We start from the raw sequence: 72089 nt of genomic DNA, 5'->3' as shown, positions 1-72089 counted from the left end.
TGAAATTTTCATGGACTTACAATATTCATGTTCCTATGTTACGTAATATTCATACTCATATTCATTAAGTATCGTCAAATATATTTACTATATTTTTGCCTTTTCATGTATATGTTACAAATGAGGACTGTAATGTTATCTAATTGGATAATTGTAATTATCAATAATAATCGAAACGTTTTCGTATTCCATTTATAACCCATCAATAAGGATCGCGAAATAATCGTTATTGATGCTTCTGTGTACAATTCGATTATCTGTTAAAAACCGAATCTGGCGTTATTCATACAAGCTGGTGTACTTGAATTCATGAATGTTGTGTATTATAATCGAAATACTTTCGTATTCAATGTGTATAGTTATCATTAATGTTCACGATGTTATCGTATTTGATGCACTTGTGTAAATTTCGAGAAATCTGTTAGAAGCAGAGTCGGGCGTTATTCATACCAGTTGGTGTATTTGGTTTCATGATTGTTATCAATAACAATCGCAACATTTTCGTATTCAATGTTCATTGTTATCATTAATGATCTCGATATTATCCTATTTGATGCACCTGTTTGCATTTCGTGTAATCTGTTCAAAATACTGTCGAGTGACAACACCATCTAATACGAGGTGAAGTGCTCACAGGTGGAAGGTGGGAATCTAAAATATAAAATAAATTTAATTGCCGAAATCAGGCAGACACTTAAAGGTATTGAAATTTTCATGGACTTACAATATTCATGTTCCTATGTTACGTAATATTCATACTCATATTCATTAAGTATCGTCAAATATATTTACTATATTTTTGCCTTTTCATGTATATGTTACAAATGAGGACTGTAATGTTATCTAATTGGATAATTGTAATTATCAATAATAATCGAAACGTTTTCGTATTCCATTTGTAACCCATCAATAAGGATCGCGAAATAATCGTTATTGATGCATCTGTGTACAATTCGATTATCTGTGAAAAACAGAATCTGGCGTTATTCATACGAGCTGGCGTACTTGAATTCATGAATGTTGTGAATTATAATCGAAATACTTTCGTATTCAATGTGTATAGTTATCATTAATGTTCACGATATTATCGTATTTGATGCACTTGTGTAAATTTCGAGTAATCTGTTAAAAGCAGAGTCGGGCATTATTCATACGAGTTGGTGTATTTGGTTTCATGATTGTTATCAATTACAATCGCAACATTTTCGTATTCAATGTTCATTGTTATCATTAATGATCTCGATATTATCCTATTTGATGCACCTGTTTGCATTTCGTGTTATCTGTTCAAAATACTGTCGAGTGACCACACCATCTAATACGAGGTGAAGTGCTCACGGGTGGAAGGAGGGAATCTAAAATTTAAAATCAATTTAATTGCCGAAATCAGGCAGACACTTAAAGGTATTGAAATTTTCATGGACTTACAATATTCATGTTCCTATGTTACGTAATATTCATACTCATATTCATTAAGTATCGTCAAATATATTTACTATATTTTTGCCTTTTCATGTATATGTTACAAATGAGGACTGTAATGTTATCTAATTGGATAATTGTAATTATTAATAATAATCGAAACGTTTTCGTATTCCATTTGTAACCCATCAATAAGGATCGCGAAATAATCGTTATTGATGCATCTGTGTACAATTCGATTATCTGTTAAAAACAGAATCTGGCGTTATTCATACGAGCTGGTGTACTTGAATTCATGAATGTTGTGTATTATAATCGAAATACTTTCGTATTCAATGTGTATAGTTATCATTAATGTTCACGATGTTATCGTATTTGATGCACTTGTGTAAATTTCGAGTAATCTGTTAAAAGCAGAGTCGGGCGTTATTCATTCGAGTTGGTGTATTTGGTTTCATGATTGTTATCAATAACAATCGCAACATTTTCGTATTCAATGTTCATTTTTATCATTAATGATCACAATATTATCCTATTTGATGCACCTGTTTGCATTTCGTGTAATCTGTTCAAAACACTGGCGAGTGACCACACCATCTAATACGAGGTGAAGTGCTCACGGGTGGAAGGAGGGAATCTAAAATTTAAAATCAATTTAATTACCGAAATCAGGCAGACACTTAAAGGTATTGAAATTTTCATGGACTTACAATATCCATGCTCCTATGTTACGTAATATTCATACTCATATTCATTAAGTATCGTCAAATATATTTACTATATTTTTGCCTTTTCATGTATATGTTACAAATGAGGACTGTAATGTTATCTAATTGGATAATTGTAATTATCAATAATAATCGAAACGTTTTCGTATTCCATTTGTAACCCATCAATAAGGATCGCGAAATAATCGTTATTGATGCATCTGTGTACAATTCGATTATCTGTTAAAAACAGAATCTGGCGTTATTCATACGAGCTGGTGTACTTGAATTCATGAATGTTGTCTATTATAATCGAAACACTTTCGTATTCAATGTGTATAGTTATCATTAATGTTCACGATATTATCGTATTTGATGCACTTGTGTAAATTTCGAGTAATCTGTTAAAAGCAGAGTCGGGCGTTATTCATACGAGTTGGTGTATTTGGTTTCATGATTGTTATCAATTACAATCGCAATATTTTCGTATTCAATGTTCATTGTTATCATTAATGATCTCGATATTATCCTATTTGATGCACCTGTTTGCATTTCGTGTTATCTGTTCAAAATACTGTCGAGTGACCACACCATCTAATACGAGGTGAAGTGCTCACGGGTGGAAGGAGGGAATCTAAAATTTAAAATCAATTTAATTGCCGAAATCAGGCAGACACTTAAAGGTATTGAAATTTTCATGGACTTACAATATTCATGTTCCTATGTTACGTAATATTCATACTCATATTCATTAAGTATCGTCAAATGTATTTACTATATTTTTGCCTTTTCATGTATATGTTACAAATGAGGACTGTAATGTTATCTAATTGGATAATTGTAATTATCAATAATAATCGAAACGTTTTCGTATTCCATTTGTAACCCATCAATAAGGATCGCGAAATAATCGTTATTGATGCATCTGTGTACAATTCGATTATCTGTTAAAAACAGAATCTGGCGTTATTCATACGAGCTGGTGTACTTGAATTCATGAATGTTGTGTATTATAATCGAAATACTTTCGTATTCAATGTGTATAGTTATCATTAATGTTCACGATGTTATCGTATTTGATGCACTTGTGTAAATTTCGAGTAATCTGTTAAAAGCAGAGTCGGGCGTTATTCATTCGAGTTGGTGTATTTGGTTTCATGATTGTTATCAATAACAATCGCAACATTTTCGTATTCAATGTTCATTGTTATCATTAATGATCACAATATTATCCTATTTGATGCACCTGTTTGCATTTCGTGTAATCTGTTCAAAATACTGGCGAGTGACCTACACCATCTAATACGAGGTGAAGTGCTCACGGGTGGAAGGAGGGAATCTAAAATTTAAAATCAATTTAATTGCCGAAATCTGGCAGACACTTAAAGGTATTGAAATTTTCATGGACTTACAATATTCATGCTCCTATGTTACGTAATATTCATACTCATATTCATTAAGTATCGTCAAATATATTTACTATATTTTTGCCTTTTCATGTATATGTTACAAATGAGGACTGTAATGTTATCTAATTGGATAATTGTAATTATCAATAATAATCGAAACGTTTTCGTATTCCATTTGTAACCCATCAATAAGGATCGCGAAATAATCGTTATTGATGCATCTGTGTACAATTCGATTATCTGTTAAAAACAGAATCTGGCGTTATTCATACGAGCTGGTGTACTTGAATTCATGAATGTTGTGTATTATAATCGAAATACTTTCGTATTCAATGTGTATAGTTATCATTAATGTTCACGATGTTATCGTATTTGATGCACTTGTGTAAATTTCGAGTAATCTGTTAAAAGCAGAGTCGGGCGTTATTCATTCGAGTTGGTGTATTTGGTTTCATGATTGTTATCAATAACAATCGCAACATTTTCGTATTCAATGTTCATTGTTATCATTAATGATCACAATATTATCCTATTTGATGCACCTGTTTGCATTTCGTGTAATCTGTTCAAAATACTGGCGAGTGACCTACACCATCTAATACGAGGTGAAGTGCTCACGGGTGGAAGGAGGGAATCTAAAATTTAAAATCAATTTAATTGCCGAAATCTGGCAGACACTTAAAGGTATTGAAATTTTCATGGACTTACAATATTCATGCTCCTATGTTACGTAATATTCATACTCATATTCATTAAGTATCGTCAAATATATTTACTATATTTTTGCCTTTTCATGTATATGTTACAAATGAGGACTGTAATGTTATCTAATTGGATAATTGTAATTATCAATAATAATCGAAACGTTTTCGTATTCCATTTGTAACCCATCAATAAGGATCGCGAAATAATCGTTATTGATGCATCTGTGTACAATTCGATTATCTGTTAAAAACAGAATCTGGCGTTATTCATACGAGCTGGTGTACTTGAATTCATGAATGTTGTGTATTATAATCGAAATACTTTCGTATTCAATGTGTATAGTTATCATTAATGTTCACGATGTTATCGTATTTGATGCACTTGTGTAAATTTCGAGTAATCTGTTAAAAGCAGAGTCGGGCGTTATTCATACCAGTTGGTGTATTTGGTTTCATGATTGTTATCAATTACAATCGCAACCTTTTCGTATTCAATGTTCATTGTTATCATTAATGATCTCGATATTATCCTATTTGATGCACCTGTTGGTATTTTGTGTTATCTGTTCAAAATACTGTCGAGTCACCACACCATCTAATACGAGGTGAAGTGCTCACGGGTGGAAGGAGGGAATCTAAAATTTAAAATCAATTTAATTACCGAAATCAGGCAGACACTTAAAGGTATTGAAATTTTCATGGACTTACAATATCCATGCTCCTATGTTACGTAATATTCATACTCATATTCATTAAGTATCGTCAAATATATTTACTATATTTTTGCCTTTTCATGTATATGTTACAAATGAGGACTGTAATGTTATCTAATTGGATAATTGTAATTATCAATAATAATCGAAACGTTTTCGTATTCCATTTGTAACCCATCAATAAGGATCGCGAAATAATCGTTATTGATGCATCTGTGTACAATTCGATTATCTGTTAAAAACAGAATCTGGCGTTATTCATACGAGCTGGTGTACTTGAATTCATGAATGTTGTGTATAATAATCGAAATACTTTCGTATTCAATGTGTATAGTTATCATTAATGTTCACGATGTTATCGTATTTGATGCACTTGTGTAAATTTCGAGTAATCTGTTAAAAGCAGAGTCGGGCGTTATTCATACCAGTTGGTGTATTTGGTTTCATGATTGTTATCAATTACAATCGCAACCTTTTCGTATTCAATGTTCATTGTTATCATTAATGATCTCGATATTATCCTATTTGATGCACCTGTTTGTATTTTGTGTAATCTGTTCAAAATACTGTCGAGTGACCACACCATCTAATACGAGGTGAAGTGCTCACGGGTGGAAGGAGGGAATCTAAAATTTAAAATCAATTTAATTACCGAAATCAGGCAGACACTTAAAGGTATTGAAATTTTCATGGACTTACAATATCCATGCTCCTATGTTACGTAATATTCATACTCATATTCATTAAGTATCGTCAAATATATTTACTATATTTTTGCCTTTTCATGTATATGTTACAAATGAGAACTGTAATGTTATCTAATTGAATAATTGTAATTATCAATAATAATCGAAACGTTTTCGTATTCCATTTGTAACCCATCAATAAGGATCGCGAAATAATCGTTATTGATGCATCTGTGTACAATTCGATTATCTGTTAAAAACAGAATCTGGCGTTATTCATACGAGCTGGTGTACTTGAATTCATGAATGTTGTCTATTATAATCGAAACACTTTCGTATTCAATGTGTATAGTTATCATTAATGTTCACGATGTTATCGTATTTGATGCACTTGTGTAAATTTCGAGTAATCTGTTAAAAGCAGAGTCGGGCGTTATTCATACGAGTTGGTGTATTTGGTTTCATGATTGTTATCAATAACAATCGCAACATTTTCGTATTCAATGTTCATTGTTATCATTAATGATCTCGATATTATCCTATTTGATGCGCCTGTTTGCATTTCGTGTAATCTGTTCAAAATACTGTTGAGTGACCACACCATCTAATACGAGGTGAAGTGCTCACGGGTGGAAGGAGGGAATCTAAAATTTAAAATCAATTTAATTACCGAAATCAGGCAGACACTTAAAGGTATTGAAATTTTCATGGACTTACAATATTCATGTTCCTATGTTACGTAATATTCATACTCATATTCATTAAGTATCGTCAAATATATTTACTATATTTTTGCCTTTTCATGTATATGTTACAAATGAGGACTGTAATGTTATCTAATTGGATAATTGTAATTATCAATAATAATCGAAACGTTTTCGTATTCCATTTGTAACCCATCAATAAGGATCGCGAAATAATCGTTATTGATGCATCTGTGTACAATTCGATTATCTGTTAAAAACAGAATCTGGCGTTATTCATACGAGCTGGTGTACTTGAATTCATGAATGTTGTGTATTATAATCGAAATACTTTCGTATTCAATGTGTATAGTTATCATTAATGTTCACGATGTTATCGTATTTGATGCACTTGTGTAAATTTCGAGTAATCTGTTAAAAGCAGAGTCGGGCGTTATTCATTCGAGTTGGTGTATTTGGTTTCATGATTGTTATCAATAACAATCGCAACATTTTCGTATTCAATGTTCATTGTTATCATTAATGATCTCGATATTATCCTATTTGATGCACCTGTTTGCATTTCGTGTAATCTGTTCAAAATACTGTCGAGTGACAACACCATCTAATACGAGGTGAAGTGCTCACAGGTGGAAGGTGGGAATCTAAAATTTAAAATAAATTTAATTGACGAAATCAGGCAGACACTTAAAGGTATTGAAATTTTGATGGACTTACAATATCCATGTTCCTATGTTACGTAATATTCATACTCATATTCATTAAGTATCGTCAAATATATTTACTATATTTTTGCCTTTTCATGTATATGTTACAAATGAGAACTGTAATGTTATCTAATTGGATAATTGTAATTATCAATAATAATCGAAACGTTTTCGTATTCCATTTGTAACCCATCAATAAGGATCGCGAAATAATCGTTATTGATGCATCTGTGTACAATTCGATTATCTGTTAAAAACAGAATCTGGCGTTATTCATACGAGCTGGTGTACTTGAATTCATGAATGTTGTCTATTATAATCGAAACACTTTTGTATTCAATGTGTATAGTTATCATTAATGTTCACGATATTATCGTATTTGATGCACTTGTGTAAATTTCGAGTAATCTGTTAAAAGCAGAGTCGGGCGTTATTCATACGAGTTGGTGTATTTGGTTTCATGATTGTTATCAATTACAATCGCAACATTTTTGTATTCCGTGTTCATTGTTATCATTAATGATCTCGATATTATCCTATTTGATGCACCTGTTTGCATTTCGTGTAATCTGTTCAAAATGATGTCGAGTGACCACACCATCTAATACGAGGTGAAGTGCTCACAGGTGGAAGGTGGGAATCTAAAATTTAAAATAAATTTAATTGCCGAAATCAGGCAGACACTTAAAGGTATTGAAATTTTGATGGACTTACAATATTCATGTTCCTATGTTACGTAATATTCATACTCATATTCATTAAGTATCGTCAAATATATTTACTATATTTTTGCCTTTTCATGTATATGTTACAAATGAGAACTGTAATGTTATCTAATTGGATAATTGTAATTATCAATAATAATCGAAACGTTTTCGTATTCCATTTGTAACCCATCAATAAGGATCGCGAAATAATCGTTATTGATGCATCTGTGTACAATTCGATTATCTGTTAAAAACAGAATCTGGCGTTATTCATACGAGCTGGTGTACTTGAATTCATGAATGTTGTCTATTATAATCGAAACACTTTTGTATTCAATGTGTATAGTTATCATTAATGTTCACGATATTATCGTATTTGATGCACTTGTGTAAATTTCGCGTAATCTGTTAAAAGCAGAGTCGGGCGTTATTCATACGAGTTGGTGTATTTGGTTTCATGATTGTTATCAATTACAATCGCAACATTTTCGTATTCAATGTTCATTGTTATCCTTAATGATCTCGATATTATCCTATTTGATGCACCTGTTTGCATTTCGTGTTATCTGTTCAAAATACTGTCGAGTGACCACACCATCTACAACGAGGTGAAGTGCTCACGGGTGGAAGGAGGGAATCTAAAATTTAAAATCAATTTAATTACCGAAATCAGGCAGACACTTAAAGGTATTGAAATTTTCATGGACTTACAATATCCATGCTCCTATGTTACGTAATATTCATACTCATATTCATTAAGTATCGTCAAATATATTTACTATATTTTTGCCTTTTCATGTATATGTTACAAATGAGAACTGTATTGTTATCTAATTGGATAATTGTAATTATCAATAATAATCGAAACGTTTTCGTATTCCATTTGTAACCCATCAATAAGGATCGCGAAATAATCGTTATTGATGCATCTGTGTACAATTCGATTATCTGTTAAAAACAGAATCTGGCGTTATTCATACGAGCTGGTGTACTTGAATTCATGAATGTTGTCTATTATAATCGAAACACTTTCGTATTCATTGTGTATAGTTATCATTAATGTTCACGATATTATCGTATTTGATGCACTTGTGTAAATTTCGAGTAATCTGTTAAAAGCAGAGTCGGGCGTTATTCATACGAGTTGGTGTATTTGGTTTCATGATTGTTATCAATTACAATCGCAACATTTTCGTATTCAATGTTCATTGTTATCATTAATGATCACGATATTATCCTATTTGATGCACCTGTTTGCATTTCGTGTAATCTGTTCAAAATACTGTCGAGTGACCACACCATCTAATACGAGGTGAAGTGCTGACGGGTGGAAGGAGGGAATCTAAAATTTAAAATCAATTTAATTACCGAAATCAGGCAAACACTTAAAGGTATTGAAATTTTCATGGACTTACAATATTCATGCTCCTATGTTACGTAATATTCATGCTCATATTCATTAAGTATCGTCAAATATATTTACTATATTTTCGCCTTTTCATGTATATGTTACAAATGAGGACTGTAATGTTATCTAATTGGATAATTGTAATTATCAATAATAATCGAAACGTTTTCGTACTAAATTTTTAACTCATCAATAACGATCGCGATATAATCGTTATTGGTGCATCTGTGTGCATTTTGTGTAATCAGTTTAAAACAAAATCGGGGACAATTCCTACGAGTTGGTGTATTTGGTTTCATGATTGTTATCAATTATCATCGAAGAAATTTCGTATTCAATGTGTATTGTTATCCTTAATGATTGCGGTATTATCGTATTTGATGCACCTGTATAAATATCGAGTGATTCTTTGAAACAGATTAATGTAAAAACTTTGAGTGACCTCTAGAAAATAGAATCGGATGTCATTCATACCAGTTGGTGATTTTGGATTCATATATTCAATAGCATTACAAAATCGAAAATTCCTTCGGAATTATCGGTTTGAGCATGCGAGTCTTTCACATAGTGTTGTATAAAAGGTTGAACAAAGTGAAATTGTGAACAGAGTGAAATGTACCAACTCATACAACATTCATGCTTATATGTTACATAATATTCATAGTCATATTCAATAAGTATCGTCAAATATATTCACCATATTTTTGTTTTTTTATGTATATGTTACAAATGAGGAATTTGGATAATTGCAATTATCAATAATAATCGAAACGTTTTCGTATTCAATTTGTAACCCATCAATAAGGATCACGATATAATCGTTATTGATGCATCTGTGTGCTTTTTGAGTAATCAATTTAAATCAAAATCGGGGACAATTCCTACAAGTTGGTGTACTTGAATTCATGAATGTTGTCCATTATAATTGAAACACTTTCGTATTCAATGTGTGTAGTTATCATTAATGTTCACGATATTATCGTATTTGATGCACCTGTGTAAATTTCCAGCAATCTGTTAAAAACAGAATTGGGCGTTATTCATACGAGTTGGTGTATTTGGTTTCATGATTGTTATCAATTACAATCGCAACATTTTCGTATTCAATGTTCATTGTTATCATTAATGATCACGATATTATCCTATTTGATGCACCTGTTTGCATTTCGTGAAATCTGTTCAAAATACTGTCGAGTGACCACACCATCTAATATGACATGAAGTGCTCACGGGTGGAAGGAGGGAATCTGAAATTTAAAATCAATTTAATTATTGAAATCAGACAGACACTTAAAGGTGTTAAAATTTTCATTGGCTTACAATATCCATGGTCATATGGTACGAAATATTCATACTCATATTCATTAAGTATCGTCAAATATATTTACTATATTTTTGCCTTTTCATGTATATGTTACAAATGAGAACTGTAATGTTATCTAATTGGATAATTGTAATTATCAATAATAATCGAAACGTTTTCGTATTCCATTTGTAACCCATCCATAAGGATCGCGAAATAATCGTTATTGATGCATTTGTGTACAATTCGATTATCTGTTAAAAACAGAATCTGGCGTTATTCATACGAGCTGGTGTACTTGAATTCATGAATGTTGTCTATTATAATCGAAACACTTTCGTATTCAATGTGTATAGTTATCATTAATGTTCACAATATTATCGTATTTGATGCACTGGTGTAAATTTCGAGTAATCTGTTAAAAGCAGAGTCGGGCGTTATTCATACGAGTTGGTGTATTTGGTTTCATGATTGTTATCAATTACAATCGCTGCATTTTCGTATTCAATGTTCATTGTTATCATTAATGATCACGATATTATCCTATTTGATGCACCTGTTTGCATTTCGTATAATCTGTTCAAAATACTGTCGAGTGACCACACCATCTAATATGAGATGAAGTGCTCACGGGTGGAAGGAGGGAATCTAAAATTTAAAATCAATTTAATTACCGAAATCAGGCAGACACTTAAAGGTATTGAAATTTTCGCATGCGAGTCTTTCACATAGTGTTGTATAAAACGTTGAACAAAGTGAAATTGTGAACAGAGTGAAATGTACCAACTCATACAACATTCATTCTTATATGTTACATAATATTCATACTCATATTCGATAAGTATCGTCAAGTATATTCACCATATTTTTGTTTTTTTATGTATATGTTTCTAATGAGGAAATTGGATAATTGTAATTATCAATAATAATCGAAACGTTATCGTATTCAATTTGTGACCCATCAATAATGATCGCGATATAATCGTTATTGATGTATCTGTGTGCATTTTGAGTAATCAGTTTAATCAAAATCGGGGATAATTCCTACGAGTTGGTGAATTTGGATTATGATTGTTATCAATTATAATCGAAACACATTAATGATCGCGATATTATGGTATTGGATGCAACTGTACATTTCGACTAATCTGTTAAAAGCAGAGTCGGGCGTTATTCGTACGAGTTGGTGTACTTGGTTTTATAATTGTTATCAATTACTATCGCAACATTTTCGTATTCAATGTTCATTGTTATCATTAATGATCACGATATTATCGTATTTGATGCACCTGTTTTCATTTCGTGCAATCTGTTCAAAATACTGTCGAGTGACCACACCATTTAATATGACGTGAAGTGCTCACGGGTGGAAGGAGGGAATCTAAAATTTAAAATCAATTTAATTACCGAAATCAGGCAGACACTTAAAGGTATTGAAATTTTCATGGACTTACAATATTCATGCTCCTATTTTACGTAATATTCATACTCATATTCATTAATTATCGTCAAATATATTTACTATATTTTTGCCTTTTCATGTATATGTTACAAATGAGGACTGTAATGTTATCTAATTGAATAATTGTAATTATCAATAATAATCGAAACTTGATGCACCTGTGTAAAATGTACCAACTCATACAATATTCTTGCTTATATGTTACATAATATTCATAGTCATATTCAATAAGTATCGTCAAATATATTCACCATATTTTTATTTTTTTATGTATATGTTACAAATGAGGAATTTGGATAATTGCAATTATCAATAATAATCGAAACGTTTTCGTATTCAATTTGTAACCCATCAATAAGGATCACGATATAATCGTTATTGATGCATCTGTGTGCTTTTTGAGTAATCAATTTAAATCAAAATCGGGGACAATTCCTACGAGTTGGTGAATTTGGATTATGATTGTTATCAATTATAATTGAAACACTTTCGAATTTAATGAGTGTCGTTATCATTAATGATCGCGATATTATGGTATTGGATGCACCTGTACATTTCGAGTAATCTGTTAAAAGCAGAGTCGGGCGTTATTCATACGAGTTGGTGTATTTGGTTTCATGATTGTTATCAATTACAATCGAATTATGTTATAAATAATGACCGTAATGTTATCGTATTGGATAATTGTAGTTATCCGGACACACTTCGTTCGTTCAAAACGTCTTCAATGTTATCATTAATGGTCGTGATATTATTGTATTTGATGCACATTTTGAGTTTGTTTACATAATGAGTAATCTGTTCAAAACAGAATACAAGTTTTGAAAGTTCGATACTTCGAATCGTAATTAATTGCATCATGAGCGAATTCCTTCAAATCCTTTGATACTTCAGATTAATTTAAATATTTATTACTGTTTATTTTCTATAAGTCAAATGTAATATTCAAATTGATGAAAGCTTAATGAATTTTAATGTAATAATTGAACTAATAAAAGTTTCAATTGTATTGCTTCTTTCGATTTTATGTACAAAGAATTTAATGTGTTCCTTTTTTTATTTAAATGCAATTTTTAAACAGATGAATATTCGATACTTCGAGTTGTAATTAATTGTAACATATCCCGACTACTTCTAATCCTTTGATACTTCGAATTAATTTAAATAGTTAATACTATTAGTTTACACTCTCCCTATATCTTGTTCATAGTTTCAATGTCTGCTAATATTCAACTCCGTAGCCTTTGTAATTTTTAACCCAATTCAGCAGACCAGGAAACTTCTGTATCAAGCATTGGGAGAAATTTGCCGTCGTGGAGGATTTTTTTGATAGAACTAACCCGTATTCTTGCTACATGGAGAGGAAAACCACGAAAATCTCTCACGCCTAGCCTGACTGCAAGCGGACTCTAACCTATGATCCATCAACCATTGAGGATATCTTACGTCAGCACTGTGGTCGGTGCAAACCAGGTGAGCAATCCGTATCTACCAGCTATCGCTGGGATTCAACTCCGGTTCACCTCATTGGAAGGCGAATGTTTAATCCCCAATGCGATCACGGTTCAGCTCAGTGAATTAAAAAAATTATAAAACTATCCCAGCTATTCATGACGTTTTTCTTTTTTACTTTTTTCCCCTTAAGAATATAAGGGAGCTCAGCTCATTAAACTCCGTGATTGCTTTTTTCGGCATTTTATTCACTAAAGGACAAACTTTCAACACAAAATATATATATATATATATATATATATATATATATATATATATATATATATATATATATATATATATATATATATATATATATATATATATATATATATATATAAAATACTAAAGTATTATAATTTTTATATTTAAAATGCACGATTAAAAAATAATCAACTGTTCTTTGAATAAAAATTTAAACTTGGAAATATATAATGTGACTCACAATTCGAAGAAATAAAAGTAATTAGACTCGTTTACGATGTCATTAGAGATTGTTTTTTATATACCTAAATTTTCATATTTTCGAAAATTTTTAGATTTTTTATTTAATTTGACCGATGACTATGATTATGCTAGTCAGTACACATTTTCAATCACTGTCTCTATTCGATTTTTATTAAAAAGTTTTAATAAACGGAGTTAAAATAATGGAATACAAAAATTTTTTTCACAATTACGATGAATGATGCTATTTTGTGCTATAACACACATGAAAGAAAAAAAAAACTGAAAACTAACTAGAAAACGAAATCAGCATACTCTTATACCGGTTGCTGATCCGGGGAACCAAGGGACGTTGTTTTCGGTTGTCCGAGTATAATTTTATTGGTCCTGAATTACCGGACCACCGTTAATTTCTGTGTAAATGCATTTTTGTGTCATGGTTAATTACAATGTTACACCTAAGTAATTTACAACTGATCTGATGGATTCGAAACTAAAACTGAACTGATTTGCTTCAATTGTTTCAAATCAGATGTTTTTATCGAAATATATTTAAATTATGACGAATAATTGTTTCTTAAATTTCTGTTAGTTTTGCTTCACAGTGATGCTATGCCATATACAGTTTAAAAAAATTTTAAAAACCCAATAAAGAATTCTTTATTAAGGACTTAAGATTTTCCAATTAAACAATTCGATGAAATCAGATGAAAGATAAATATAAAAATAAAACATTTCTTTTGTAGTTTCTAAAAATTTATTATAGTTAAGTCTTTATAGCAATTAACAACATATAGAATATAATAAGTGTATTAATTTAGTTGGAAGAATTTATAAAAGAGAAATATTGCTTTTTTTATCGAAAAAAATTTCAAGAAAATTTCAAATTTCAAATTTTCAAAATTTCAAATTCAAAAAACCTATTTTTCTTTCAAGTAATTTAAAAGAAAAATAGGGATAGGTAGGTAAACTTTTTTCAAATTTTTCGCAATTTCGTATTTTTTTTATCACTATTCGAACCACTTGGTTCGAATCAGTGATTTTAATCACTTGGTTCGAATCAGTGATTTTGAATCACTTAATTTGAATCTTCGTTCTGAATCACTTGATTCTAATCAGTTACTCGAATTAAATTACTCATTCGAATCATTTTATTCAGATCAACTATTCGAATCAAGTGATTCAGATCAGCGGATCAATGATTCAAATTATGCGATTCGGATCAAGGATTCAGACTATGCAATTCGGAACAGTGATTCAAATTATGTAATTCGAATCAAGGATTCAGAATATGCGATTCGGAACAATGATTCAAATTATGCAATTCGGACCAATGATTCAAATTATGCAATTCGGAAAATTTATTCAAATTAAGTGATTTGGATCAATGATTGAAATTATGCGATTAAGATCAGTGATTGGAATTATGCAATTAAGATCAGTGATCCGAAATATGCAATTAAGATCAGTGATTCAAGTTATGTGATTAATATCAGTGATTCGAATCATCATTTGGATCATTGATTTGAAATAAGTTACTCAAATCATTGATTCGAAATAAGTTACTCAAATTACTGATTCTTATAAGTGATTGTGATCACTGATTCGAATTATGTGATTTGGATCACTATTCAAATCAAGTGACTCAAATTAGTGATTTGAATCACATGATTCAACTCATGTGATTTGAATCGTTTTTCGAATAAAATGATTCAGATCAATCATTCGAATCATGTCATTTTCTTCAATGATTCGAATTAATTTATTCAAATCATTGTTTCATATCAAATGATCTGAATATCACATTCTTATGAAGTGATTCGCCTCACTGAATAGTATCACTATTCGAATCATGTGATTCGGATCAGTGATTCAAATCTAATTTCAAATCTAGTAATTTGGATCATTGATCTGAATACCATGACTTAAACGACTTAATTGCAAATCATGTGACTCGAATTAAATAAATTCGAAATTTCAAAAAATTCGAAAAAATTTTGCTTAACTACCACTATTTTTCTTTTATCAAATGTGATGGAAAAAAATTTATTATTCTTTCTCATTAATGAACTATACGAAAGCTATAATAAGTAAATAATTAAACTTATTATAGCTTTCGTATAATTACATTTCATACGTTGTTAATTGCTATAGATACTTTAAACTATTGTAAATTTTAAGAAACTCCAAAAGAAATGTTTTCTTCAATTGGAAAATCTTACGTCCTTAGAAATGAATGCGTTAGGTTTTACAAGAAATGTTTAACTTATGGCATATCATAGTGAAACAAAACAAACTGAAATTTAAAAAACAATTATCCATTATAATTTATTTCGATAGAAACAACTGTTGATTCAAATCAATTGCAAATTGGTGATATAAATCACTAATTCGAACCATTGAATCAGTACCAAATTCCAACACATGAGTCTATCATAATTCTTAAAAATATAATGCAAAGAATTTTTAAAATATTATAATTAAAGGGACTAGCTTAATATTAATTTTTTATCTCTAAAGTAAAAACAAATAAAAAAATTGATAGATATACAGTTTTGAACTTAAACGATATAAGAACTTTTAATTTGTCCTGTTATCTATGCGGAGAACACTTGATTACGTATTTATACGGATCAACTTAAAAAATTTAGCCTATTTGCTATGCACGGTAACAGCTTCCGAACTTTAGATTAATAAAATAAACCGTCTAATATTTTTACTTAAAAATGTCACTAAGATTGAATCCCGTAGGATATTTCTCATTTGCGACTGCAAGATGTATAAATACTGGAACAATTTTGAGTGAAATTTAATGCTAATTCAGATGTGAGAATAGAGAAGTATTTCGAATTTGTATTTTTCATCAGATTTAAAATTTCTTTAACGAATTTCGTCAACAGATGGCACTCCTAACTGATTTGAAAGACCAGTTATAGGAACATAGAAAGAGATATGAATTTTAGGCTGCTATGTTCTGCTTAGGGAAGCAAAAATGTATTTTTATATTAAATTTTGAAATTTGTTAGAAAGTTCATCAATAAATAGCTAAGCTAGCAAAGAAAGCTTAAGAACAATGTTTTCTGTTGCATATCAGAAAATTCTAAATAAAATGTTTGTACAAGTGTTGTGTTAATTTTATTCTCAGACTACCCCGCATTTTTGCTGCATGTTTCGTAGTGTTAATTTTGATCTCGCGGACTTAGCAGCGTAGAAATGATGGCCGCGTAGCGTAGAAATGATGGTGGTTTAGAAAAAAAAAATTGCTGCACATAGATTGACGAATTTTGCTTCAATTTTTATGTGGTTTATTTTCTTTTGAGCTGAATCGAACGCTGCAAAACCTTTATTTTTTTCTGTTCGTCATTAAAAGGTTCTTTAAATTGCCGGTAAATTTTTAGGCGTCCTTTGCACCATATATGTAACTCACGGTGTCATATGTATTACGGTGAATTAGTTTACAGTGCCACATAAATATCGGTTTATGTGGCACTGTTGTGTTTCTAATTTATACGTACCTGTTTCTGTGTACATGCATCTATGTCATATTTATTTTTGATTTATGATCAACGTTTTTATATTATTTCAATGTCCTTGTAGTGTATCTACCACTACAAAAATATAATTTCAATTCACTTGTATATAAGACATGTTAACTCGATTCTATGTTGGGGTACCTTTTCATGGATGATGGTTGACATGGTCGATAACAACTCTCCCCACACTGGTGACCTTCGAACGCGATGTGAACACGCCTACCTTGGCAGAAACGCCCACTACTATTTGAACACGACTACTTCGATGGATGGTTCACACTGAACAATTGACGTGCTATTTGTGACTGCGACATTAACCACCTCTTCGTCGTGCTGTTGTGCTACTCTTTCGATCACGCGCAACGTACAACGTATTCACTCGACTGCTAATGGCAACACAAGGGTGACCTCGACCATGAGCATAATACAGCTCTCGCGATCAGCACTCAAAAGTACGGTGATCTTAATACAGCTCTCCCGACTTCTCACAAGACAGCAATGAATCAACTAGTGGTATCCGTTCATCGAATTCTATCACAGGTATAATTCTGGTGAGGGAGTACTATAGTGTATCTACCACTATAAAAATATAATTCCAATTCCCCAGTATATAAGACATGTTAACTAGATTCTGTGGTGGGGTACCTTTTCATAGATGAAGATTGACATTGTCGATATCTACTCTTAGATATTCATGAACACAAGCTGTGTCCTCGTTTACCCATTAGTTTTTGAGTTCGACATAGTTTTGAAGATATTGTAAAGGAGACATTGACAGACGACGAACCGAACTCAATCTTATTCTTACGTGGACCTAAATATGATCGCATTCATAAATTCCATTTACACTTTTTTTTTATTTTTAAATTGGGTATTTATACTTCAAGAAGACCTCCCCTATCCGCGCACATGACCTATGATGTCAGCGCCAGCTAATCTTTATCGCCAAAATGGCTTATTAAAGTCGAGCTAAGTTTCTCTACATGAGTTAGATTGTTAATTAACGATCAGTCAATTAAATATAGAGCCGTATCACACATCGAATTCGTTGAAAAATCATTCTTTCTCGCCTACTTCTTTTACAGATCTATTACTTGTTTAGGAATTTTATTGTAACCGTAATATATTTTTGTTTTGTGTACCTGGCAACTTTGATGCATATAATTTGTTTGTTTATGTTGCACATGGCCACGTGCCTGTCTTTGTGTAACGCCTCTTTGTAAATATATAGCGAAAAAATTGAAATATTTGACAAAGAATCTTTGTGAAGGAATTTAGAATGTGCCATTTAAGAAAATGATTGTTGACGGGCTTGACTTACTCGAAATATAATGGAAATAGCAGTTGCTAACGTAAACAAATGGCACGATTCAGTAACCAAGCAGGGTCGAGCACACTACGCCACTTGCAGGTATGCCCTTTTTATTTTTAAATGTTATTGTAAGCTCCTGCTTCTACTATCACTTTTAACGAGGCTACATTTTTACTTAGTAACTTTCATTAACTGATTCTACTAGTGAGTTTTTACTCAGCTTTAGTTTTGTACTTTCTTTCTGTTCTTTTGTTTGTGTTTTTTTATTTACATTTCTACCTTCCTATGATATTTACTATTTGCCACTAAATTTTAAACTGTTTTATTACCCATTAGCAAAATGGGTGTTTTGGGTTTGATGGACCTTATTTGCTCGTCATCACACTTTTCAACTGTGTTCCAGAGCAATAGTAATCAGTGCGCATGCGTCGTCATTGCATGCTGTGCTATGGCTGCTGTTTGATAACTTGCTTTGAAATTCTTTTCACCTTTAATTTTGTTATGCATAAAGTTGGTGAGTTTAGTTTTGAGATATGCGACCAGAGAAATCCAATAAATACTTCTTGAGTCGTGAATAAAAGAGAATTTCATGATTTGAACGATATTGTTTTATTTTCACCAGAATTTTTAATGTACTTACCTAATAATAATTTAAAGTATTTTTATTATTAACTTATAATTACTGTCATGACGGGGATTTTAATATAAATATGAAGAAGGATGTCTTAAAACACGTACATAGGCAGAATGTGAAAATCAAACACCAATGGAGACAGTTTTTGCAACCCATGATTGGAAATGTTGTGCAATTTATAGGAGTCAATTCAGAAAAAAAAGGCCATTGGGTAACCGGTCATCGTAATAAAGCGATCACAATTGAGTACCAGGCATGCTTGGGGATTTGTGGCGCCATCTACCACTATGATTATTAAACATTAGTTCACTCGTTTATGAGACATTCTAACTAGATTCAATCTTGAGGTGATACCTGCGGTCGTGATATGAACTCACTTATTTCGATGGATTGTACACATTGAAAAGTTGTCTTGCTATTTGTGCCTCGTTACTTCTCTGTCTCCTTTACACACAACGGGATATTCCACACACTCGACTGCTCAGAGCAACACAGAAGAGACCACACACATCACCATATGCTTAATACGGCTCTCACTACAAACACTCAAATCTCGGTAGCTCTTACCACAAGTGCTCTTTGTGTAAATGTAATTCTTTTTGTGTAAATGTAATTTTATAACTCCCTCTGTGCAAATTTAATTTTGTTACTACCTCTGTGTAACTGTAATTTTGTGTGAATGTTAATAATTCAATTCATATAATAATACAATTTTAATTGTAATTCATTTTGTGTGAATGTAACTTTGCAACTCATTTTGTGCGAATACAAATTTGTAATTAATTTTTTGTAAATGTAATTTTGTAATTCCTTTTGTATGAATGTTAATAAATCAATTCATACAGTAATTCAATTTTTATAGTAATTCATTTTGAGTGAATGTTAATAAATCATTTCATATAATAATTAAAATTTTAATTGTAATTCATTTTGTTTGAACGTAATTTTGTAACTCAGTTTGAGAATGCAATTTTATAATTAATTTGTAAAATTTGAAATCTTCAATAGAAGAGACAGTTTCAGCCTACAAAAACGAAACTTAAAAGAGAAAGGAGAGAAAACCCAAGTTCTAGTGTAGAGCTTATTGTTTCAGCAAATTATGGCTGTTTGAATTGGCAGCTAAGTGGGCTGCCAATAGGTGAAAACCATTAAAACCAGAAGGAGAAACAGAAAGAGTATTTGGCAATTTCATCAACAATGAAACCCGGCGAATATGCTAATGAGAGATGCCTTGCTCTGTTACAGGCAATGTTTTACAGGCAGAGAAAAGAGATCAACAGTCTTGTTGAGTTCCAGGCCTCTACTTTTCACGGAGAAAGGCTTCTTTCTGCATTTCAAGTTGTTAACTGGGGTTAATATTCCAGAGCGCTTGAAAAAGGCTTCAGAAACAAAAATTCCAAGAATCATTAATTTTTTAAAATCTTTGACTAAGAAAAGAAAACAGTAGGGGAGAGTGGGGTCAATTGTAACAGGGTACGATTGTAACAGAGCAAAAATTTCGAGTGCCGGGTTCTAGATTTGGTTCCTAGGTGGCGCACAAGGTGTATTTAATAAATCTACATGTACACCCCTGCTGGCAACCATTTTTATGTACTTTTGAGAGAGTTACATCACAAAAGATATTTTTACACTACGTAAGTACTTTTTTTGGTAATAGAATATTATATTGTAACAAAGTAATTTTGATTAAACAAAAAAAAATTATTAACCGAATATGTAAGTGGACACTTTAATTAAAATTTCAATAATAAAAGATTAATTTTGTTAATTAACTAGCATTGTTTTTAATAAATGAAGCTGAAATGGCGTCTTGGGGACGATTGTAACAATAAGTAAAGGGACGATTGTAACAGCCGAAAATAAATAATCTTATGTTTACAAATCATTACTTAACTCTTTAAGAACCACCAATAGTTTCCTATATCATTTATATAATGTTGCACGTGCATTATTTTATTTGTCACATTTCACAGCATAAATTAAAATTTTTAACCCCTTAAAGTTAAAAGTTTAACCCTTTAGGTCTCTGCTCATTATTATTTTTACTCCTAAAATATCACTACTATTTTGATCAATAAAAAATATATCACAACTATGATAATATGTATAATTAACTATGTTTTAGTTGAATTTATGAGCTGTTACAATTGACCCCGTAAGTAGGGACAATTGTAACAAGTGTACGACTGTCAAAAATTGTTTATAACTATTATAATAATCTTTAAAACAAGGCATTTATTTTTTTTTCTAGTAGAGGATAGTCTACTTTACTCGTCTGTCAATTAATGCTAATAATATATTGGATTTTTTGTTAGTTAAAAATAGTTAAGTAAAAAATGTTACAATTGACCCCACTCTCCCCTATCCAAGACATATTGGAGAAATTTGAAAAAGATGATGAAACTTGTGATGAATTGTTCTTAGACACATCTCTGTTTCTGGAGTACTTCAGTGAAAAAAGGGAAGCACTTTTCATTTCAGTTGACGTAAGTATTTATCATTTGTTTTTCAATAAACTTTTTTTGTATATATTAGGAAAATGCTTGTAATTCCTGTAGTTAACCACAAAAAAATAAAATATTTGCAGTTATTGACGTACCTTTTCTTTTTACTTCCAAAGACAAAGCAATGCAAAAAAGAAGCTAAAAATGTACACAGAAAAAAACAATAAATTTTCGAACACAATGGATGACCTCATTAAAAGTTCTCCGCAATACAATGTCTCCTCAGAAACGTTATGAAGTGATGACGGAGTTGAGCTCGATTCATTGGCTTTAATGAATGAAGCAAATACAAAGATAGCAGTTTTGGATGTTCTCCCAGACAGTCATTACCACCATTAGGCAGAATTTAGCAACAGCTTCGCAACATGGAGAGTTGGGAATGGGCAAGAAATCGTCAATTCTCCACTGCTTTGACTGTCAAGTAACTTCAAATTTTTGTGACATAATTTTATTTTATAACCGTCGTTGAACAGTCGACCCAATTTTTGGGTTTACGACTACCGATGTTCAACTCCGTAGCCTTGTCATTTTGAACCCAATCCAGAAGACAAGGGAACTCCTGTATCAAGTATTGGGAGAAATTTGCTTTCGTGGAGGACTTTTTGATGGAACTAACCCGTATTTGCGTTACATGGAGAGGAAGGCCACAAGAACCTCCTACAGTTAGCCTAACGGCAAGGGTACTCTAACCCATGATCCGTCTACCACTAAGGATGTTTCACGTCAGCACTGTGGTCGGTGCAAGCCGGATGCGGAATTCGTATCGACCAGCCATCGCCGGGATCAAACCCGATTCACCTCATTGAAAGGCGAACGCTCTATCTCCTGAGCCATCGCTGCTCTGTCACATAATTTGTTTAATATACAGCTTTGCTGAATGGAAAGATATTTTTTAAAAATCTTGGTTGAGGTAATCTTGAGCCCTTCCTAACACCTGTTCATTCCCATAAGTTCTACAGTTGCGACAGGAATGCAACCCGCTTCTTTTTTAGGACCAAGTAGTCTCGACATTGAAGGATTTCGTTCGATGAAGGATTTGAACTGAAGACCAGGATTGAGAATCAGATAACAGAAAACCACAAAAAATTTATCTTCAAAAACGAATTACTGCTTTACCGCAATGGCTTCCACCTCGCCGTCAAAGACTGTTCTGTATTTCCCCACGGGAGCATAAAAAGAAAATATGTTCGATAAACTGTTGCTTTCATAATTGTTAGAGAAGGAGCCTTCAGAATCCGGATGTGTCATGTAAATTGTTTCAAGGACATAACATCTCGGCACATCTGACGAAGCATTTTTCTTGTACAAAGTGTCTTGATTCGACCACTACAATCTCCAGAGGATTTACTGGCTTTGTTATTTCCTGAATATCATCAGATAACTCATATTCTTTCCGGATAATCTGAACAAATTGATAAAATAAAATGCTGGGCTTTCAAATTTCTGACACAATTTGCGTAATTCATCCAATAAGGATCACCTATTCTAATCAGTTTCTCTTATAAAAGTAAAGCCTTTTCTTCAACAATAGCTGTAATAGATTGTCTGTCAAAATGTTGCCGTCATAAATTGTTCACAGCAGCAAGTGATTAGAGGTAGTATAGAGGTTCTAAGTAGTATTTATATCTGATTTATCACTTTCCCTTAAGGATCCTGCTAGTCGTTTTAAAACAGTTTACCTAATTTAAAAAAATGGCTTGAGATTGCATCTATATGTGAAATTACACTTTTAGCTTTTTAATATCTTATAAATTTGATTATTTGAACATTGATTGTAGGTTAAATAATGAATTAATTAACTAGTAAATAAATAAATTTTAAGAAACATAACCAAAATTATAAAATTCTGCGTTTAATTAAATTTGACTTCTTTGCAAGATAACATTTTTCGTTAAATTAATCTTACTTTTAAGTCTGAGTTCTAGGAATTCTCCATTTTCAAAGGTACAAAGCAAGAATACATTTTAAAAATTATTGTATTTTTTGTATAAAAAAAAGGAAAATTTGAAAGTGCATTAAATCTATTCTGTAATCAAAATTCTTCAATTAAAGTATAGACATTTGTTATTGAAGTTATACTTCTTATGCGACTTCCAACAAGGTTGCGTTAAACGTTTAACGCTACATTTTTATTGGCCGGGAAATCACGTGGTTGGATCCAGTTTTCCCTCATTCATTTCCATATTGTTTTGGTTCTCACTAGCATAAAAATAATAAAAGTCATAAAAGTAGGGGAGAGTGGTGTCAATTGTAACATTTTTTTCTTAACTATTTTTAACTAACAAAAAATCCAATATATTATTAGTATTAATTGACAGACGAGTAAAGTAGACTATCCTCTACTAGAAAAAAAAATTAAATACCTGATTTTAAATATTATTATATTAGTTATTAACAATTTTTGACAGTCGTGCACTTGTTACAATTGTCCCCACTTACGGGGTCAATTGTAACAGTTCATAAATTCAACTAAAACAGTAAATTATACATATTATCATAGTTGTGATATATTTTTTTATTGATCAAAATAGTAGTGATATTTTAGGAGTAAAAATAATAATGAGCATTGACCTAAAGGGTTAAACTTTTAACTTTAAGGGGTTAAAAATTTTAATTTATGCTGTGAAAGGTGACAAATAAAATAATGCACATGCAACATAATATAAATACTATAGGAAACTATTGGTGGTTCTTAAAGAGTTAAGTAATGGTTTGTAAACATAAGATTATTTATTTTCAGCTGTTACAATCGTCCCTTTACTTATTGTTACAATTGTCCCCAAGACGCCATTTCAGCTTCATTTGTTAAAAACAATGCTAGTTAATTAGCAAAACTAATCTTTTTTTTATTGAAATGTTAATTAAGGTGTCCACTTACATATTCGGTTACTAATTTTTATTTGTTTAAACAAAATTACTTTGTTACAATAAAATATTCTAATACCAAAAAAAGTACTTGCGTGACGTGAAAATATCTTTTGTGATGTAACTCTTTCAAAAGTACATAAATATGGTCGCCATCAGGGGTGTACTTGTAGATTTGTTAAATACACCTTGTGCACCACCTAGGAACCAAATCTAGAACCCGACACTCGAAATTTTTGCTCTGTTACAATCGTACCCTGTTACAATTGACCCCACTCTCCCCTATTGTTTTTCTATAAATATTTTTTTAGTTTGTTTTGATACACATATAATTTAATAGAGTAGTATTTTTTATTTTCAAATTTAGTGGCTAACAATTGTAAAAAATGAGTGAAAACAATCCCACGGACAATGCGACGGATTTAAGGTTATGTCAAGGTACGTCTCTTGTGAATATCAATTGATTGCTAGGTTTTCTCTTCTGAAATTACATTATGACGCATTCACATACATTATTAATACAAATACATTTTCCAAGGCGAGACGATGAGGCAACCACAAGCACTTCCACTGGTTCAAGAGGTCCACGAGGGAAAAATGCACAACATACCGTTATTACAGAGCACGGAAGCGAGCGGAGCAGGAAAAAGAGTCGTTGAATAGAACTAGTGATGCTTCTACGACTGCTGATTCTTCTACAATTAACGTCGCAGGTTACGAAGTTAAGCTTCTTCCGTGCGGAGGGACTCCACGCACTATTTTTTTCTGTTTAAAAGAAACCTCAAAATAATAAAGGAATTTCCACAAATTTCATTTTGTACTATTAAACAAGATTTATAAATGGCACCGGTTGGAGATTATGCCGATTAAAGTATCTTTTCTTTCGCATGTTTTATTTCCTAATTCCATCACACTTTGTTGTCCAGACCATCATTTGTAGGGTATTATCATTTGTTAATAAATCTTGTTTAATAGTACAAAATGAAATTTGTGGAAAATCCCTCATAATTTTGAGCTTTTTCTTAAAAGAGTAAGAAAACTACTTAGAAAATTGCTTGAAACTTTTTTCATTTTTAAGATATTCAAATCGGACTTAACTTATTAGTTGTCAAATACGATTCACTGTAAAAATAAGATAATTTTTTTCCGCACATGCGCTGTATAAAGCAACTACTTCAATTACTCTTATCTAGCGCAGTTTTAATTATTTTTTTAATTTGAAAGCAATAATTTCGTTATCAGTTTAAAATTGATTCAAACGCTTTGTTAATTTTTTTTTAATATTTAAACTATAGCAAAAAAAAAATTCTTTTTTTATAAAAATTTTCATACATCTCCATAAATATTTAACCAAGGTGTACGAAGTTTTGTCCAATTATTGCATATAATATCCAAAATAATAGTTATGAGTTACAAATTTATTGCCACATTATTTGGCACAGTTGTTGAAAAATATTTTTAACGCTTGTAGTTCATTGTCGGTACCTCAAACTTCAAAAAGCGTTAAACTTCATTGATATGTAGGAGAAATCGTACCATTTAATAATTTTTAAATTTATGAACTGATTCTCTAAGTATTTATTTTTTAAATATTAAAAAATGTGTTAGTATCGAAGTGTCTCAATTATTTTGTCAAACTCCTGTATTTATGATTAGACACATACATATATATAAATTTAAAATAAAAATTTTTATTAATGTTTGTCATTCCAAATTTTTTTTTTCATTTTTACTTAATAAAATCTCCTCTCCTAGAGATTACTTTATTACACTATACTTTCCATATCCTTCTTATCTTTATTAAAATGACATAATCAGAAAGCTATAATGGGTAAATGTGATATATAATTTTTTCCCTGTCTTAAAGCATTTTAAAACATGTGGTGAATTTATTTTGCTAAAAATTTTATAACACAAATTAAATCTAAGACAAAAATTTATTTAATTTTAATTATACATATGAAGCTTTAATGAAAAACAAACTTTTTATTTTAGTGAATCCTTTTGTTTTAAAATATATCTGTGAATAACAAAATAAAGCGATTGAAACAAAGGGAAAAGAAAAAAAAAGAACTATAGAAATGAAGATTGGTACTTGGTCAGGTAAGCGAAGAATCACTTTAACTAAACAGAAACTAGCATCCACACAGAAATCGGAACTCTTCTGCTAAAGTTTTCATTCCGGATTCAAAAAATAAAAATAATTGGTTTTGTTGGCGATGATCTCGTAAGGCAGTGCTTCCCAAACTTATGACTTTTGTGTACCCTTCCTAAGTTTTTCGTAACGCTGCGTACCACTAATAGAAAAATGAATGTATTTTTTACTATAAAAAAATTGCACAAAAGTAAAAAATCACGACTGGCTGTTGACACCACTAATTATTAACTGTTAACTCTGCAAAACTAGCCAAAAGAAAAATACGCAATCGTAAATTTTCATGGCTAGCTTTGTTTTTAAATGAAATTTTCGTTTGTTGCAAGATATTTCGCATTAGAACGCGTACCCCCACTAAACTGTTCCCGTACCCCTGGGGGTACGCGTACCACACTTTGGGAGACACTGTCGTAAGGCGATAAAGAATCATGCATAGTACACACGCAGATCATTCAGAATTCTTCGCTAACAGCTTCTAATTGCTTTCTAAACGATAATAACAGGGGCTTCGATATTCGACGGGTAAGGAAGGGGGAATGAAATTCTCCTCGAAGGAAAAACGGATTAATACCCCCAAGGAACCCTTCTAGAAATGATGTTCTTTCTTTCATTTTTTGAAAGAACGCCATAATTCAATAAAGAACAGGGAAAAAACATTTTATATTTTAATGAAATCTTACTGTGAGTGGGGATTTTGTTACTAATTCAGATATTCAGAATTCTGTGAAATAAGGGGGGAGGGGGATTCGTTTCAAAAAATAAATTTTTTGATGATCTTAATCTATGAACTTTCCATGATTTTTTCATGATAAATTTTGTACAATACTGAAATCCATGACTTTGCAGGTGAGCAAATACCCCTTATATAAATTGACATAGAACAAATCTAAAATGACAGAACACAAGATATCAGGGCAGTACTATGAAAACTTTCAACTGAGTACAAATGCTTTAGAATCTCAGCTCAAGTTGTCCGTAACCAAAATTGTCAACCGTTTGAAATAAATAAATAAAAAAATAACGAGTATTTTCATGTACAACGATGGCTATTATGAATTAAAGTGAGATATTATACCTTTGTTTCGATTCACGATGAAAGTTGTTTTTATTAATTATTTTATAACGTAATTATGGCTCATTTTTAATGATACAATTCATGGATTCAGTTGGCTGAAGATAAAATATCTTAAAATACATTAAAAATAGTTTGTGAATTCAAATATAATATATACATGTTCTAGAACAACGATTCCCAAATGACGTTCAGCGGAATCATAGGGTTCCGTGGAAGAGACTTTTTAAAAAGTTTTAGAAATCTTTAATTATATTTAAAGTAATAAGTCAAAAAATTAGAAATCAAAAACTTTAAAAAACTTGCATTTATAAGAATTTGCAATAGCATTTCACATTGCGCTTTTCAAATCAAAAGAAAATAACTCAATTCTTTAATAAAGAAATATGTTTCCCTAATAACCATTTTCAACATTTAAAACAGTTTTTTATAGCAATATTAAAGCAAATTTTCAGCTAACCTAGATTCATCTCTAAGACAGTGTATGCAACTGTTGAACATAAAACCTAAATTAAGATTATTAAATATAACACGATGAAAAAATTTTATTCCTCTTTTTAAATATTAAAAGTTTAAGATAAAAATAAAGTATTTAACTTTAATTATTACCGGATTATTTAATCGTTTAGAGCTCCATAGCCGAAAAAAAATTGGGAACGGCTTTTCTAGAATTGTGCGATTTACTGTCCTGTTAACAGAAACCACAGAAAGAAGTATTTTCATCTAATTTTTGTTTGTATTTATTCGTCATTTGTAGCATGCACTTTACAGAGCTACATACTACCTTCCTTTAATCAGGATAAATATAAATACTAAAAGGTCTTTCATGCTCTATCCATCCTTTAAATTAGGGGTGCGCAACCTTTTTGAGGGAAGGGCCGCATGCCCAAATATTTAGACAAACATGTTGACTGCAATTGTAGGACGTTCTAGGCACTAAACTCTTTTTTGTCAGTTAACTTTGTAATATGTTTGCATAAAATTAAATGCCTTTAAATGTTTGAAATTAGAAACTGCAAAACTTAGTTTAAAAAAAAAAAAAAAAAAAAAAAAGACAGAATCAGAATCAATTTATCAGAAACTTTTTTAGATAAATTGAAGTAATTGTTTGTTTTTTTTTGTCATATTACATATTACAAAAGTCCATTTAAGCATAAATTTTAACATTAAAATTTTCTTTCATAGAATTAAATTTTAAAAAAATAAATATTCTGGTTGTTAAAATAAATGCAAGATAAATGCTTTGATTTAAAGAAAGTTTATAGGGTTAAAAATTATTAAAATTAAAACAAAACTGCTTCAGTTGAAAATAAGGTTCAACATTTAGTAGAGAATATACTTTAAAACATTTATTTTAAATTATAAGAGGCAAGGGATGAGAGAGGTGAGGAAAATAAAGAAACAATGAAGGAACTATTTTCCTTTATAATAAAAAAACTATTAAGATCCCTGTTTACAACTCTTTATGGCGATTACATTTTAACATGACACTTAACGGTGGAATAAAATTTACATTACTTTACAAAACTTATCATGATTAAATTTTTTTGCAGTTAAAATTTAATGATATACAAATCATTTTCCAGCATATAATCATTACTGATATAAAATGGTCCGCATAGGTAGAAAATGGTTTGGAATGGATCATGTGATAACTTTTTTGAGCCATTAAATGAAAATTTAATGGTTTTGTTTAAAGACTGTTCTGTCATTTTGTACATGCCAAATTCATTCTGGAAAACAGTCTTTCGACAGAAGCTGTTGTTGTGGGTTGTATTAAACTTAACTTAATCAATTTTGGAATGAGTCCCAGATCTTCCCTTCCAAATTTTTAAATCACATGAATACAAATAGCATAGCTGCCAACTCTACTGGATTTTAATAGTTTCTCCTGGTCAACTGGTGAAATAAAAATTCTCCTGGTTTTGTACATTTTAGAAAATTCCCTAAAATTAAGTAAGTTTCCTAAAAAAAATCCCTATTGAATTAGAATTTTTGCACAGATTATTGCTGGCTTGAATATTTAAATTAGTATTACTAATATATAATGAAGCGAGCCTCATTTACAGAAATCAGTTTAAAACCTTTTTCATTTTTGTTCTAAAATGTTTATTTTTATTCCCTCCTTAAATTAATTTAAAAAATGTATGAATTAAATGCCTATTACTATTCAAAATTACGAGTAAACATAATGCACAATATTCCAAGCATATTTAATGCCAATCATGACTGGAAAATTCTGCAGTTTTTCTTTTTCGATTACTATAAAAATCCTTAATATTCCCTACGTGAAAATTTTTTAGTAAATTATGTAACAATTATCATGAAATTTATTTTCGCAAAATCTACTGGATTTTTTTCTATCTATGTTGACAGCTACGAAATAGCAATGTGTTACATTTAAATTGCTTGAATATGAATTGCTATGTGTGAGTTTTAAATTTCTTAATGAAAAGCGCGATGCGTGGTTTTCAAATCGCATGTATACGAACCAACATGTGTAGTTTTGAAATTGTGAGAAGACTCACAACGTATATTTTTAAATCGCGTGAATATGAATCGCAACTTGTGGTTTCTAAATCGCGTGAATAAGAATAGCATGAATATGAATCGCGGTGTAGGATTTTTGAATTGCGAGAAAAGTTACAGTGTATGATTTTTTAAATGCCGGAACACTAATCGCGATATGTGATTTTAAATCTCGTGAATACGAATCGCGATGGATGATTTTTAAATCTTATTAATGTTAATGCGATGTGCAATTTTTAGATACGTAATACACGTTAGATACATAATACACGTAAATACGAATTACGATATGTGACATTTTAATTGCGAGAAGAATCAAAACGTATGATTTTTAAAATGCGTAAATACGAATCGCAATATGTGATTTTTAAATCATGAGACAACAAAATGAATAGGTTGAGTGTGTGTTGTAAAATTTGCACGCGTTCATGGAGCTAAATTAATAGGCATATGTTTTGAATTATTATTTTTTTTTTTGCAAAAGAGACCGCATTATCTTCGGGAAGGTGTTGATTTTGCTCAGATACGTTAAAAAAGCATGTGAAACTATTTTTCACAAAAAGAAAATATTTAAATTATTTAGATACTTGTTTAAAGTTTTTTTTAAACTTTATCTGCAAATTGAGAGTCTAACAAAAGTTCTTTTTAAATAAATCATGATTAACAGAGCTGCCAACATGGATAGGAAAAAATCCAGTAGATTTTATGAAATAACATACATTTCATGATAATTGTTGCATTATGTACTAAATATTTTACGCATAGGGAATTTTAGGGATTTTTAAAGTCATCAAAATAGAAACACTGCAATATTGCCCAACTAGTATTGACATTAGATGAACTTAAAATGCTATGTATGATGCTTACACACAATTTTGAATAGTAGTAGGCATTTAATTCATCAAAGATAATTAAAAGTCTTTTAATTGAAAAAGGGAGTTCAGAATAAATAAAATAACAGTACATTTTAATAAAAAAAAGCTTTAAATTGATAATTATAAATGAGGCTTGCTTTAACTTTTAATTAAATAATAAACAAATAGAACAACATGACATGCGAAACACAAATACTAAAAACCAGTTTGCTGAAAAATTATTTCACGAATTCTTAAAGATCAAGAATTTCTTTTGATCATTTAACAACGAATTATATGTGTTTTTAAATTGATCATAATTAGGGTTGCAAGTTTGTCGTCAAATTTCACATAAAATTTAGAAATTTCCGAGGAATACAAATATAAGCACATAAAAGAGCAGAAAAAATTGTTAGATTTAATTTAATTTTATGTAACGTTAAATTTATTCATATAAACAGATTTTCAAAGGAATATTGCAAATTGTTAAATTATTCTTGATATGTTTTTCCGTTCATCAAATATTTGTTTGCTAACATTTCTATACATTTTTAATGCAAAGTTTTTATAAATTTCACAGTCCTGGCCATAAAGCCTGTGCCACTGAGTTAATTGTCATTTCAATTAATTTCTGGTAAAGTAAGAGCTTATTGCACTATTTGGAATGCATGTTGCTCTTATTAATTTACAATTGAAAAGATAGTAAGACCACCTTATTTAATAAGATTTGGACTATCTCTGAACTATTTTCATGTGAAATTGCTATTGATATATTTTCCTAAACATTTCATCAATAAAAAATTATCAATTTTAAAGCTGCAGAGAAGTAGTAATTATTGTTAGAATTAGTGTTGTTGAATTAGAATAATGTGAAAAAACTTCTCTGTTTAAACAATTTTTGCACAAATCACAGCACTTCAAAAGAATTCTGGATTTAAGAATAATAATCATGGAAATCAGCATGAAAATTCACTCCCTGACAAACTTGCAACCCTAATTATAACACATATTACTTCAATGACTTTTTCATGACTAGTAATTGACTAGTCTATTATAATAAATCTGAATAAGATTAAAAATAAATACTAGGGGGAAACATAACACATTCGAAAAACGGTTAACAAAAATATGTAAATGCAAATATATATATAAACAAGTTGAATTCATAGAATAAACAAAATCAAAATAGTCACTAAAATCACATTTCAATGTACTAAAATACAATTTTTCTTAAAAAATAAAATGAGATTCTATAAAAAGACATGATTAGAGTAAGACACATGAAAAGATATTCCAAAATAAATTGCAATTTACCTGTCTGAACTGCTTATAAAATATTAAAACAAGAATTTGAATAAAATACAGGGATGTTATTCATCAATTAATAACTGTATAATATAAATAACAATTTAATAACTACATAGCGCAACTGTTCTCCATAAACACAAATGAGATTTTTCAAAGTAAAAACGTAACAAACTATCATATGTAACCAAATTTTAATTTAAGCAATAACTTCTCAAACACTAAAATAAATAAATTTCAGTTAATTTTAACGAACAAAGGCAAGCAATGTTAAAAGATTTGTTAAAAAATGAGAATGACAGTAATAATGTGTGATTAATGAATTTATATCTTTTCTAACATCATACAAAAAAATATTGAGATGATGTAAAGAAATGATAGGAAGTTAAATTGATACTTATATTAAACCATGCACAAATTTCCAGTTTAAGCTAAAATTTATTTAAAGAAAAAAAATTCATCTTAAAATAACTTCAACTAATCAGATAGTAATTCTAATAAAATTTCGTTTTTCATTTATATATAAAATAAAAGTTAAACGGGAATTTAAACATAGAAAATTTACTTGAAGGTTTTGATTCCACTAGCATTTTATGTACTTTGAAAGAAATATTAATAGTATTTTATCATTTTCAAGTAGTATTAGGAGCAGAAATTGCTAATTATTTTGGAATATCTTCTGAACAATCTTAATGCTATTATTATTTTAGATGTGAAAAATCAAAACTTGATGGGAAATAAAGTAGTCTGGAACTTTCCTTGCTTGAGACAAAATTGCAATTTGAAAACACTCCAGTCAAAAATTGGATGATACGATCCAATAAATGCTGCACTGATAATCCACAAGAAAGGAAATCATCTCCAAAATGGGGAAAGAAAACAGTGAGGGATGACATAGATCTACTTCTCCACTGCTCAATTCTGTACCCTTTAAAAAGAAAACACTTCATATAAAAAATATGTTTATATAATAAATTTGCATGTTAAGGAATAAGTAATACATGTTTGAATTTAAACAATATATTTATATGTTAGGACAGTTTTCATACCTGCCAACATTGGAGAAATAAATTAACAAAGATTTTACTAACCGACCCAATTTTGGGTTAACGACTAGTGATGTTCAACTTTGTTGCCTTATAATTTTGTACCTAATCCAGAAGACAAGAGAACCCATGGATCAAGTAGTGGGAGAAATTTGCCTTTAAGGAGGGCTTTTTGATGCAATCAACTCGCATTTGAGTTAGATGGAGAGGAAGAAAACGAGAACCTCCCATCAAGGAAGGGGAATCTAATCCTTGATCCGTCTACCACTGAGGATATTTCAGAACTGTGGTCGGCGCCAGCCGGATGCGGAATGCGTATCGACCAGTCATCGCTCGATTGAAAGCTGGGTTTACCTCATTAGAAGGTGAACGCTCTATCCCTTGAGCCATCACGGCTCAAGTTAAACAATTAACACTCAACATACTGCAGTACTGGCATTAGCACCCTCTGTTGATGAATAAGAGAAGTATTTTAGCCATCAATGGATATTTTATCAAACATTTTTTTAAAAAATTCTTCAATAAATATGGGGAAATTCGAGAATATACAGGTAAACAGGAGATAGTCCTAAAATACAGGAGTCTTCGTTACAAAACAGGAGACTTGGCAGGTATGAGTTCTTTTAAAAAGGGGTATACTTTGTATTATCTATAATAATAAAAGGAAGAGTTTGCCTGTTTGTCTCTCTCATAACTCAAGAATCATTGAACGTATCATCCTGAAATTTGGAAAGTGTCTACAAGAGCAAATTTTGGCCCCCATACAAAAATTCGCCCCAAATTTTCAAATACTTTGTTCAGTAGACTACAACAATACTAGGAAGATTTAATATAGATACCATAGCTGGCAAGATGGATAGGAAAAAATCCAATAGATTTTAAGAAATATAAATTTCATAATAATTGTTGCATAATGTAAATACTTTACGCATAGGGAATTTTAGAGATTTTTATAGTTATCAAAATAGAAAGAATGCAATATTGCGTATCTAGGATTGACATTAGATGAACTTAAAATGTTTATGTTTACACACAATTTTGAATAGTAAGAGGCATTTAATTCATCAAAGGTAGTTAAAGTATTTTTTAATTAATTTAAAAAGGGAGTTCTGATAAAAATAAACTGAATATTTTAGGTCAAAAGCAGTTTTAAACTGATTTTTATATAAGAGACTACCTTTATTATATATAATACTTATTTTAATATTCAAGGAAGTAATAATATGTGCAAAATATCTATTTCAATTGGGATTTTTTACGAAACCTACTCAATTTTATCGAATTTTCTAAAAGGTGAAAAAACCAGGAGAATTTTTATTAAACCAGTAGACCAGGAAAAACTGGAAAAATCCAATAGAGTCGTAACTATGAGATACTATAAAAAAAGGTTTTTTACGGTCTCTCTAAAGGGATAAGACACAGAGAAAATTGTGTGATTGTTGTAAATTTTGACTATAATGAGTTGACCTTGAGCAACAGCCTTATGCTAAATGATTCAGAATACAGTTAATCTTTATTTTGATGAGATGAGCCATTAAAAACATGCTCTGCCTAATCTATTAACACAAAGGATAAAATCTAAGAATAAATTTTAAAAATGGAATATTTTTCAGCTTCACTAATTTGCAGTATAATGAAACTCTAGATAAGTTGAGAATGAATTTAAGAAAAAGGAAAGATGCATTTTAAAATGTAACAATTGAAATAGCACAATTATTTTAACAAAGAATAAAAAAATTAAGTGCTTTAATCATATTTATCTATCCTCAAAATAATTTGCAAACATTCTAAATAATTTTTTAATGATTTTATGAAATATTTTTGAAATAAAATGCAGTTTACTTACACATGGCAATTTAATAGTCTTAATCATGTAATAATTAGTAACTTTTACATAGTGTAAATCACATAATTCAAACTAATAAATCACATAATTCATAATAAATTGATTAGATGTGACTGCTATTCCGATAATTTTTTATAAGTTTATGGTTAACAATAATCTGACATCTTAAAATTCATTAACAAAAATTATTCTAGGTTATTTTTAAAAATAGAAAGGTATTTTTGCATAAATAGTGAACATTTAAAGCACATAACATAGTGCATATAACATCCTCATGTTTGACAATAACTTAGTATTTGAACTATTATATAATATTTTATATAAAAGCGTTAAGGCTTTTTAAATTAAGTAAAATTAAGGATTGAAATAGAAAAAAGTTTAAGCATAAAAAAAACTGTGAAAAGTTTATGGCATCAAAATATATAGCCTATTTCAAGAGTCGAAATTCAACTCTTCTTTCAATTGAAGAACTTAGTGTAAGAGGAGTTCTAAGCTACACTTTCAATGAAATTGAGATTCTTCAGGGAAAGAACTTATTTAAGTCTTACCTAACTGTTTGACATTAATTTAATTTATAATTTTAATTAGTCATCTTTAAATTTTGAAAATCTCAGTGGAAGAAGGCACTAATTGACAATCTAAGAGTTTTTACAGAATTGAAGAAATTAACAAGTGTATTTGGCAACTAACAGTGAACCATTAAAAGTTTATCTTATCATAGCAAAATAATATACCAAGAGAATAAAGGCTGTGAACTGAATAGTTAAAACTAATGTTAGGAATTTACCAAAATTTTGCAGGACAGGAAATAAAGGTAAATAAAGGTAGCCTGGATGAGAAAAGTAAAAACCAAAGAAGCAGAAAATGGATACCTAAAGTATATGCAAAACAATTTTTAAATAATTGAAAAAATACATAAATTTGAGCAAAAAATTAAAAAGTGAAAGAAGAAAACATATTTCCACAGAATATTAATAGCCTTTAAATAAATATATCAATGCGAGACTCTTTATTATATTGTGTAATCTTGATTTTAAATTGATAAAAATCTTGATTTTAAATTGGATAAATCGGAATCCTTATGTGAAATTTTTAAATCATGGGAATATGAATTGTGATGTGTAATTTGAACTCCCATGAATATAGATCATGGTTTTCAATTCAAAATATTGTCAATACAAATTACGACCTGTGATTTTAAATCACCTGAAAGTAATTTTAAATTGTTTTTGCATATACACTAAAAAGCGCAAAAAAACCAGATCTTTTTTCAAGAATTCAGGAAAGAGATAATCTTTAATTAAATTGAAAAAATAAATAAAAAGGAATTCTGCCAAAACACAGAAAAACCAATATCATCATCATAGTTGGCCAGACAGCCCAATGTGAGACAATGCCTTCCTCTGCAGATTTCTCCATGACGACTTCCGATTTATCTTTGATCTCCAATTTTTTTCATTAATTGCGAGAAAATCAGACTCCACTGAGTCAGCCCATCTCAACCGCCTCCTTCCCCACTTTCCTTTTCCAGTGGGTCTAAAAAGCAGTATCTTTTTTATTGTGTTTACTCATTCGAATCACGTGGGCGATCCAATTCATTCCATTTATTTTTATGTACTTAATAATATCAGGTTGTTTATAAATCTTGTACAGTTCAAAGTTAAATCTCCTTCTCCAGTTATTGTTTTCATTTACACCACCAAGTATAACCAGCAAGATCTTTCTCTCAAATATTGCGATACAATTTTCTTCCAATTTTGTCATTGTCCAAGCTTCAGAAGCGTATGTCAAGACTAGCTGGACAAGAGTTTTGTAGATTAAAAACTTTGTTTTAGAAAGAAACCTAGATTTAATAAATTTTCTCAGCCCATAGACAGCCCTATTCGCCAAATAGAGTCGGTTTCTTATTTCAGGAGTAATTCTGTTGTCAATGGTAATAATTGATCCTAAGTAAGTAAAACTCCTCACTGTTTCAAATCTATAAGAGTTTATTTCAAGATAGGGGTCTGGGACTCTGTTTCTTGAGAATAACATATATTTTGTTTTCTCTATATTTATGACCATGCCCATTTGCCTTGCAGGGGATAATGGCAAGAAATGCCTCTTTCAGGGCAGTCAGGGAACGAACAATTATATCAACATCATCAGCATATGCAAGTAGTTGTACTGATCTAGTAAAAATGTGACCACTGGTACTGATGCCTGAATCACGAATAACTCTCTCAAGTGCAATATTAAAAAGTAGACAGGAGGGAGAATCTCCTATTCGAACACCTGTGAATGTGTCAAGATTTTCTGACAGAGACCCCAGAAACTTAATCTTACACTACAATCTAAAAAACAAACACAGAAAAACCACATTTCTGAATATACGAGGGGACATCGCAATTTTCTTTCAATGTTTGCTATAGATTCCGTTTTTAGGCATGGACTACAGTTAGAGTATTAAGGGTAAGGTTTCTCACCTTTGACCACATATACAATGGAACTGACTGCACCCACATTCGAAGGAGAGCAAGTGTAGTTTCCTGAATTCGTCGGTTCCGGTTGTGCGTCCCTGATCTTTAGCCTACTGACTGCAGTATTTCCACTACTCTTCTGAACTGTGACTATACCAGAATACATAAGCTGGGGCTTTTGGACTGTCCGCAATGGCACATGATAGGTTGATGGAACTTCTTACTTCCGCATACATACCTGGACCTTCCATTATTCTAGCTTCAGGTATTGTGAAACATTAAAAAATAATCAGTAAAAAAAAGTCAATAATAGATTCTGTAATAATAAGGGAATGATTATATATATATACAGTCCCTGTGGCAGAATTTTTTCGGGCTTTCTGGGACATACCTCTCTGATACTAATATCTTTCTGCAAGATACTTTCAATGATAACAAACATATATGTTACTCATTTAAAATAACAAAAGCACTGTGTTTAAAAAAAAACTAAATGATTTTTTTTTTAATTGAACATGTAATAATTTTTAATTCTAATATTATGGGTGATATTCTTAAATTTTTTTAGGGGGGATGCACAAATTATTTCCTTCTTTGCAATTTGTAACTAGTAACTAATCATCACAATAATAAACATAATTAAAAATCATGAAATCTGTAGTAGTAATTGCCGAAAGAAAGATCGACAACAAAATCATGCGAATCGGACTCCTCAAATGTGTGTTTCGAGATTAGGTCGTTGTGGTAAGTAATAAATGACATCGTATAAAATATATCGGATTTCAAAACTAAGGAGAAATCAATCACAATAACTGCTAAAAATTCGACAGAATCATGGCCGTAAAGAGTATAGAGTGCATAGCCAAATCTTTCAACAAAAAATAAACACCTTTTAAGTACTTTTTAAGCACTATATACATTAACAAAGTGCAAAATAATACTTACAACAAGATTTTATAAAATATACAAATAAGACTTTATATGATAATGAGAAAATAACTAGTTTCTGACAAAGAACTTTTTTCTTGATTACATTAGCCGTTATAAAATGATTGAGAGATTTTTCGGTTTGCAGAATTGCACATGAGAAGGCAATAATCTCTCCGAACCTAGCTCAGTAGACACAGATACGGACTCGCAAGTATTTCATCAAACATGTAAAATAATTGGCGCTTTCATAAGCTATGGACCGACGGTATGGCGAAATGAATTGTGAAAACATTGAATAGAACAATGTGAAAAGCATGCTTTTGCATGATACGTCACGAATCGACACGGTCACGAAAAAAAATCTCATTTCTGAAAAGGGAAAATTAAGCACTTTTTAAAAACAGCCAATGAAAAAAGCACCTTTAAAAAGCTTTTAAATCACAAAAATTGAAAATATGCACTTTTTAAAAACGCTATGCACCATGAAGTAAACACTCAAATGCACAATTCATAAGTAATTTTACGTAAAATTTAAGAAGATTACGTTGTAAATTTCGGTAGAAAAGAAAAGTAATTGCTTTTTATTTTTCAAAGGAAAAATCTTTTTGCATGAACTCGGTAACGTTCTGCAACAATGTCGCCATATTTCTGTCGGGGTACAGTACAGTCCCGATTATTCGAATAAATGTGAACCACAACTAACTCAGTTAATGCGAGTATAAAAAAGGAAAGAAAAAGAGTGGAGAGAAGTGCAATATTTTTGACAAATACTAAAGTTATATGAGTACATAACATACAATTCATACAACATACAATTCATATTATAATTAAAATGTTACTTAAAAACACTTAAAGAGCATACTTTACGAAAATGAAAGAGTTTTTACTCAAAAAAGTCCTTAATCCTTTTCTGTTTTACATTACTTTGGCACTTTTCTGCAGCAATGTTTCGCCATTTTTTTAGAGATAACAGGAAGGCTGTTGTTTACTCTTTTTGTCGTTCTACATATTCAATAGAGCTTTCGATAGCTTTTAAAAATAAATCTGTATCTGTCCATTTGCATGAGAGATTTTTCTATGTTGATTTTCATTGTAACTGTCGTACTCATCTTAGCGAGATTCATTTTCATTATTGACAATATTAATGCATTTCATTGGATCAAAAAGTGCTGAATTTCGTTTTCTTGAGTGTCCGATATGAAATTCAGAATTTTTTTTGGTGGTAGTTTTAAAAATAAAATAGAACAACAACAAAAAATCCTTGAAATATGTGATAGCTCGGCTAAAGCGAAAACTTGGATAATCAGGACTCTACTGTATACATACAGCACAAAAAGTAATACATAGTAATAATTTAATAATACATATATGTATTACTAAATTTATGTGTATAATAATACAAGAAAAAAAAATTTTTAAGGAAAAGGAGAAAAATTAATAAATAAAAGTTTTTTAAAAATATTACAAAAATTAAAAAGTTGGAAAACAAAAAATTTAAAATATATATAATGTCATTGTTAGCTTACATGATTACATCCACAGAACAGAGTCCTTTCTAATATTGTATTGTATGAAGCAAAATACATCAATACAATATGTAAGAAGTACAAAAAAAAATGCTTTACTTAAAGAATAATTTTTCCCCTTGTTTTTTTTCTTTTTGTATTTTATCTTATTTTATGGGTTTCGCAGCTTATGTGCAGAAAAATAAAACTTCTCAATTTTCTTTAATAATCTCTCTTTTCTTGAATTATTTCTTCTCTGTTTAATGTGTTCGCACACACATATATATATACACACATACATATATATTTTCAAGCATGCATGAATTAATAGTAAAACATTTTCCCTTTGCTCTTTATGGGAATGTGCGATCTATTTAATAAACCAATTACAATTACTAAGATTTCCCTTATTCCCTAAAATGAAACATTTTATGGATTTATTTTGCAAGATTTTCCCTAACTTTTTATGAGAAGCACAACATTTCGTGAAGGTTCTCTGTCTAATAATTAATAAATAAATTTTATACTCTCTATCCCTGCCTAAGATCTGTTTTTTTATCCTTCCACTCGGCAACACTGAATATATATGGAAAAATACTTTACCAAAAATAATAACATAACGTGTAAGAAATAGCACACATAATAGAGAGGGAAAATATTTCAATTATAAATTTAAATTAAGGCAAAAAAAAAGGGACATTTAAGCCAAACTCCATTCTTACAAAGTTTTGCAAGCAAATATTGATAGAAAATTTGGATCATAAATGACTCACCCACTACCCAGTCTAAAGTAAATACTCTTGGATGGGAAGGAGGTGACCTGACACTCATATAATCCCTCATCTGCCAATTGTGGATATTTAATTTGGAGTGCCCAATTACTACTCATTTGCATGTAGACACTTTGGAATCGAGTGTCACTCTTGTAAGTATACTCCCCAACAGTCAACAGATGAAAATCTTTCAACCTAATCCAAGACACCTAAAAAAAATTATAAATTTATTATCTACTCAATTTAGTACAAAGATATTTCAGGCACCAATATATATTTAAAATTGTTGTTGTCTTTTTTATTTTTCTTAATTTTTACCAAAACACTATTTAATAGTGTTTTTTTAATTAATTTAGTTAATTTAATAGTTATATAGTGTTAGTTATTTTAATAGACTTTTAGCAAATTGTTGTTGTCTTTTTTATTTTTCTTATTTTTTACCAAAACACTATTTAATACGCAAGTATTATGTGCAAGAATAATGAGGAAACCTGGACAATATTATAAGATATAATATGCAGGGGTGATTGTGGGCCCAACTCAAAAATCCTGAAAATTTCTGAGCAAAATCATTCAAAAAATTAATATCTTTATAAATTTAAATAATTGAAATTTTCAAAACATGATATTATAAATGAATTATATGCAGCATAATTTAAATGAATAATTATGTGTAAGTTTACTTTTATCTCTAATCATATTTATCATTCTACCAGAAAAAATATTTACAAATGAAAGAGATGCCAAGTATAAATTCTAGTTCTAATATTTTTAAATAAAATATACAAGAATTTTTATAAATATATGTAATCGATGATTTCTTGAAGCATCTGGACTTTGGATTTCCGGAAACTTCGAAAGATCCGGAAATCCGGCTCTTTTCCGGAACACAATCACCCCTGAATATGAAACTTTTTACACAGGCTGCGTAGCCAAATCATTTAACAAAAAATAAGCAATACTATATACATTAACAAAGTGCAAAATAATTTTCAAAGACTTTAAATGATTGTAATAAAATAACTAGTCTCTGACAATGAACTCTTTTCTTGATTACATTAGTCATTATAAAATGATCAAGAGATTTCTTTATTCGATATCAGAGGGTGGGAATGAGGACTGAAGTTGAGAATAATTTGCAAAATGCAGCAGAGTTGCACATAAGAGTGCAATAATCTCATCGAAAATCAGCTGAGTAGATGCACAAAAGCAAGTATTTAATCAAACATGTAAAATGATTGGCGCTTTCATACGTTATGAACCGAGAGTACACCGAAATAGATTGTGGTTCAATGATTTAGGAAAACTTTGAATAGAATAATGAGAAAATCACGCTTTTGCGTAATGCATGGCGAAAATCGACATGGTAAAGAAAGAAATTTCATTTTCAAAAAGGGAAAATTAAGCACTTTTTAAAAACACCTTTAAGCACTTTTTAAGAACGCTACACACCCTGTTACACCTCAAATCAAATCTGAAAGAAAATGATAAAATTAAGAAATGGCAAAAAATATATCAAATTTTGAAGGAAAAATGATTGAAAGTTGACCAACTGGTAAAAAGAAAATTTCTAATAAATATAATCCTTTGATTATATTTTCTGATTTTATTAAATCAAATTTCTTTCATTCACTATACTTTAGTTTTAGAAGCATTAAAAATGTGACTTTTCCTACTTTTTCCAAATGAAATTTTTTTAAAAGACATTAAATTAAAATATAAAAAAAACTGGTTTACTGTGTAAAAAATGAATCAGATTCTAAGTGAGTTGTAAATTTCATTTATTATGAGAGTTTTTATTATGCATAGTCATTTAGAAAAATTAATTTGATTTAAAACTATTGAATTCAAATAATTTATTTCTGAAATAGGAATTTCATAATGTACTCGCAAGTAGGTAAAAAATATAACTGAATGCTTAATGTAAAATAGTACCGGAGAGTGGCTCACCTTGGGACATTTTTATTTTTGGCCTTAAATTTTAAATTATCTTTTAGTTCTTTTAGATTCAAATAAATTTCAGCATCACCTAACCTTGGAACATATTTTATTTCTATTGATTAAGCAGGTAGGAATTTATTAAGATTTTTATTTTCAAAGCATGTTTCATTACTTTCATATAAATGCTTAATTAGTTGTAGAAATAACTTTTAATGAAGTTATTTTTAATAAAGGATAATATAATGAAGTATAAAGCTTTCCCTTTAGAAGTTATCAAATTTAATTGTTCTAATACTAAGCCTAAAAGTATGATAGCTTAAAATTTTATATTAAGTATATAGTGCGGGACAGATGAAGGTGACCCACCTACATATACAAAATTAATCCTTATTAAAACAAGATTTTCAACACAAAGATATTGTGCATGCAAAACATTTTTTAATTTAGATAATCTTTGTTTATTAATAGTTATTATTTCTTATTTTAGGAACTCACTAGACTTGACTAATAACAAGAATTAGAATCAAAAAGTATAAAATAATGCAGCAGTTGTTGCTAACAATGTTGAAAAAGCTGCCGCAAATTTTAACAGGGGAAATGACTTATACAAAAGCTGTTGAATTCTACAGTATTAGTAAGACCACTCTAAACTGCCATTTTATTTCCTTTAAAAAAAAAATTTAAAAAAAAACAGCAGCCAAATTCTAACTTTCCATATATTTTAAATATACAGATTTGCAAAAATGTAACAATCCTCCAGGTACCATTAGGGATTAACAATATGCGATGCACATGCACTTACATAGGAGTGTGCTTCGCCAAACCAAATGAACATTCCTCCAACATGAGAGAATGAAAAAAAAAAATCTGGGAAAATGAGGATTTATTGCTCTCTGAATTAGTGAGAAATACATCCAGAAGAAAGCCATTAATTAGTGATTTATGCAATGATAACAGTGATGATGATGCTTGCAGCTTAAATGAAATGAACAGTGAAAGTGACAACAAAATATTTAACAATAAGAAAAAAGTTCATCTCCAAAAAAGTAGTGAAATAAGATTACATATTGGAGATTTTGCTCTTATCAAATTTGCTGGTAACAGAACTGATGTTGCCTTTGCAGGTTGTGTTGAAAGAGTTGATGGAGATGAATAAGAGTTATCAGTTTTGCGAAGAGTGAATCAATCTGCAACATTTATTTATCCCGAAAAAGGAGACAAATCATACATAGATTTAAATGACATTTTGTTAAAATTTAAGAAGAGCAAAGCTTTGAACATTCTTCAGGTTTGGTATTTGATTCTGAACAATTGGATTTGCATACAAGAAGTTGAAATTAACAAAATAAAACTTTATTAACAAAATTAATGTAAATTTATTTAGTTATACTATTTTTAGAAAATTTCTACTTAATTTTTCGCATCTTTTTCACTGTCCCACTAGGAGGTACACCTTGGGACAAATAACAAGGTAACTAAACATTTTTAAAATCTTTTCTATGGCAGATACAAAATCAAAACCTAGTTAAAAATGTTTTCAAATGTTACAAGAATACCAGGTAAAATTTTGACTATAATTGATCAAAATAAAATGAAAATAAAAAAGTGTCCCAAGGTGAGCCACCCTCCCCTATACATCTTTCTCCTTAATTAACACTTTATGAGTTATACAAAAGGTATGTTACTCCTCTAGAAAGATAATATAAGCTTGAACTTTGATTTTACATTATGAGTTAGGAAAGAGTGCAGTACAAGGTGATGAAGTATAAAACAATTTTTTTTTTCTTTTTAAATCAAATAATAAATATATTGACATAACAATTATTATGCAATTAAATGACATAACAAACAGTGAATATCATGAACATCAAACTAAACTCCAATTTGCTTTTCACCATTCCAGCTATATGACTACTTTAACAAGTTATTTGAAATTTTGCACAGAGTGATATATTTGATGACAGCATAAACATTACTTTAAAATACAAAAAGATTTACAAAGCTGCTGTCCTTTTACAAAACAGCTAATACTTATTGGTCATTCACAACAAAGTACCTTGCCTGTTTAATTTAGTGAACAATTCTGTATAATATTAATAAGAATCAAAAGTAGTGATATAAATGAGTAGCTTAAAAAACATACTGAATTGTGTATAAATTTTAACTAGAGCAATGTATTTACTATATATATGTTCAGTAAGAAGAAAATATTGATTAAAAAAATGTTACTAACTTGAATGATGAATGTCCCCCCCCCCATCCAGGTGTTGTACCAATCATACTCATATAACTTGCCTCATTCACAAAATTGTCCAGTCCGTGATACACACCCTGAAAATGCAAATAATCATAATTGAGTACACTTTCTTATTATTACTTTCAAATTATTTGTAAAATAAAAACAACCAAAATTGTACAAATGTAAAAAAAGATAATTGTTTGTTTGTTTGCATTAAAAAAAAAAACATTCAGTTTTAGTAAACCAAAGCCAAAAGAGCATGGCTCCAAGCCTTTTCAACTTATAAGCCATAAATATTCTTTGAACAATAAAATTTATAGTTTCTATATGACATCCTAATTTTTAATTTGATAATGATTCTTTTTATCAATGCATTAAAAAAAACTATAACAGCACAGATTAAAAACTTAAATAATGATATCATATTTGAAATTTAGGGAACACTTTCAAAGCATTAAGTTGAAGAGGTATTGAAGGTGCCAAAATCTTTTTTCAGATCACTACATTAGACTGTCCTTTCATAATACCATTTTAACAGAGTTGCCACTCAAATCTGGAGAGAAAAAAATTCCCTGTACGTATTATATGCAATATATTAAGAAGAAACACACTAATTTCTGTGTTCTTGTGTGAGCTAACTATATTTATTAATTTAAATTGCTGGAACAGCTGAACATACTTAATGCTATAGTAAATGAAATAGTTTAATGTAGCTGAAACATCATCCTTAAATATCCCATAGATTATGCATTGAGAGGTCACCATTTTTAAAAAGAAAATAAGAAACAAAATTCCCGGCATTTCCAAGTTTTCCCCTGTTCTCCTTGTAGAGTGGCAACCCTGTTCAAGTTACCCTATATAATTAAAGATATAAATATTTTATCCATGTAACTTTTATATTGTTCATTTTCAAATAAAAATAAAAGGTTTAGAATAACATTTTTGCATCTTCCTTCACACAATAACATGATGAATAAAAATCTATATACAAAAATACTGCACTTGCAAACAAAACATTTTAGTTTCATAATTAATAGGTTATAAAAATTTTGATCAGTTTTCTCATAATTTAGAACTAGAACGATCGAGGAAAAAACAAAAATGTAAATTTATGAAGTTGAATAAGAGGTTGAAGTTGAGTAAATTTTTAGGTCGAGAGGATGCAAGAGGAGGAAGGGACAAATGTTTTTATTTCCTACTATGTGTTGGAAAGAATCTGTTTTCTGACAATAAGCTGCTGTCAAGCAAACATAAAGAAAGGGCATGCTGACTTCGTTTTCTCTTTGAGTTTTGAGGGGGAAATGCATAGTATACGCATATCAGTGAACAAATAGAAGGTGAAAAATAAATAAAAGAAGAAAAATACATCCCTATACTTTACTCAGAAAAAGTAAAAAAAGTGACATGGTAAATACAAAATATTAATAAGAATACGAAAACGATTAAAATACGGCTATTGTTTGTTCAATAAAGTAAGAATAATCAGTTTCTTGTGTGAAAAAGCAAAACGCTAAAATTTTAAAAAGAAAAAAGTTAAATTGTTAACTAAAGATAAGGATACTATACTAAAAAAACATAAAAATGTAAGGGTAAAATTTTCAACTACATAATGTTTAGATAAATTGTAACCATTTGTTAGCTAGGCAGCTGTTAACTTAAACAGTTAGATAAAAAAAAAGCTTGGTAACAATTTTAGAAATTGAAAATAAATTACTATTTGCTACATTTTATAAAATAGTTACCAATTTTATTTGTTTGAAAATTTAGAAAAAATTGTAATTCTGTATAACTTTTAAAATTTCTAATACACTTACCAAAAACAAAGTTAGAAATTGATTAAAAGCAAACACATATACACCAAATTTAATGTAACAGAAAAGTAAAGATAATTTTAAATTTATCCTCGTTCATGATAACATTTGGAAATGTGACATCAATTCTAGGGCAGCTTCTTGCCTAGAAAACAACATAACTTTTGCAGAAATCTCTCATTATGTTTCTCTAAAATAAGTCAGAAGATACACACGAGAAAGTCGAGTAAAGATGTAGCCAAATGTTACTTATTCAATGCCCTAATAATTATATTTATTCTTAAGCTTATTAGCTTAAATTTTTTTTTGTGTTTCATTTTCTTTGCAATGGTTTGATTCTGTTCGGAAAAAATTGCTCTCGACATTTCATTTTAATAAAAGTTTTAAATTTCACTATGAACATTTTTTCAGAGATACAATTTTTCTTTATTGACCAGGTTTTTTTTAATACAGTGAACTCTTGCTACTTCAAAATCCAACAATAACTCCCTAATAATAGAACATAGACAATAGAACAATAACTCCCTTTATTACGTTAATATTTCGTGGTCCCAACAAACTTGCATATGAATTAATGTTATGTTTCTCTCAATATTACGATATTCTCTGAAGCAATAGACCGCTGCAAAATAATTTTTTTTCTCCAAATTTCAACCATATTTTCTCCATTTATTATTGGTTTTCAAACAATGCGAAAAAATCTCATTTTTTCCACCTTTTCTGACAAACGAAGACTCACTGCTGACCACCCCAAGAAGTTCCATTCTTAGAATTGCCTCCCTTATCTCTTTAAGGAGTCACAGACGCAACATTACCCTTTATGTTAAAAGCTGATCACGAATGACCGCAAGCATCACACCTGAAAGAGAATTTCTTTCTGTAGAGGGTGGGTGGATTCACAAAAGAAAATCATTTTCATGCTTTGGTTTCAATGCATACTTTGTTGGTTGACTTAACAGTAAAAAAAAAATGAATATACAAACAAAAATATCAGATTATTTTTAAAAACGGTTTTCAGGTATGTTTACGATCCTATTTTCTGGATTTATTTCAATTGTTTTTAATATTTTTATCCATAATTAACAATCTGCAAAATTTTTTTTTACATAATATATAAACGTATTTACAGTTAATACATATATAACATTTAAATTTAAAAAAAATCTTATTGTGTCCCTAAAGTATGTAAGCTCTCGTATAACAACATATCCCTCTACAACAATATATTTATTGGGTCCCCAAAATATTGTTGTAGAGAGGTTTTACTGTATTATTTCTGAATCATGCTTACCACAATATGTGCGATCTGTTAGACATAACACATTGACATAGTATCAGATGGATAAAAAACATTTATAAAAAAAGGGTCATTTTAAGAATCTTACTCTTCCAGTTGCAGAAATTCTTCCGTGTATATCACCTTGATTGATTAGTTTACCAGTTATAGAAGCGTGGGAATTCATATCTGTATGACCTAATAAGAGGATAAAAGCATACATTAAAGAAAATACTTGTTATTGTTATATATAAACTTGCATTGTTATTGTTATACATAAATTTTGACAACAAAAAAAACTTACATTTTTTTTATAAATTCCGCTAGAAAAAAAAATTCCAAGAAAAATATGAGTAAGTGCGTTTTTTTTTCTCTTCTTCAAATCTTCCACAGATTAAATCAAACTTAGTAATGATCAATTGTCTGGCGTATCACAAAATAACCAACCATTTTAAGGAATGTGGCATAAAACAAGTCAGAATGGGGAATAAAAGATTCTAAATTCGGAATTATTGAAAGTATAAATAAAATTTTAAAGACTGTATTTGAAAAGTGGCTCTATTAACTGTGATCATAAGGAGTAAACAGTAGAATTTTTTAAATTTCTTTTCTTAAAATCTATTTTCAACTAAGTAATTTTCAATAATGCTTGAAGTTCCTGAGAAAAAAGTTCCACTCAAATACACTGTTGACCGACAGAAATTTATGATAAAGAATCTTCCAGACAAATCAGAAATTTTTGTTTTCTGTTTACTGCATATAGATAGGAAATCAGTAGCTTTGGTAAACAAGGATAACTTTAAAGAAACATTAATGTCAGAAAATACTATACGATGCAATGAGATCAAGGCTCATTATGTAATACTTGGTAAACAAAAAACAAAAAGAATTCACACAGATGTTTTTCCACATCTGCTCTCTTTCTATTAACTTATGTTCTTTCAGATTTGATACTTCGATCAATACATTCTCATGAATACATTAATTACCAACCAGCAAGATAAGTTGAAAGTTTTTAATGATTAAATATTTTTTCTTAAAATAAGGAGGGCAAAAAAGTTGTTGTGAAAGATCATGTAGGGTTTGAAAAAACCCGGGTATTTTAGAAAAAACCTGGGGGGGGGGGGGAATTGGGTTTTATTCGAAAAAACCAAATTGGGTTCTTTCATTTAGTGCTCATAAGCTTTAAGTATTACTGTGTAAATATTTTTATTAAAAAGTGTAGTATAAGCTTAAAAATAGAAATAAATCCAAAAAGTTATTTTAATTTTGTCATAAGTATTTTATATTAAGTTTAAATAACGCATTATCACCAATACATACTTGAATCTTCTTTATTGTTAAGTACATGAAGTTTCACAATTTTTTACTCAACATTATAAAAGATAAATGCAGAAATAAAAAAGGAACAAGTTGATTAATCTTTTTGCTTTCACACATTTATTTACTATATTTATTAAACACATATATATACATATTACCTATTATAAAATTATAATCAGTAAATATTTATAATCAGTAAAAACTAAAATTTCATCTGACCTTAATAAAAAACCGAAATAAATATTTAATGGAGTTCCATATTTTTATAATAAGATTAATAGAAAGTGAAATTAAAATTATGTATAATTATCAGTTACATGTCCCATTTTTTTCAAATAATTAATCCTAGGAAAATAATTTCATTTTTAGATAAATAATTTTAAAAAGTTCTCTTATAAAAAGTTTTAGCTTATTTTTTAAAGCCAGAAAAATAAAACTGTTTAAATTTGTTAATGTATCCCTTACTAAAAAAAAGAAAAAAAAATTTCCAATTTTTTTTTAAATATAGGAATTAATAATAATAACCTGTTTATTAATATATAAAGAATGCAACTAAATTTGATTTAATTTCATTAAAATATTTTTTTGAAAAAACCCACTTAAAGTTTTCAATACTACTATAAAATTAGAGATTCAAGTGTTTCCTTTACTTTACAAATATTAAAAACTTAATCATATGAAACATGCAAGTCTATTTGACAAATTTACTCCGCACAAAAAATTATATGGAATTAAATGTGCATCATTAAGTTTTAATAAAAAAATTTGTTGTTTTTGTTGTTGTTGAAAAAACCCACTTATTGTTCCAAGTAGGTTTTTTCAAGGTGGGCCCACCCAATAAAACCCAGGCGGGTTTTTTCAAAGTGGGCCCACTTGGCAAACCCTGTCATGCATTAACATGTTCTTGGTCAGAGGAGATTATATTGAGCAGTTTGAATTACGAATTGTTCATAATCTTAAGAATGATTCATTTCAAATAAAAATAAAATAAAAAAAAACATTAACAAAACAGTTCTTACTTTAAATCTATATATTAGTCCTATACTACCTTTTAAGTAAGCAAATAAATATAATATCTTACCTATAGTCTGGGCATAAATGTTGGCAATTCAACCCATTTCTCTCTCTCTGGTACCCATGTCAGGGGCAGGCACATCTAAACCTGGTCCTATAGAGCATAGAGAAGAAGGAAAAAAATTACATATTGGTAGTCATTGATATTTTATTTATTTATTTTTAATTATAAATAGTGCACTTCAGGGCTTAAGAGAAGAAGGGCATTAATTACTGAAAGCTGAAGCAACAATTCCCCACCTCACAGATCTCATAAATCCCAACTAAAGGATATGAAAACTTTGATGTTTACACTTTCTGTACGAAATGAGTTGAATGTTCAACAACTTTTCTGATAATAACTGTCAAAATTTACACTGCTAGCAAATTATTTGTGTTCAAAAATATAGAATTCATACATTTTCTTGGTATTTATCATAATATTAAAAAATAACATTTTAAAGTTAGAAAAATTTCTCAATGGTTGTCGTTCATTATAGTTTTCTAACTTTTGCTGTTAAATAAAAGAAAGCATCTAAAAGCATTTCTATAGTTACATATTGTTTCATAATAATAGTTTATTAATTGTAATGTCTATTTTTTTTAAATATATTTTCATATATTTATACATTATCACTAAAAAATGAAAACTTGAAATGCTAATTTCCTAAAAAAACAATCTTTGAGCATATAATAATGGAAATATTACTTTTTCTCATAAATATTTAAAAGTGAGACGTTATAATTTAAACACATAAATATTTTGAATAATGACATTAAAAAATACATTCATTGTGAAATTGGAAGAAGAGAAATTCAATGGAAAAATTCTAATAAAAGTTCTTAAATGTGTAGTTGTTCAACATAAAGCATAATGCAGGGTTCAGCACAGGACATTGTAGAAAAAGTGGTGAAAAAAGTGATTAAAATTTTTTAAAAAGTGATAAATAGTGACTTAATTAAAAACAGTGTTATTATCTTAACATCCTTAAAAATATTCAAATTAAAGAAAAATTGATCCAAAAACATTTTTTGCTATAGTAATCAAATATAACTTTAAATCACATTTTAATTAACTGCTATTAAAAAAAATACATAATAAACATTAGTTTTTCCTAACAAAAAAAAATGTTGCATGTTTAACTTCAGTTCCAACAACTTAAAATATTATATTAAAACAGCAGTGACATATTCCAAAGTTTAATTTCATTTCATTCAGTATAAATAAAATTTATTCAGAACATTGAAAACTGAACAAAGTGACATTAAATTTAGTTAAACTTTTAGCTTTACATTAAGCTAGTTTTAAAAATTTTGTTTACTAAAAAAATTTTGACCATTCATAATTTAAAAGCATCTACCTATGAGCCAAAAATAAACTACATTATTAAGAAAAACATATTTACAGGGGTGATTGTGAGCCCAAGTCAAAATTCCGATTCTTGAGATAAAAAAAAAAAAAACAGTTTAAATTGAAAAATTAGAAAAAAATTTAAACAAGGTTTTTTTCCATTTTCTCAATATTTCTTAGTTTACTGAAGATATATTTAAGATTTAACACATACCTACGATGACCTGGAGAAGTAATTAAAATTTACAAATATATATTTCTTTCTTGAGTTTATGATTATAACAACTATTTACTGATAAAAAATGAATATTAATCATGAATATGAGCTTATAAAGTATCTCTCCGGCTCTTTCTTACAAACAACTAAAATAAACTGAGCTTTTAAGTCCCACCTTTGAAATTTTGATTTTCGGAAACTTCTGTGATCAATGATTTTTTGAAACGTCTGGGTCTCCGGAAACTTCCGGATCACTGTCAGCGAAAATTCCGGAAATCTGGATTTTTTCCGGAGCACAATCAGCCCTGCATGTAATGAGGAATAATCACTTTTCAATGCTTAATTAGATAGAGCAGCTGCAATGATAAGGGGTTTAGAAAGCAAATCAAACACCTAAAAATCCTTTCTTTGTCAACTGAAGAGCGAAATTCCTAGCTATTTTCTCCAGTTCAAACAAATAACAATGAGTAGGAAAGAAAAAAAGAAAAAGAATTGAGGAACTAATTTTATGTCCAACAAATTTAGTACTTTTTAATAATGAATAACATAATTAATCTTATATTTTCATCATTTAAAATTTTTAACAGAAAAATAAAATTATATCAAATAGCTCAGTTGGTCAGAAAATATAGAAATTGAAAAACATTCAAAATGTAAAATGCTGGTTAAATAAATAACATTATATTACATTAAAATAAAACTATTAGTATAAATATGAAAGACCTAGGAAGAAAAATTGGCCATACAAAAATCAATTTAATTGTCAAAACTTATAACTTCACAAAAATTAAAAATTTATTACTAACTGATTCCCTAATATGCTGCGAGGAAAATTCCAAATTGCCAGTACCTAGCCTCAAACACTATCAGTTCATAGATTTAAAATTTTATTAGCTTAGTTTTTAATACTTGTAGAAAAATGGCGAGTTAAAAAATTTTCAATCCTGAGAATAAAAAAAAAATTATAAAATAAATGAAAAATCATAGATTTGAGGAAATATCTTGCCATTATAGATTGAAATTATGCTACATGGAATAAACCAAAAAACTAATTATAATCCTAAAAACTTTAAGGAATGCACGATTTTTAGAAAACATATCTAATTTGATTTAAGAGGACAGATATGATTTAACAGATCATTAATGTAGCAATAAAAAAACAAATTGTTATATTACTACTTTCTTAAATAAATTGTGCAGTCAATTAATGGATTGAAAAAAAAAAACTTTATCACTTAACAAATAAGCTTTTCAATTTAAATTTAAAAATTTTCTTCTTAAGCTTTTAATGAAACTTAAATACGTTCACTAATTAAAACCGTATAATGTCAATAGAGTTTAACAAATTACCTTGAAACACAATTAGATACACATTATTACAGAGAACCTTTTAATCAACACACTTTTTAAATATAAATATGATATAAGTTTTGCACCAATAATATGCTATATCAGAATTGCGTATACTAACTTGCAGTCCTGGATACGTTAAACTGCTTAGGAAAGGATGATCTACTTGCTTAATAACTTTAGCTTCAGCTTTCTTTGCATCATGCTCCGTCACTAAAGATGATAATCTGAACACATCTAAAGTATATTTTCTAAAAATATAAACTTTGTTTAGTTAAAATAAAATAGTTTATAGCATACAGAGACATTATTATATAAAGAGAAATCTGATTGGTTTTATAAACAAGCTTGTGTAATGGTGAAAATTAAAGACATAAAAATTAGACTAACAAGGGAAGTACACATCTCAAAACAAAATTAAACTTCACTTGAAGAGCATGTTTGAAAACTTTGGATGGGGACAAAATTAGACATCTAATTTGCCCCATTAAAATTTCAGTTCATTTATTTTTAAACTAACAAAATTTTCAGACTTATGTCAATGGTGCTGTAATGATTAGGCTCTATGCCTTCTACCAGAGAGATCTTGAGTTGGGGATCCTGATCTCAGCTGGCACAATTGAATTTTATTTCTAATTTTCTATTCTAAAGAAGATTGATAACTATCTAATATGCTTTATTCAATTTATAAATAATTATTTTTTAATTTAAATGTATTTTTTTTAAAAATTAAATTTTTAAAAACATAAAAAATTAAAAGATATTTATTTTTTAATTAAAATGTATGGATTATTTAAAAAAGAATTATACAATTTTCATTTAAATTTTGAATTTCAAATTTTTTAAAATAATCCATACATTTTAAATAAAAAATAAAATTTTTAGATTGTAATTTTAAAAAGATTACAAAACGTTATTTCAAATTTTAAAATTTTTTTCTCAATAACCTAGATATTTTAATTAAAAAAATTTAAAAAAATATTTTAAATTTCTATTAATTTAGTTGTTCTTAAGAATTTAAGTTTTAAATAAATAAAAAATTTATTAAATGAATAAAATATATGATAAAATAAATGAATAATAGAGATATAGTTCAACCTTCCCAGCTGGGATTTAATCTCAGGACATCATTTCTACGAGTTTAAAAATAAATGAACAGAAACTTTAATGGAGCATATTTTACCCCAGTTAGGCAGCTAATATAAGCCCTATCCAAGGTTTATAAAAATGCTCTTAAATTTAAGTTTAACTTTGCTTATATAGGAATTTTTAAGCTGTCCACTTCCCTTGTAAGCAGGATTGTTCTGATTTTACCCAACCTGAGAAAACCCACTTGAAAAAAACTCACGTTTTTTCATAATTGCATTTTATTATTAACAAATCAGCTCAAGATATTAAGTTTATAATAGAACAAAATATAAACTACATACATGGAAATATTTATATTTCCATTACTTCTATATTCTGTTCATTAAATTTTAATTAAATATGTATTATTAGAAAGTGGAAATAATGTACTAACATATTCTCACAAAAATTTGAGATACTAATTCACAATATAATTAAAACCAGTAACAAGATACAATATAAAATATGATTAGAATCACATTTCAATGAAAAAGGAAAATATTTTTTTTAAAAAGTGTATTTTAAATACTATTTTCCTAAACAGTGAGTCTAATTACATAGTTTAAAATGATACTTTTAAAAAATAGCCCCTTTTAACTGGTAAAATACTTCAATTCAAAATTCTTGTTCTCATATAACCCTTGTTGTTGAAATAGTAGAGCTTATACTAGAAGAACGCTTTGACTATACATAAAAAAGGACACAATAACACTGTTAGAAAAGTAATGTAATGCACAATTGCATAAATACATTCCCCACGTTAAGAATTTACTTTGAAAATTGACTTTCAATTGAATAAAAATAAATAACTCATTTCTTCACTTAAACATTTAGTAGTTTTTATAAATCTATCCTAAAACAGAATATGTAAATCCTACAAAAGGTAATTGAACCCTATAACTCTCATTAAAAAATTATTGCTAATTTATCAATGTAAATGATATTGATAATAAAATGTATTAATATCTATTTTAATATTAATAAAATTAATGGTATTCATTCATGCAGCTCTAAGACTTTAATGAATAAAAGAAATGATGAAAAAATCCAATTTAACCCTGACAAAATAAATTTTTTTTCCAATCCTGCTCGTATGTGCCATAGGACATATATTGTATCATTACTAGTAACCATTAATCCTTTAAACGATTACATATCAGGCAAAATTATACTGAAATTGCCCTCCTACACACTACTTTTTCAGGTAGATATTTACTCATTAAGATATATTTGGAACTGGCCACATGCAGCAATTATTCTTTAAAAAAAAACTCCCAATCATACAATCATTTGTTCTTTCCAGAAAAATAAAACAGCAACTTTACCAGCTTCATGAAGTCATAATTCACAACAGCCAATCACATCTTCTAAATCAGTCAGAAATCCTTCATCTGAATTCTCCTATCAAATATTGCCTCCAAGACTATGCAAATAGCTATGACGATCATGACACTAAAGAATAAAATTATAAATCTCAATAATGGGCAGAAAAAGAGATTTTAACTTTTTATTCAGTAATATGTTTCTACCCTTAGAGCTGTTTTTTAAAACTGATCTTTTTGGAATCAAGCACTTTTTTAATAGCTGGAACACTCAAATAACATTTGGAATTATATGGTTCAGGCTAGATTTTAATTAATAGCTGGAACACTCAAATAACATTTGGAATTATATGGTTCAGGCTAGATTTTAATAACCAGTTTCACCATAACATGATAAAAAGTAGGTTTTTAGTGGTTAAAAGAGATGAAAATAAACAAAACCTGTTAAAAATTAGCAGCCCATAATTTATTTGCATGTTTACTACTTATAGCTGATACAATTAAATAATATATATATTTTACAGTTAATACTTGGCAGTAATGGATAATATATAATTTAAAAAGCAATTAAGGACTAAGGATGTACTTAAACATTTTCACTAAAAATATTATTTTAAACAAGTTTGGGACTAGAATTATTATTCTCCTACCATGTTATCATAAACTCACTTTAATAAATACTTAAAATAATAAAAGCACTTTATTTTAATAATAACCAAGACTGCTATTTTTCTTGTTTAGTACCTTATCCTATAGCTTATTACAGAAAATTATTAATTTCTGATAATTTTTTTGTTTTTGCTGTTCCTACCTGAAAATTTTTAGGATTTAACCTATGTACTATATAAAAGCAAATAATCATTCGTTTATGATTATAAAACTAATTGTTTACAAAAGAGAAAGCCGACAATTTTTTTCCACTACTGAAAAAACTTAGGAAACTGAATAGCACCAAAATGAAATTATCCCCAAGTAATTCTGCACCAATATTTTGTTTTGAAAATAGATCAATCACAATATTTTTTGTCTTGAAACCCAGTTTTATTTTTAAAATTTAATTTTAATACTTCAAACACTTAATTTTAATGAATTAACGCAAAGTTTAGTAAAAATCGATAGCTTTATAAAATTTTTTGACAGACCTCACAAAAGATATGAGTGTCATTTGACTTGTAACTGTATCATTTACTATAAAAAATAATAGTTATAATTAATAATATAATTTGATTTCATATTAAAGTCGAATGAATTAATAAAAATCACTCGGATACCATAACTAAAAGAAATATGAGAAAAACAGTCCCATACCCAAATGCTGATTACAGAATACATAAAAAATTAAACTCAACCTGCTTTTCATCAGTTGCATCATTAAAAGTAGGAACACTCATCCTAATTCGGAATTATATTCATTAGAAAAGTTATTGTCCTATATTTATTTTAGAAAGACTAAATAATAACTAGAATCTTGAATCAGAAAGGGATCAAATTTTTTGTTTTGCTAAGTTGCTTGCTGCTGCATATGTCTGTGCGATTTAAAACAAGCTTTTAACTTTCAAAGCTTTGTGGAGACGTAGTAGCTATAGGTGGCGTAGGTATGTAGGTACTTTATTTACATAGCACTAGAGCTTGTGGCGTAACTACCACTACGAATTTAAACATCAATACAGTAAATGTTAACAGTTAAACATCAATTCAGTATATCAATTCAGGTATATAAGACATGCTAACTTGATTCAATCATGAAGTACCTTTTGATAGATGACGGTTGGCATGGACTATAACTCCGCTCCCACAAGCTGCACGGTCTAGGAGACATCCCGGAAGATGATACGAAGACATGCCATCTCAATTCTAATTCTCTGCTGAGGGGATGGCTAACCTGCTTTGGTAGATAGACGACCTGCGCGCGAAGTCGAATACTTTACTGCAGAACAGTTTCACGAGGACCAATACCGCTCACCCTCAGTCCCTACTCAGACTAATCAAAATGGTGATCTACACGCTTACAGACCGCAGACTGTTTTGCTTGACTTCGGTGTTCTACTGGGAACCGTGTCTTTACTATCAGTTCACTGCGGGACACAGGTGGCGTAGAGCAGAACCTATGACAACGCATGCTTTCGCTAATAGTGTGTGGAGAGTCGTGCCATCCAATATTGCATTATAAAGCGTTCTTTCAATTTAAATTTCAACGAAACAAAGAAAAAATGAATTTGGAAAACTCCACTAGCAAGCTATAATACAATTACGAAATTGAAAATAACATTGCAGTGTTATTGTACACTTCTTTTTCTTTGTTTGCGTGATAGCCCCTTGCAGGCCTTGTCTGCGGCAACAGCTCACAAAAGCCAGCGACTCATATCCCTGACAACCTCCCTTCCAGATTTTAATCTCTAGGGCTTTCAGGTCATTTTCGATTTCGTTGAGGATATTGTGCACTAATATAGTAAAATAAGGGATAACATTCAAAACATGGCAAACCCTACCCTTTATTTATGTTGTGATATTATTGTTCTTAAATTTGTTTAAAGCTCACGACCTGTTAGAATTTATAAATTGTAGAAAACTCTTTTGAATGGTAAAATTATTAAGAGTACATTTAAACACAAATCACAACAATAAAACTTCTTAGAATATTAAGTTTGTTCACACATCACCTCGTAAGCATAACATCAGAGGAGGAACTTATCGAAAATGATACTATATCTACGACTATGTCCCGCAGTGGACTGATCGTTAAGACACGGTTCCCAGCAGATCACCGAAGTCAAGCATCACTAGCTGCTGTCAGTGTGCGGGTGGGGGACCACTTGGATCAGTCTGCGTAGAGACCGAGGGTGTGCGATATTGGTCTTCGCTAAACTACTCTACCGTAAAGTGCTCGACTTCGCGACAGATCGTCGGGCTACCAAAGCGGGGGTGCCATCCCCTCTTTAGAGAATCAAAATTGTGATGGCATGTCTTCGGATCATCATCAGGGATATTTCCCAGACCGTCGCCAATAGCCCATTGTGCAGTTCTAGTGCGACGTAAATGAATACAACAACATCTACGACTATATCTACATAGTTTTAATTTGATAGTTCTTTTTCAATCGGACATATTTTTCACCCTTTTATTAAGAAAATTATTATAAAAAAATAATCTGTTGAGCATTTCAAAAATAATATTTATAACTGATTAAAAAATAGGCCTAGTTCTGAGCCAAATTTATTTCAATTTACAGCTAAATAAATTTAATATCGCATTTATGTAGTTAATTAGTAATTTTCAGTTTAGATTTTTATTTCTGATAGATACTTTCATGGTTAATAATATATATTTTAATTCAGAACAGTTTTTAATTATTTATACATTATATTTTGAATAATTATTTTATTTCATTAAAATTTAAATGTTTTAATTACATGATAAAGCATTTTTATAGCATTGATGAAAATACTTTTACTTGACAAAACAATTATGCTACATAGTATTGTGATATTGATTTAGAACACAAGAAAAGTTTATTTTTATTACAGCGATGGAAGGGGAAAATTAATTTTTAATTTTATAAGTTTAGAGCTACCACTAATTTTTAGTGAATACGTTATTTTCCTAAAGGAACATAGTTTTAATATCTATTTTATATTTTATAACCGTCGTTGAACATCCGACCCAATTTTTTTGGGTTTACGACTACTAATTTTCAACTCCGTACCTTTGTAATTTTGAACCAATCCAGAAGACAAGGAAACTCCTGGCTCAGGACCCCCGGAGGTATGATTTGTTAAAGGAACACAGAAGACTCTGTGACCCGACAGACTTAACGTGCATCAGTCACCATTAACTAGTCTTCGACCGGCGGGGGTCGAACCCACGAACTCTTGGACATGGGCCCAGTGCTCTACCAACCAGGCTATTCCGGTCTATTCTATTTGTAAAATCTATTTAATTTAATTCAATAACCGTCATTGAACAGTCGACCCAATTTTTGGTTTTACGACAACTAATTCTCAACTTCATAGCCTTGTAATTTTGAACCAATCTGGAAGACAAGGGAACTGCTGGATCAAGTATTGGGAGAAATTTTACCTTCGTGATGGACTTTTTGATGGAACTAATCCGCATTTGCGTTACATGGAGGGGAAGACCACGAGAACCTCCCACGGTTAGCCTGACGGCAAGGGAACTCCAACCCATGATCTGTCAGTATTTGTCTTACGAAAATAAAGTTGAAAAAAGATTTTTTACCTTCTAAAATTGCCAATTTAACTTTATTTTTACGAATGTCTAAATTTCAGAAAAGACGAAACATATTATTCCCCAGCTTACTTTAATTTCAGAGGATATTAAAGTTTTATCACTTCTAAGTGGAATTTTTTTTTCTCCATTAAGTTTGTCAATTAGCGAAAGACATCCTTCGCCCTTAAACTAAATTTCAAAAGAAAGTTTTATTTTCGAAAAGTAACTTCTAAATTGAAATAAAAAGTCCTTTTATTTTTTTAAAAAAAAGTAGCCAATTTATTTTACTTTATTTTCACAAATGTCGAAAGTTCAGAAGAAGCGAAGCAAATTGTTCGTCCTCTTAATTAAAATTAAGAGTAAAATAAAGTTTTCAATTTCGAAAATAACTTCAAAGTTGAATTTTTTTTTCTTCAAAATTATAAGTTTAACTTTACATTATTTTCATGAATGTCAAAAGTTTAGAGGAGACGAAGCACGTTATTGTCTTCTTAACTTTAATTTCCGGGCAAAATATAGTTTTCGACTTAAAAAATCGCTTCGAAGTTAAAAAAAAAAGTTCTTTTACTCTATTTCTAATTTTAGAGGGGGCAAAACTAATTATTGGCCCTTTATTCAAGTTTCAAAAGAAAATTAATTTTTTTTCCCTTTAAATAACTTCAAAATTGAAAAAAAAACAATTTTTATTTTCTGAAATTACCAATTAATTTCACGTGACTTTATTTTAGCGGCGAATGTTCGCATTTCAGAAGTGGTAAAACATGTTCTTCGTCCCCTCGCTTTAATTTCAGAGAGTGCGACTGTTCCCTCTGACCCCCCCCCCTCGGTTGGCACGTCAGGAAGTGGAGGCTATAGCAGACAAGTATGAACTGAACAATAGCTTTTATTCTCCTTCTAACGTTTACCACTGAGGATAATTTACGCCACGAAGCCGGAATTCGTATCGACCAGACATTGATGGGATTCGAACCCGGTTCACCTCATTGGAAGGTTTTATCCCCTGACCCATCACGGCACAGTTTAATTGAATTGTTTCAACTCTTGGCCATCCACGGAACACGTTTTGGGAACCGGTGTTCTAGAGAAACACGTCTTTTTTAAGGCGGATTTTTGAATCAAATTATAAGGAATAACCACAATTTGAAAATGCGGTCCAACAATTTTGATAATTTGAGCCACATACTGAGAATTTTATTTTTTGCAGAATATATTTTCAAAGAATTAAAAAGTAGTTTTAGTTATTCAGTAAATTTAACATTAATTTGAACGTTTTTGTCTTGTAACATAAAAAAATTTTTATATTGAAATTTTCACCTAGCGTTTTACATTGCAAGATGATTCTTTCTTCGTTTAAAGTCTTTTTAAATAATTTCAGAAAAATATTTTTCTTATTTATCAATTACTTTTAAAATTTTAACAACACCCGAATTTGATTTTTTTTTCATACCCTTGTGAGGAAAATACCGATGGCTGGGGCGAGGGGGCGCAGGTTCGATTCCCAAAATCAGCAGCTTTTCAGAAAAATTTCTTTTTTTTTTTTGCTTCCGCTTATTATGCATTATATTATTTTCTCAATGTGTTTTTCTATATTTTAAAGGTTCCTACATATAGGAAATAATTTTTTTAAATAGGGAAAATTTCGAATAACGGGTGAAAACTGGAAAAATCCAGGAAAATTGTTTAATTTCCAATGTTTTAAATAATTTTTACAATATATTCGACAGTTTATCATGCGTAAGTTGTTCTATGAGTAGAATCGTGCATCTTTCTTTGTTAAAGAACGCAAAATGAAATAATAATAATAAAAAAAATAGAACAAATGGCGGGGTGGGGTTCGAATTTCGAAGCCGTCTAACTCCCTTCAATATTAAGTTATAATTTTCAAACTCAGTCCCTAAGTAGGGGTCTATGGTCCAAACATTTCTGATGGAGGAAATTTTTATATGTGAATTAGGGGATGCAGGGGGTGCCTCAAAGTTCTATTGCATAGCTGACTGTGAGAGGACTTTTGAAGCGAAATTGTGGCAGGCTTCTCGTGTTCGAGTAGTATGGTGGTCAAAACACCGGACTATTAACCGACGGCTGGGGCAAGGAGGCGCAGGTTCGAATCCCAGAATCAGCATCTTCTCAGAAAAATTTCTTTTTTTTTTGCTTCCGCTTATTATGCATTATATTATTTTTTCAATGTGTTTTTCTATATTTTAAAGGTTCCTACATATAGGATATAACTTTTTTAAATAGGGAAAATGGCGATTAACGGGAGAAAACAGGAAAAATCCAGGAAAATTGTTTAATTTCCATTGTTTTAAATTATTTTTACAATATATTTGACAGTTTATCATGCGTAAGTTGTTCTATGAGTAGAATCGTGCATCTTTCTTTGTTAAAGAACGCATAATGAAATAATAATAATAAAAAAAATAGAAAAAATGGCGGGGTGGGGTTCGATATTCGAAGCCGTCTAACTCCCTTCAATATTAAGTTATAATTTTCAAACTCGGTCCCTAAGCAGGGGTCTATGGTCCAAACATTTCTGATGGAGGAAATTTTTATATGATAATTAGGGGGTGCAGGGGGTGCCTCAAAGTTCTATTGCATAGCTGACTGTGAGAGGACTTTTGAAGCGAAATTGTGGCAGGCTTCTCGTGCCGTGTAGTATGGTGGTCAAAACACCGGACTATTAACCGACGGCAGGGGCGAGGGGGCGCAGGTTCGAATCCCAGAATCAGCAACTTTTCAGAAAAATTTCTTTTTTTTTTTTGCTTCCGCTTATTATGCATTATATTATTTTGTCAATGTGTTTTTCTATATTTTAAAGGTTCCTACATATAGGAAATAATTTTTTTAAATAGGGAAAATGGCGAATAACGGGTGAAAACTGGAAAAATTCAGAAAAATTGTTTAATTTCCATTGTTTCAAATTATTTTTACAATATATTCGACAGTTTATCATGCGTAAGTTGTTCTATGAGTAGAATCGTGCATCTTTCTTTGTTAAAGAACGCATAATGAAATAATAATAATAAAAAAAATAGAAAAAATGGCGGGGAGGGGTTCGAATTTCGAAGCCGTCTAACTCCCTTCAATATTAAGTTATAATTTTCAAACTCGGTCCCTATGTAGGGGTCTATGGTCCAAACATTTCTGACGGAGGAAATTTTTATATGTGAATTAGGGGGTGCAGGGGGTGCCTCAAAGTTCTATTGCATAGCTGACTGTGAGAGGACTTTTGAAGCGAAATTGTGGCAGGCTTCTCGTGTCCGAGTAGTATGGTGGTCAAAACACCGGACTATTAACCGACGGCTGGGACGAGGGGGCGCAGGTTCGAATCCCAGGATCAGCAACTTTTCGGAAAAATTTCTTTTTTTTTTTGCTTCCGCTAATTATGCATTATATTATTTTTTCAATGTGTTTTTCTGTATTTTAAAGGTTCCGACATATAGGAAATAATTTTTTTAAATAGGGAAAATGGCGAATAACGGGTGAAAACTGGAAAAATCCAGGAAAATTTTTTAATTTCCATTGTTTTAAATTATTTTTACAACATATTCGACAGTTTATCATGCGTAAGTTGTTCTATGAGTAGAATCGTGCATCTTTCTTTGTTAAAGAACGCATAATGAAATAATAATAATAAAAAAAAATAGAAAAAATGGCGCGGTGGGGATCGAATTTCGAAGCCGTCTAACTCCCTTCAATATTAAGTTATAATTTTCAAACTCGGTCCCTAAGTGGGGGTCTATGGTCCAATTATTTCTGATGGAGGAAATTTTTATAAGTGAATTAGGGGGTGCCTCAAAGTTCTATTGCATAGCTGACTGTGAGAGGACTTTTGAAGCGAAATTGTGGCAGGCTTCTCGTGTTCGAGTAGTATGGTGGTCAAAACACCGGACTATTAACCGACGGCTGGGGCGAGGAGGCGCAGGTTCGAATCCCAGAATCAGCATCTTCTCAGAAAAATTTCTTTTTTTTTTGCTTCCGCTTATTATGCATTATATTATTTTTTCAATGTGTTTTTCTATATTTTAAAGGTTCCTACATATAGGATATAATTTTTTTAAATAGGGAAAATGGCGATTAACGGGAGAAAACTGGAAAAATCCAGGAAAATTGTTTAATTTCCATTGTTTTAAATTATTTTTACAATATATTTGACAGTTTATCATGCGTAAGTTGTTCTATGAGTAGAATCGTGCATCTTTCTTTGTTAAAGAACGCATAATGAAAGAATAATAATAAAAAAAATAGAAAAAATGGCGGGGTGGGGTTCGATATTCGAAGCCGTCTAACTCCCTTCAATATTAAGTTATAATTTTCAAACTCGGTCCCTAAGTAGGGGTCTATGGTCCAAACATTTCTGATGGAGGAAATTTTTATATGATAATTAGGGGGTGCAGGGGGTGCCTCAAAGTTCTATTGCATAGCTGACTGTGAGAGGACTTTTGAAGCGAAATTGTGGCAGGCTTCTCGTGCCGTGTAGTATGGTGGTCAAAACACCGGACTATTAACCGACGGCAGGGGCGAGGGGGCGCAGGTTCGAATCCCAGAATCAGCAACTTTTCAGAAAAATTTCTTTTTTTTTTTTTGCTTCCGCTTATTATGCATTATATTATTTTGTCAATGTGTTTTTCTATATTTTAAAGGTTCCTACATATAGGAAATAATTTTTTTAAATAGGGAAAATGGCGAATAACGGGTGAAAACTGGAAAAATTCAGAAAAATTGTTTAATTTCCATTGTTTTAAATTATTTTTACAATATATTCGACAGTTTATCATGCGTAAGTTGTTCTATGAGTAGAATCGTGCATCTTTCTTTGTTAAAGAACGCATAATGAAATAATAATAATAAAAAAAATAGAAAAAATGGCGGGGAGGGGTTCGAATTTCGAAGCCGTCTAACTCCCTTCAATATTAAGTTATAATTTTCAAACTCGGTCCCTATGTAGGGGTCTATGGTCCAAACATTTCTGACGGAGGAAATTTTTATATGTGAATTAGGGGGTGCAGGGGGTGCCTCAAAGTTCTATTGCATAGCTGACTGTGAGAGGACTTTTGAAGCGAAATTGTGGCAGGCTTCTCGTGTCCGAGTAGTATGGTGGTCAAAACACCGGACTATTAACCGACGGCTGGGACGAGGGGGCGCAGGTTCGAATCCCAGGATCAGCAACTTTTCGGAAAAATTTCTTTTTTTTTTTGCTTCCGCTAATTATGCATTATATTATTTTTTCAATGTGTTTTTCTGTATTTTAAAGGTTCCGACATATAGGAAATAATTTTTTTAAATAGGGAAAATGGCGAATAACGGGTGAAAACTGGAAAAATCCAGGAAAATTTTTTAATTTCCATTGTTTTAAATTATTTTTACAACATATTCGACAGTTTATCATGCGTAAGTTGTTCTATGAGTAGAATCGTGCATCTTTCTTTGTTAAAGAACGCATAATGAAATAATAATAATAAAAAAAAAATAGAAAAAATGGCGCGGTGGGGATCGAATTTCGAAGCCGTCTAACTCCCTTCAATATTAAGTTATAATTTTCAAACTCGGTCCCTAAGTGGGGGTCTATGGTCCAATTATTTCTGATGGAGGAAATTTTTATAAGTGAATTAGGGGGTGCCTCAAAGTTCTATTGCATAGCTGACTGTGAGAGGACTTTTGAAGCGAAATTGTGGCAGGCTTCTCGTGCCCGAGTAGTATGGTGGTCAAAGCACCGGACTATTAACCGACGGCTGGGGCGAGGGGGCGCAGGTTCGAATCCCAGAATCAGCAACTTTCCAGAAAAATTTCTTTTTTTTTTTTTTGCTTCCGCTTATTATGCATTATATTATTTTGTCAATGTGTTTTTCTATATTTTAAAGGTTCCTACATATAGGAAATAATTTTTTTAAATAGGGAAAATGGCGAATAACGGGTGAAAACTGGAAAAATTCAGAAAAATTGTTTAATTTCCATTGTTTTAAATTATTTTTACAATATATTCGACAGTTTATCATGCGTAAGTTGTTCTATGAGTAGAATCGTGCATCTTTCTTTGTTAAAGAACGCATAATGAAATAATAATAATAAAAAAAATAGAAAAAATGGCGGGGAGGGGTTCGAATTTCGAAGCCGTCTAACTCCCTTCAATATTAAGTTATAATTTTCAAACTCGGTCCCTAAGTAGGGGTCTATGGTCCAAACATTTCTGATGGAGGAAATTTTTATATGATAATTAGGAGGTGCAGGGGGTGCCTCAAAGTTCTATTGCATAGCTGACTGTGAGAGGACTTTTGAAGCGAAATTGTGGCAGGCTTCTCGTGCCGTGTAGTATGGTGGTCAAAACACCGGACTATTAACCGACGGCAGGGGCGAGGGGGCGCAGGTTCGAATCCCAGAATCAGCAACTTTTCAGAAAAATTTCTTTTTTTTTTTTTGCTTCCGCTTATTATGCATTATATTATTTTGTCAATGTGTTTTTCTATATTTTAAAGGTTCCTACATATAGGAAATAATTTTTTTAAATAGGGAAAATGGCGAATAACGGGTGAAAACTGGAAAAATTCAGAAAAATTGTTTAATTTCCATTGTTTTAAATTATTTTTACAATATATTCGACAGTTTATCATGCGTAAGTTGTTCTATGAGTAGAATCATGCATCTTTCTTTGTTAAAGAACGCATAATGAAATAATAATAATAAAAAAAATAGAAAAAATGGCGGGGAGGGGTTCGAATTTCGAAGCCGTCTAACTCCCTTCAATATTAAGTTATAATTTTCAAACTCGGTCCCTATGTAGGGGTCTATGGTCCAAACATTTCTGACGGAGGAAATTTTTATATGTGAATTAGGGGGTGCAGGGGGTGCCTCAAAGTTCTATTGCATAGCTGACTGTGAGAGGACTTTTGAAGCGAAATTGTGGCAGGCTTCTCGTGTCCGAGTAGTATGGTGGTCAAAGCACCGGACTATTAACCGACGGCTGGGGCGAGGGGGCGCAGGTTCGAATCCCAGAATCAGCAACTTTCCAGAAAAATTTCTTTTTTTTTTTTTTGCTTCCGCTTATTATGCATTATATTATTTTTTCAATGTGTTTTTCTATATTTTAAAGGTTCCTACATATAGGAAATAATTTTTTTAAATAGGGAAAATGGCGATTAACGGGAGAAAACTGGAAAAATCCAGGAAAATTGTTTAATTTCCATTGTTTTAAATTATTTTTACAATATATTCGACAGTTTATCATGCGTAAGTTGTTCTATGAGTAGAATCGTGCATCTTTCTTTGTTAAAGAACGCATAATGAAATAATAATAATAAAAAAAATAGAAAAAATGGCGGGGAGGGGTTCGAATTTCGAAGCCGTCTAACTCCCTTCAATATTAAGTTATAATTTTCAAACTCGGTCCCTAAGTAGGGGTCTATGGTCCAAACATTTCTGACGGAGGAAATTTTTATATGTGAATTAGGGGGTGTAGGGGGTGCCTCAAAGTTCTATTGCATAGCTGACTGTGAGAGGACTTTTGAAGCGAAATTGTGGCAGTCTTCTCGTGTCCGAGTAGTATGGTGGTCAAAACACCGGACTATTAACCGACGGCTGGGGCGAGGGGCGCAGGATCGAAATGCAGAATCAGCAACTTTTCAGAAAAATTTCTTTTTTTTTTGCTTCCGCTTATTTTGCATTATATTATTTTTTCAATGTGTTTTTCTATATTTTAATGGTTCCTACATATAGGAAATAATTTTTTTAAATAGGGAAAATGGCGAATAACTGGTGAAAACTGGAAAAATCCAGGAAAATTGTTTAATTTCCATTGTTTTAAATTATTTTTACAATATATTCGACAGTTTATCATGCGTAAGTTGTTCTATGAGTAGAATCGTGCATCTTTCTTTGTTAAAGAACGCATAATGAAATAATAATAATAAAAAAAATAGAAAAAATGGCGGGGAGGGGTTCGAATTTCGAAGCCGTCTATCTCCCTTCAATATTAAGTTATAATTTTCAAACTCGGTTCCTAAGTAGGGGTCTATGGTCCAAACATTTCTGACGGAGGAAATTTTTATATGATAATTAGGGGGTGCAGGGGGTGCCTCAAAGTTCTATTGCATAGCTGACTGTGAGAGGACTTTTGAAGCGAAATTGTGGCAGGCTTCTCGTGCCGTGTAGTATGGTGGTCAAAACACCGGACTATTAACCGACGGCTGGGGCGAGGGGGCGCAGGTTCGAATCCCAGAATCTGCAACTTTTCAGAAAAATTTCTTTTTTTTTTGCTTCAGCTTATTATGCATTATATTATTTTTTCAATGTGTTTTTCTATATTTTAATGGTTCCTACATATAGGAAATAATTTTTTTAAATAGGGAAAATGGCGATTAACGGGAGAAAACTGGAAAAATCCAGGAAAATTGTTTAATTTCCATTGTTTTAAATTATTTTTACAATATATTCGACAGTTTATCATGCGTAAGTTGTTCTATGAGTAGAATCGTGCATCTTTCTTTGTTAAAGAACGCATAATGAAATAATAATAATAAAAAAAATAGAAAAAATGGCGGGGAGGGGTTCGAATTTCGAAGCCGTCTATCTCCCTTCAATATTAAGTTATAATTTTCAAACTCGGTCCCTAAGTAGGGGTCTATGGTCCAAACATTTCTGACGGAGGAAATTTTTATATGTGAATTAGGGGGTGTAGGGGGTGCCTCAAAGTTCTATTGCATAGCTGACTGTGAGAGGACTTTTGAAGCGAAATTGTGGCAGTCTTCTCGTGTCCGAGTAGTATGGTGGTCAAAACACCGGACTATTAACCGACGGCTGGGGCGAGGGGCGCAGGATCGAATCCCAGAATCAGCAACTTTTCAGAAAAATTTCTTTTTTTTTTGCTTCCGCTTATTTTGCATTATATTATTTTTTCAATGTGTTTTTCTATATTTTAAAGGTTCCTACATATAGTAAAAAATTTTTTTAAGTAGGGAAAATGGCGAATAACTGGTGAAAACTGGAAAAATCCAGGAAAATTGTTTAATTTCCATTGTTTTAAATTGTTTTTACAATATATTCGACAGTTTATCATGCGTAAGTTGTTCTATGAGTAGAATCGTGCATCTTTCTTTGTTAAAGAACGCATAATGAAATAATAATAATAAAAAAAATAGAAAAAATGGCACGGTGGGGATCGAATTTCGAAGCCGTCTAACTCCCTTCAATATTAAGTTATAATTTTCAAACTTGGTCCCTAAGTAGGGGTCTATGGTCCAAACATTTCTGATGGAGGAAATTTTTATATGATAATTAGGGGGTGCAGGGGGTGCCTCAAAGTTCTATTGCATAGCTGACTGTGAGAGGACTTTTGAAGCGAAATTGTGGCAGGCTTCTCGTGCCGTGTAGTATGGTGGTCAAAACACCGGACTATTAACCGACGGCTGGGGCGAGGGGGCGCAGGTTCGAATCCCAGAATCTGCAACTTTTCAGAAAAATTTCTTTTTTTTTTTGCTTCCGCTTATTATGCATTATATTATTTTTTCAATGTGTTTTTCTATATTTTAATGGTTCCTACATATAGGAAATAATTTTTTTAAATAGGGAAAATGGCGAATAACGGGTGAAAACTGGAAAAATCCAGGAAAATTTTTTAATTTCCATTGTTTTAAATTATTTTTACAACATATTCGACAGTTTATCATGCGTAAGTTGTTCTATGAGTAGAATCGTGCATCTTTCTTTGTTAAAGAACGCATAATGAAATAATAATAATAAAAAAATAGAAAAAATGGCGGGGAGGGGTTCGAATTTCGAAGCCGTCTAACTCCCTTCAATATTAAGCTATAATTTTCAAACTCGGTCCCTAAGTAGGGGTCTATGGTCCAAACATTTCTGACGGAGGAAATTTTTATATGTGAATTAGGGGGTGTAGGGGGTGCCTCAAAGTTCTATTGCATAGCTGACTGTGAGAGGACTTTTGAAGCGAAATTGTGGCAGTCTTCTCGTGTCCGAGTAGTATGGTGGTCAAAACACCGGACTATTAACCGACGGCTGGGGCGAGGGGCGCAGGATCGAATCCCAGAATCAGCAACTTTTCAGAAAAATTTCTTTTTTTTTTGCTTCCGCTTATTTTGCATTATATTATTTTTTCAATGTGTTTTCTATATTTTAAAGGTTCCTACATATAGTAAATAATTTTTTTAAATAGGGAAAATGGCGAATAACTGGTGAAAACTGGAAAAATCCAGGAAAATTGCATTGTTTTAAATTATTTTTACAATATATTCGACAGTTTATCATGCGTAAGTTGTTCTATGAGTAGAATCGTGCATCTTTCTTTGTTAAAGAACGCATAATGAAATAATAATAATAAAAAAAATAGAAAAAATGGAGCGGTGGGGATCGAATTTCGAAGCCGTCTAGCTCCCTTCAATATTAAGTTATAATTTTCAAACTCGGTCCCTAAGTACGGGTCTATGGTCCAATTATTTCTGATGGAGGAAATTTTTATAAGTGAATTAGGGGGTGCAAAGGGTGCCTCAAAGTTCTATTGCATAGCTGACTGTGAGAGGACTTTTGAAGCGAAATTGTGGCAGGCTTCTCGTGTCCGAGTAGTATGGTGGTCAAAGCACCGGACTATTAACCGACGGCTGGGGCGAGGGGGCGCAGGTTCGAATCCCAGAATCTGCAACTTTTCAGAAAAATTTCTTTTTTTTTTGCTTCAGCTTATTATGCATTATATTATTTTTTCAATGTGTTTTTCTATATTTTAATGGTTCCTACATATAGGAAATAATTTTTTTAAATAGGGAAAATGGCGATTAACGGGAGAAAACTGGAAAAATCCAGGAAAATTGTTTAATTTCCATTGTTTTAAATTATTTTTACAATATATTCGACAGTTTATCATGCGTAAGTTGTTCTATGAGTAGAATCGTGCATCTTTCTTTGTTAAAGAACGCATAATGAAATAATAATAATAAAAAAAAATAGAAAAAATGGCGGGGAGGGGTTCGAATTTCGAAGCCGTCTATCTCCCTTCAATATTAAGTTATAATTTTCAAACTCGGTCCCTAAGTAGGGGTCTATGGTCCAAACATTTCTGACGGAGGAAATTTTTATATGTGAATTAGGGGGTGTAGGGGTTGCCTCAAAGTTCTATTGCATAGCTGACTGTGAGAGGACTTTTGAAGCGAAATTGTGGCAGTCTTCTCGTGTCCGAGTAGTATGGTGGTCAAAACACCGGACTATTAACCGACGGCTGGGGCGAGGGGCGCAGGATCGAATCCCAGAATCAGCAACTTTTCAGAAAAATTTCTTTTTTTTTTGCTTCCGCTTATTTTGCATTATATTATTTTTTCAATGTGTTTTTCTATATTTTAAAGGTTCCTACATATAGTAAAAAATTTTTTTAAGTAGGGAAAATGGCGAATAACTGGTGAAAACTGGAAAAATCCAGGAAAATTGTTTAATTTCCATTGTTTTAAATTGTTTTTACAATATATTCGACAGTTTATCATGCGTAAGTTGTTCTATGAGTAGAATCGTGCATCTTTCTTTGTTAAAGAACGCATAATGAAATAATAATAATAAAAAAATAGAAAAAATGGCGGGGAGGGGTTCGAATTTCGAAGCCGTCTAACTCCCTTCAATATTAAGCTATAATTTTCAAACTTGGTCCCTAAGTAGGGGTCTATGGTCC

At 30.4% G+C, this 72089-nt stretch overlaps 1 protein-coding gene across 19 annotated transcripts; it reads right to left on the bottom strand.

Moving 5' to 3' along the window:
• Positions 1-33331: 33331 nt before the first annotated feature.
• Positions 33332-57877, bottom strand: LOC147816084 (uncharacterized). 19 transcript variants are annotated; one of them, XM_087158131.1, is made up of 11 exons: positions 57553-57866; positions 56207-56333; positions 53875-54004; positions 50864-50950; positions 48764-48782; positions 48569-48657; positions 47899-48042; positions 45367-45464; positions 41193-41401; positions 37991-38239; positions 33332-33561 (listed from the first exon to the last, which is right to left on the bottom strand). In XM_087158131.1, exons 8-10 carry the CDS (start codon positions 45391-45393, stop codon positions 38116-38118), a joined length of 360 nt encoding a protein of 119 aa, XP_087014257.1. In that variant the 5' UTR covers positions 45394-45464; positions 47899-48042; positions 48569-48657; positions 48764-48782; positions 50864-50950; positions 53875-54004; positions 56207-56333; positions 57553-57866; the 3' UTR covers positions 33332-33561; positions 37991-38115. The 19 variants fall into 19 exon arrangements, 18 of the variants coding, with proteins under 18 accessions (XP_087014257.1, XP_087014245.1, XP_087014246.1 ...); XM_087158119.1 differs by lacking the exon at positions 47899-48042 and having other exon boundaries at positions 45429-45464; positions 57553-57872; XM_087158120.1 differs by lacking the exons at positions 47899-48042; positions 48764-48782 and adding an exon at positions 52579-52708 and having other exon boundaries at positions 45429-45464; positions 57553-57869.
• Positions 57878-72089: the final 14212 nt, after the last annotated feature.

The sequence above is a fragment of the Parasteatoda tepidariorum genome, chromosome 2 (assembly GCF_982258835.1).
Source record: "Parasteatoda tepidariorum strain Cologne lab strain chromosome 2, Ptep-v5.0, whole genome shotgun sequence".
NCBI classification, from domain to species: domain Eukaryota; kingdom Metazoa; phylum Arthropoda; class Arachnida; order Araneae; family Theridiidae; genus Parasteatoda; species Parasteatoda tepidariorum.
The sequence above is the reverse complement of the archived record's forward strand: the minus strand, read 5'-3'. Positions and strand labels throughout refer to the sequence as shown.

Bases quoted from the DNA above. Each gene is read 5' to 3' on its own strand.
- LOC147816084 (XM_087158116.1), bottom strand. From the start codon at position 57,575: ATGATGCAACTGATGAAAAGCAG. The intron at 45,928-53,938 runs AGCTAAAGTTAT...TTTTTTCTCTCC, and splicing joins CATGATGCAAAGAAAGCTGA to AGATTTGAGTGGCAACTCTG. The intron at 38,240-41,192 runs GTGAGTCATTTA...ACCTGAAGCTAG, and splicing joins TACTTTAGACTGGGTAGTGG to AATAATGGAAGGTCCAGGTA.